This window comes from Entelurus aequoreus, linkage group LG08 (assembly GCF_033978785.1).
Source record: "Entelurus aequoreus isolate RoL-2023_Sb linkage group LG08, RoL_Eaeq_v1.1, whole genome shotgun sequence".
Classification (NCBI taxonomy): Eukaryota; Metazoa; Chordata; class Actinopteri; order Syngnathiformes; family Syngnathidae; genus Entelurus; species Entelurus aequoreus.
The window spans coordinates 27124596-27189394 of record NC_084738.1 but is presented as its reverse complement, the minus strand read 5'-3'; the positions used below and the strand labels follow the sequence as shown (position 1 = coordinate 27189394).

Sequence of the window (64799 nt, the reverse complement as noted above, 5' to 3'; positions counted from 1 at the left end):
TTTGGTAAGTTGTCAGATGTTTCCATATGATAAAAAAAAAACATCTTGCTTGAGGAATTAAAAAATGAAATCATTGCATAATTCATAGAACTTTCAATTGGAATTAGGGGTGCACGATATAGTTATTGGGCCGATACGAGGAATTATGACGTCACATCGATAAATCCATTTATTTAAAAAAAATAGCTTTCACATTCAAATTGATACGGTACCAATTCCAGATACATGGGAATCAACACCGGAACTACATTTTTGGTACTTTTGTGTCTGTGTTTAATTATATTTTCATTTAAAACTTAACCCTGAGCTGATTATAATAACTGCTGTTCAGTTGTTATATCTTATTTTTACACTTCAAGTCTCATTTGCAAGTATTATATAGTATACTTTGCATACAGTTGCAATTCCAACACGTTAGATGGCAGTAGTGTTTAGGGTATGGTGTGTTGCAGAGCAAGGAAGTAGTCTTTGCCATTAAACTGAATGTATCCATCTACTCTTAGTTGAGCCCTACAAAGTGTGTATACTGAAAGTATTGTATTTATTAGATCTTTGATTGTAACGTACATCCTAGTTGTAGGTTTCATTACCAAATTTGGAGGTGTTGAAATCGCCAAGTAAAATTGGTAATGCTAATCATTAGCATGTCTATGGCAAAGACAATTTAAGTTATAATCGAGCTAACGCATTTTGAAAAGTGACGCTTTACTGCAAGTTTTCTATAAGGCGTCCTTTTTTGTTGGCGTGGAAAATGTTATCATTACCCACAGGCGGTTTGGCTGAGTGCTGCTTGAGTGCTTGTTTCCACGCCAAATGTTTGAGCCTATGCCAAGTCTGTAACAAAAGTTTATGGTACCATTTGACTTTACGTGAAATGATACCCGGTAGTATTGACAGACTTCGGTCGTTAGCTATAAAAGTACTGAAGTTGGTACCCATCCCTATCGATAAAAAAACTAAACTTAAAGAGGCGAGATTACCTGTACTGTGCTGCAGGTGAACAAATCCTGCAATCCTTTTCCTCTACTCATAAACTTCCCCTGACCTCGTGGTATCCATGCTTCCACCGTGGGGGACTCCTTCACTGTTTAAGAGGAATACTTTTTGCTTGTATTTGCACCAAATGTTTGGCAAACATTCCGTAAGGAGGGAAACAACAATCACGCTTCAACACATCAATCCTTATCAGCGACCTTAAACACCAGCATCGCTACAACTGTTTTTTAAAGCCTGGGAAAATGAAGGTCAGCCGCAAAGAAAGGCCCAGGGGCTTGTTCCTATATAGCCGCAACGTTTGAAAAATGAAAAAGGTTTACCACTAGCTAAAATGGAACACTAAACTTAAGGTGCCGACCGAGATGCTGGTGCAGTTTTACTCAGCCATCATAGATTCCATCCTCCATCACAGTGTGGTTCCCCGGCGCCACAGTCCAGGATAACAATAGACTGCAGCGCATCGTACGTGCTGCTGAGAAGGTGATTGGCTGCAAGCTCCCATCCCTCCAGGACTTGTTCTCCTCCAGGACCAGGAGGCGTGTGGGTCGGATCACAGCTGACTCTTCTCACCTGGACACAAACTATTCTCCCCTCTCCCCTCAGGCAGGAGACTACGCTCCATCCAGACCCACACCTCCCGCCACCTGAACAGTTTTTTCCCCTCGGCCATCAGGCAAATGAACAATAACTCCTAACAGCAGCTCCTTGAATTCCTTCTAAACCTATCTGATAGCTCGGTTACAGCTCTTTTTATTACCAAATATGTGTTATATGTTTTTATGTCGCACGTTTGCACCAAGAAAAATTCCTAGTTTGTGAACTCGTTCTCAAACAATGGCAATAAAACGATTCTGATTCTGATTCTAAATAATCGGTTAAAAGAGACAAGTATACAGTATACTGTAAATAATAATTCCGCTCTATTTGACCCCATACTATACTATTGTATCAATAGTTTTCTCAATACAGTTGTTATGTGTACAGGAGGAGGAGACGGCACAGACAGGAGGGACGTCGTTTTAGCTCTATTTATTAGAAGGTGTATATGTACACACTATAGAGTGGAGTGTGTAAATAATCCGAAATGTGTGTGTGTGAGACTATGTGTAGGACTTAACTGCTGAGTGTTACCGGGAGTGTTGAGCGATAGGTGCAGAAGTCCAAGGGGGGGGGGGGGGGGGGGGGTCAAGACAAGCTCGGAGGTCCGTGAGACAGGCAGGTAGTTGGGGTATAGCGAGGCGTCAAAGTCCACGTCCAGGCGGTAGGTCGAGATCCAAGATGCAGACAGGGAACTTGGGGGGAACGCGAGGAGACGAGACACACTGCCTGTGACGTGGAAACGAAGGTAGGCTGCAGAGAGGCGACAAGGAGGATCACGAGACAATTGATCACGACGGGGAGAGCAAGAGTGCATAGAGCTAGATTTTCGGCCTACTGTAATGGAACAGATGACTATGTTCTGGCCACAGAGAGCAGGTTGTGCAGGCTTAAGAAGGCAGGTCTTATCATCAGCTTCAGGTGTGTTGATTGCCGGCGATTGGTTGCAGCTGCTTGCTGCAGCCGGACTGGCACGCGCCTGGCGCGCTCCTGGAGGTGTGCCCAGCGCAGTGCACACATGAATGGCAGTATCAACAAAAATCTCAGTTAGTGTATTTGCAGTGTTAAAAAATATATTCTAGGCCTGACACTGGAATGTTTGACAGTTTATAAATGCATTTTGGAAGTCCTTCTGTCTGTGCCTGTAGCCTTAATGCTAATGAACTGTGTTTCCCCCACCCCTTTTAGTTTCCTTTTTGCATTACAGCAGGCTACCATGCTAGCTTAGTCTATTCACTGAAGAAAACCAACAAAGATCAAACTTAAAGCCCACATGTCTTTGGCTAACTGACAAATAGTTGGCAGTGCTTCAATTTCTATTTTTAAGATGCATAGTGAAGCCTCTTTTTTAATTAAAATGTTTTCTTTGTGAAGTGGTAGGTGCAAGCATATCTCACCTAGCAAAATGTTGATCAAAGTCAAGATCATGTTAATGAGGAAGAAGGTATTTTTATTCATGCTGTCATAAAAACTCACAACTTCACAACTTCAAACGTAACCAATTTAAGCTCCTCTTGTCTGAAAAGTATGGGTAGGTATGGTTTACATTCTAGTACCAAAGAGGTTCTTTATTGTGGGAATGTCAGAGAATAAAAGAGTTATGGTTGAAAACAAAAAAAGAAGCAATCACATTCCTAAATATAAACATCCCAATGACACTGCAAACTTATATTCTTGGTGATCTGCATCGATTTAGTAATGTGTCATCAAAGAGTAAACATTTTTTTTTTTCAATAGGCATAACAAAAAGGGTAATATTAAAACAATGGATAGATGTTGATAGTCCAACTCATACTGACTGGTATACACATGCTATGGAAAGGATATCAGTAGAAAAAACTGCATTTAGTTCAGATAATAATGAGTCATATCTTGGAATGTGGGATACATTATTTAAATTTGTTTTAACTATTAAATTAATCTTAAATATGACTTTTTTTTATCTTTGTTGAACATATTGGACACAATGTGTTGTCAAGCGTATGAGATGTGATGCAAGTGTAAACCACTGTGACAATATTGTTCATTTTTTAAATGTTTTTATTTGATTTTTTATAAATGGCTGTGACGATAATGTAAATGAGGGATTTCTAATCACTGTTATGTTGGAATTTTTATTAATATTGATACTGTTGTTGATATTATTCATTTTTGTTTGACTGCTTTTTGGATTGTTTTGTGTCATGTTTGTGTGTCCTTTTAGTTGCTATTCTGAATGATGCTGGGCTGGGTTTGGTTTTGGAATTGGAATTGGATTATTATGGTATTATTGTGTATTTTGTTGGACTGCTTAATAAAAAAAAAAAATTTTAAATAAAAAAAAGGGGCAAGTGCTTAACTGCTGCCCAAACCGATACTTAAAAAAAATGGAAAACATGCAAATTTGTATAAAACAAATTAAACCAACAACAAAAAAAGATGCCTTTTTGTTTTCATGGAATTTTGTGTCATTCAAATTGAACAGATTAGTAATTTAAACACTTCAATTATATAATTTAAATGATCTCTAAGCACTACATTAAAATAAGGAATAAAATCCACAGCAAATTGTTATATTTATTGCAGCAATACAGAACATAGAGAATGTGCAAAGAGCAATTTACTTGAGTTGTAATGTTTGATGCTCATAATTCCAAGTCTTCCTAAATGTCATTTAGCATCGAAATAAGGCACACATAGCATCTCGCTTTTTCGATCTGTCATGGAGTGTTTCAAAGTTTTTCTCTACAAATATATTTATACGCTGGCACAAGCGCCATTACGGAAGCAGGTTTCGGTCTCAAAAGTGGCGCTAACATATAAAGGAGATAGATGACAGGGTTTTCCCTCATGTTTGGTGATATACCTCCCTGATTGACACTCAGCATCAAGGGTTGGAATTGGGGGTTACATCACCAAAATTATTCCCGGGCGCGGCGATCGCTGCTGCTCACTGCTCCTCTAACCTCCCAGGGGGTGATCAAGGGTGATGGGTCAAATGCAGAGAATAATTTTACCACACCTAGTGTGTGTGTGACTATCAGTGGTACTTTAACTTTAATCATTAACATGTTCCAGAGACATATGCAAATATTACAGACACAACATCATTAAAAAGGTTATTGTGCATTAAAAGGGAGCCTTAAAATCAGGGGTGTCAAACGTACGGCCCGCGGGCCGGATCAGGCCCACGAACAGGTTTTATCCGGCCCGCGGGATGAGTTTGCTGAATATAAAAATGAGCCAACATTTTTGAATGAAAGAAACAGCTGTTCTAAGTGTGTCCACTGGATGTCGCAATAGCAATTATTTGTATATTTGTAGATGATGCTACATATGTAAAAAAAAACAAAAAACCACATGATGTTAGTGCACCGGGTGAGGAAAATGATCAAACTACATAAATAACATCCTGTAATTTGATTTTGATATTGTTTTTTTGTCTCGATAGGTTGAAAATTAACACCAATGAGTTGACCGATGAACATTATCGCATATTTTATTCAGAAAGAATAAATAACGACAAATAAAGATAGAAATACTATTAACCGCAACATGTAGGTGTAAAAACAACAACAACAATGTTATGATTTGTACATTTTCAGAATGTGCTTGTTCTATTTTTAAACAAAGAAAACAATCTGAAGTTGTCTTTATTTTTAAGTTATCGTGCCGTGATTTTACCAGTCCGGCCCACTTGGGAGTAGATTTCTCTCCATGTGGCCCCCTATCTAAAATTAGTTTGACACCCCTGCTTTAAATCCACCCTCTCCAATCCCCCAAACAGCTCTTTAAGTCACAGTGCACGTATGATGTCATTACTTTGGCAGTCTGAAGCCCGTCTGGTTCTCTTTAGTCTACTTGGCTTTGAGTTGTACAGAAAAGTAGACCAAGCAGACAAATACATATTGTACAATCATGTCCAAGTGTGACACACGTGTCCAATAATGATGTTTTATTTCATTGTTATTAGTATAGTAACACTAATAGCTAAAGAATGGAAAACAACACCATCGTATAGTTGCAACAATTTGTTACATATTGTCAAAGTGTTATGAAATGTTATAAATATCAATGCAATTATCTTTGCATTCATTACAGCAAAGCTTCATACTTGCTGGTTTTTGGGCATCATTATTCTTGGTAATACCACCAAAAATAGAAGTTGTGTCGTTCCCATGCAGGGAAAACCCCCCCACAAGTGATTGTCTTCAAATGGACACTTGGTGTTGTCCATTGTCACTCACAGGATGCCGGATTTGGATCTCATTGCGACATCCTGTGATTTTACTCAAACGCTTTCATTATGTTTCTTATTGTCCACGGAAACTGTGCACTTATGCAACCACACAGGACATGCAGTGTGTGTGTGCGTGTGTATGAGCGGGGATGATGACATGACATCAGACATGCAGTGTTTTCCTCTCTAACAAAAGGTTTTGAGTGGCTTTTTTAAACTGCTGACATCACTTGTTTTTTATGTGAGGACATGTCTGCTGTTTTGTCCATTGTTTGTCCAATGAGCATCACTTTGGTAAAAAAACAAAAAAAAGTTCCTGTCTCATGCATTCACTGGAACAGGATTGTCAAACTCATTTTAGCACAGGGGCCGCATGGAGGAAAATCTATTCCAACGCGGGCCGGACTTGTAAAATCGAGGCATATAAATTTAAAAATAAGGACAACTTCAAAATTGTTTTCTTTGTCTTACTTTGGCTAAAAATATAACAAGCACATTTTGAAAATTTACATATCACAAACAAACCTGTTCAGTTGGCAAAACACTTAAAACACACCTAAAAATGCTGATGAGAAAATTGGGGCAGTTTAAAAAACACCATGAAGAACACAGTGAACTTAGACTTTGTCTCAGTATTTTTACAAAGCCATTAAATACTAAGCACTTCCTGTTTAGCATTCTCATGTTGGCAGTTAACCATTAAAGACGTGTTTGGAAAAACAATTGAGTGTTTCGTTATACCGCCGCATTGATGACAGACACAATTGCCACAACACATTCATTTATCATCATTAAAATATTACAATTATAATATAAACAAAACAATAGTCAAAATTACACCATATTAGCCGAATTAAAAGTAACATTACTCCAAACTTAACCAATATGAACACGGTGGATTCAAGCATAAAATAAAATAGAACAAACAAGAAATGTAGATACACACATTTTTACAATGGAGTTCAGAGTGCGCATCGTGCCGTCAACAAATTGCGAGCGCTGCATGGAACTCTAACTACAAAGATGATGTAGTTGTAGTTGACTTAAATCTTTTCGTTTTACCGTTTCGTTATTTTTCTCTGTTGAGTGGATCATTTACAGTAAAAAAGGTATTGTGTGTCGCCACAGCATTAATCTGCCACCAGCCACAACGGCAGCAGCTGATTGCTCGCTGGAGTAGCGGCAGCCAATTCAGGGGGCGCCTAAAGTCAGCCGACCCGTCATCTTTAAACAGTGTGATGTGGGTTACACTGGAATTGCTATTGTGACATCCAGTGGACACATTTAGAACATCAGTTTCTTTCATTAAAAATTGAAGCTCATTCTTATATTTAGCAACCTCATTAGGGTTGGCCGTATGTTTGACACCCATTCACTAGAGTCAACTTTCTCTGTCTCTTCTAAATATTTCAGATGAAACCAGTGAACTCGACCCAACACTTGTGTCTTCTTAAACCTAGCAAATCATCCATAATCCCTTTGTGAGACAAGAACAGTCTCCCTTTTATGTGTATTCTAAAGAGTAAAATACTTCTTGTATAAGGGGGCTAATGCAGGTAATTGGGATTTATCTAGTCTGCCTATAATGCGCTTAAAAAAAACTAAAAAAAACACGCCAACAACGCTCCATTTACATGCCGTGAGCGCCATATTAATCAAGCTATATAACGACATTCTTATTTTAAGCGCTAACTCGGAGGAACTACTTTTCTGGCGTAGTGATACATCGCCTTGCTCACACTGCTCCTCCGACCACTAGCGAGTAGCCAGCCACTACAAGTAGCTACTAACTAGCCTGAGCTGCTATTAACGTTAGTTTGTGACCCGGCATTGAATAAAGAAGAAGGATATATTATGTATTATAAAACATGCATCTCACCTATACAGAAGGGAATATGGTACATTTTGAAAATCATACGCTACCAACTTGATAGTATATGGCTCTCAACATGGCTCACAACAAATGGAACGCAGCATAAGATAATCGGCTAGGAAGCATTTTTTTTTTTTAAATCTGAGAGGTGGGAATTATTCTGAATTTAGCAGCTCAATAAAAGCACAAGTGGTGAAAGATACAACCATCCCAGTGAGAGCGACATTGTAAGTCACTATTTTATGTTCTTTTCTTAAACATTCAGGAATAGTGCTACATAATAACACTCCAAAGCTCCCACAAAGTCTACCATTAATGGTAGCAAACACAGAACGTGCTCTCTATGTTGTTGTATTGGTGGAAGTAGCGTTCGTTGCTACACTGTGCTCTTTGGAATCAATGCACCCAGGAAAAAGGTTGCGATAATTCTTAAAATGAGAAAAATACTGTAAATATAACATGTTATCATTAATTTCCTTGTTACTATTAGGGATGTATACCATGTACCGGTATTTTTTGGTACCGGTTCCTAATTGGGTCGGTGCAGGAAGACCGATAAGATTGTAGACTAATGATACTGCTATCAGTATTTTTTTCATCCAGCTAACTGTCCTAATTATGAAACCTGTCACATTTAGTTCAAGTGCCGCTACTACGCACAGATAGATGATAACCAGCTTGAAGTAATCACAAACAAGGAAGCAACACCACACAAAAGTTTGTAACACAACAATATTTCCTCCTAGTCAACAAAGTCACGCACGCTAATGGACGTGAGAACGTTCATGTTTTTAAGAGCAGGCTTAAGACCCACCTTTTTGATTTGGTTTTTACCTGATATTAATTATTTTATTGAAGTCATTTGTATTTTACTTTTCATCCTATTAGTTATGCAATATTTTATTTAGTTATATTTATTTACTGTATATTCATTTAAATTTTTCTATTAATCTTCACATGTCTTACTTGTATTTTATTCTTTATCTCTAGTCATGGTTCTTACTATTTTACAGGTTTTATTATTTTTTATTTTCCAACATTCCTCAGATGAGCCACCTGCCTCAGGGGTAATCGGCCGTGCTTGTGAGGGCGCTTTGTGTCAGCGTCCTGGTGGCCATGGTCTGATGACCTCCTGGTGCAGATGGCTCCTGTGATAGTGTTTACTCACATGGCTCCTCTGTACTCAGCCATGCAATCATTTCTCCATATAGTTGCATATGTGTGTATGTTGTGTGTGTGTTTGTGTTTGGTATCTGTGTCCGTGCGCACGTATGTGATAATGGGGGATATGGGTCACCGGGGTATTGTTTTTAACTCTTTTAAGTACTTTGCGTTGCATTTCTTTTATGTATGAAAAGCGCTTTATAAATAAAGTTTGATTGATTGATTGATTGAATAAGAGGTAATGTCAGTTTGAAGTGAACGCCACCTAAGTCACGACCGCCCTTCATCAACCCGAACCGTTCAGGAAAATGAACACAACTAAAAAGCAATGTCAAAAGAAAGCAACAGCAACAATAACATTACCTAGTTTTTGCTTAGTTTAGGAAGAGACAGACAGTGTCCTCCCATCTCGCTAAAGTACATCTATCACCATGTACCAACAAGGACATAGCAGAGGCTTTTACTTTTCGGAGAAATGGTGAAATTAATACCACATGGCCATGTGCAATTTAAAGTACACACAAGTACAACACTCAATGGATGGCTGCAACTTCTTCAGATACAAGTATGATATATTTTAAATGTTGTGTTACTGATATGCTAAATTTCCACATTGCAAATATGTCCTTTTTATATATTTCCTGACCACATTCGGGTGGATTCCAACCAGTGCCGTTTTTAACCCAATTGGAGTCAGCTATTTGAGATTTGCTGCACATGGGACTAATTTTCCTGTCAGGGGGTGCTATTTAAATCATAGCATAAGATGAAGAAAGTGCAGAGAGATGGTGTTGCAAAAAGTGTAAAATGCAATGTTTTGGTAATAGGAGTAATTGGAGTATCTTTATTGTTGCCCATTCGAGGCATCAGAGTATGTTTTTACAATGAGAGGCGATTAAAAAGCTCGATAGGAAAGTGAGTTTTTTGCAAAAAACATACACTGCTCTATTGCCTATTTTACACCATAGTACCATGCATTACAAAGACAATTGAGACCATAACTCCCTAAGCAAAATTACTGAGGGAATAAGTCAAATATTAAAGTTATAGTATCACTGATAGTCACACACACATAGGTGTGGTGAAATTAACCTCTGCATTTGACCCATCCCCTTGTTCCATCAATCAATCAATCAATGTTTACTTATATAGCCCTAAATCACAAGTGTCTCAAAGGGCTGCACAAGCCACAACGACATCCTCGGTTGTGGCCGAGGATGTCCCACCCCCTGGGAGTTGAGGGGAGCAGTGAGCAGCAGCGGTGGCCGCGCTCGGGAATCATTTTGGTGATTTAATCCCCAATTCCAACCCTTGATGCTGAGTGCCAAGCAGGGAGGTAATGGGTCCCATTTTTATACTCTTTGGTATGACTCGGCCGGGGTTTGAACGCACAAAATATGCCATTTACTCCTCTTATTGAATTTCCTCCCTGCTCTGTTAAAATTAAAAGGGCGTTGAATGCTACAGCAGGGTTATGCAACAAATCCGTTTCAGTTTAAAACTTGGGAGACAAACATTTTTGTAGCAAAGTCCTAAAAACTAGAGGGCTCCTGTTGTATAGAGGAACTTGGAGCACTGTTAACACATTGGCAGATCCTTGCATAGACATTTTACCTCTGCTAGTAAACATAGACTTCTCATTGACAAAACAGGTGTTCCTCAAGGCACTCCTTCAAGTCCTCTCCTTTTTGACTGATGTAATGTGATTTATGTACCTAAGATGTTGCTGTAGCTTGTTTACCGTATTTTTCAGACTATAAGGTGCACTTAAAATCTTTTTATTTTCTCAGAAATCGACGGTGCGCCTTATAACCCGGTTCGCCTAATGCACATAATAATTCTGGTTGTGCTTTCCGATCTCAAAACAATTTTATTTGGTGAATGGTGTAATGATAGTTGTGACGAGTAGATGGCAGTCACACATAAGAGATACGTGTAGACTGCAATATGAGGCCAGTAAACAACACCGACACTTTAAATGTTCCATTGAGAATATAGAACATTAAAAACAGCGCTCAAAAATCAGTCAAAATGTTTTCGTACAACTTTGGTAAACTATGAAGCCTCACCGCTTCATGGATTGTCGGGGCATACCGTAGTCAGACATACAAGTATTATTATGGTGTGTGTATAAGGACTGCAAAATGGCATCCATTAGCAGACATATTATCTGGTATTTTGTTTTGCAATATTCTGGTACCTGCTGATCTGTATTTGGGATCTGCATAATTCCTGAAAATATGCGTGCAGTCCTTTGTTGTCCATGCCGATGTCGTAGTCGATAAGGTTCTTCTTTTTCTCTATCTTCTTATTATGGGGCGTACAATTCTAACTTATATCTGTCAGTAGACTCGCTATGGAAGCTGTAAAAACTACCGGTGTAGTGAGTTTACATTATTCAACCACGGAACTTAAGTTATTAGAGAGTTACGGTTGGACGTTTTTTCACGGGACACATTTCCGGCGTTGTTGTTGCACTAGTGAGCCACAGATGAGTAGATGCTGCTCCGTTGTAAATTTAAGTAAAGTCTGAATGTCATTAAAACAGTTAGCTAACATCTTTTCACACTTTTTCCACCCCCGTCCTTGCACTCTACACCGCTACATTAAAAATGACGGGGAGAAGACTCTGTGGAAAGGTGAGCCACATAAATAAGTCCGCCCACAAAACGGCGCATCCTGAAGCGACTGTCAGAAAGAGTCTTGAAGATGATCTGTAAAACATAATCTATGCAACATTTTGACCAAAGAACCACCATTTCATGTTGTGTAGACCACAAGGAAGTGTTTTACATTGAGAAGAAAAATCATCATATGACCCCTTTAATGCGCCTTGTATTCCGGTGCTTCTTTTGTATGAAAATAAACCTGAATAGACCCGTTCATCGCTAGTGCGCCTTATAACCCGGTGCGCCCAATGGTCCGGAAATGCAGATGCAGCCATCAGTCATTTGTTCAACTTCTTTAGTTGTTGAAGAAGTGTTCCTCAGGGTTCCATTATAGTTCCTCTCTTTTTCATCGTTTGGTCTATTAAAATGTTGGCCTGCGAGTTCAAAACTTGAGAGACTCACATTTTTGCAGCAGATTCTTAAAACCACCAGAGTGCTGTCATAGAGAAGATCTCAAAAACAGCAGACTTCTCCTGTAACTCCTGCAATGCAGTGTATGCACAATTTTGAGGCACTTGCAAAATGAAGAAAAATTACTTTTACTGTGTCTTAAACCAGACATCATATGTGCCTTTTGTGTAAAGCATGCACAACTGGAACTGGAATTGGAACACAGTTGAATTTAAAGGTCAACGCAGGGCAGCAAAAAGGAAAACTGAGAAGCAGATCGAGAGGCCCGAAATGTCACCAATATGTTTCTTGTTAGAGGGTTTCCTTTAAGGGCATTGTGGTTTTGGAAGAAACTTCACATTGCACAGTTTTAAAGACATTTGGAATAAAAACAAGTTTCCACCCACTATTAAAAGACAGCTTTTATTCATTGTATCCTTAGTTGGAACAATACACATTCACCATAGCTCTAAAATAAACTCCATAAAACAATGTGATGAAATGAACTCATGTCAATTACAATTCCCTTCTTTGTCATTCTGTGGTTTTGATGAGTTGACAAAGTAAGAGGACAGACGTAACTCTTTTGAATTCAATGAACAACAGTCCGGTCTTCGATTAAAATAAAAATAATAAAATCACATTATAGTGGGTGCTACACATTTCTTAAATTCAATCATTTAGATACAACCTACTCATTAAGGACATGCAAAAACAACCGAAAACGCAGAAATCGTTCATGTAATTCAGGCAAAATAGAATGCACAACTATTTTACATTGTACAGACAAGTATAATGTCAGCTACGGTGAATTAAGCACGCTATCATTTTGCTTAACCCTCTGGGGCATACATAATGTAATATAATAGTCGTTAAGTGCCATCAGGATGGAAAAGTCATCAGGGAGTTAGGAGTGTATGAAAACATTTTGAAATAATATGTTTTTGTATTTTTTTTTTTTTTTGCTCAAATCGTTAAGTTTGCTTCAATCCTAAATAAAAATAGGGAATATGTCATGTGTTTTTATTTAAGCCCTCTGAATGCTCATTTAAACCAATTATGTCCGTTTGTTTTCGGAAGAAAATGTTGTTAAAAATTAGTTAGCATCCATACACTGTATATTAAATGTCAAAGGGCTGGTTTACTAAAATAAATATGAATCTAAAAATTATTTCCCAGTGTATCGTTGATATCTGACAGAATTTGAAATAAAAATAATAACATCAGACATTTAAAAAAAAAAAACCCTCTTAGAGGAAACAATTATCCCATTCGAATTAACACAACCAAAGTTACGGTGATAAAATAGAGCAAACATCTGTAAGGATGTATATACATTACAAATGTATTTATATTAATGGTTTTCATGAATGGGCAATTTTTCAACACTTTCCCTACATTTCTTAACTGATGCAAACAGTTACAAAGTCAAAACGCTTTTTGCTAATGTTAGTAAAATGCTACCATGCTAATGTAAGAATGTTTACATGCTGACATTAGCGTGGTAGCATTTCTAGCTAATTTCGTAAGACTTGACGCATGCGAACTGTTAGCATGCTGGCATTAGTTTTTTTTCACAAGTTTTGCAGGTAAAAACCCCAGAGTTACATATTTTGTTATTTGACCCATGTTGATATTCACATGCTAACATTAGCATGCCAGTTTTTGAGCAAATTTTGCCGGTAAACATCTCAAAGACGTATTTTGGTAAACCGATGCATGCTAACATTAGCATGCTAGCATTTTTAGCCAGTTTAGCAGATGCGCCAAAGAGTCATATTTTTTACAACTCGACGCTTATCTGGCTAGCATGTTGTGAGTGTTTCACTTTGGCTTTTCGGCATTTACACTAACAAAAAACAGGGTACCACTCTATTTCATTTTATTCTGCAAAATGTGTGCATTTTCCTCATATTGAGCAAGCAAATTCATTCAAAATTATTTCGCCCTTCATTTTTACAGCCCAAATGTTCCATGATTTTATGTAAAAACATCAATTTTGATATGGTTTTGGAAAAATACAAAATAAAAAATCAATTTTAGCAAAATAACGTTTTAATACAATTTTTTTAACATAATCTGTACAAACTATATGAAATGTGGAGATAACACTATTACAGCAGATAGTACAATGGGGGAGGAGGAGGAATTTGTTGAGTGTCAAGTTGACTGTTGCTGCTTTTCCATATCTCAATCCAAAGATTGAGGTATGGAAAAATGATGTATAAAGCAATCTATAACTTGCTACCAAAGAATGTACAACAATTCTTCTGAACAAAAGAGGAGAAATATAACCTTAGAGAAAAATCTTATTTAAAAAATGTCTATGCACGTACAACACTTAAAACCTTTAGCATATATGTATGTGGAATTCAATTATGGAATGGATTAAGCAAAGAAACGAAACAAAGCACCAACATGATTCAGTTTAAAGGCCTACTGAAAGCCACTACCACCGACCACGCAGTCTGATAGTTTATATATCAATGATGAAATCTTAACATTGCAACACATGCCAATACGGCCGGGTTAACTTATAAAGTGACATTTAAAATTTCCCGGGAAATATCCGGCTGAAACGTCGCGGTATGATGACGTATGTGCGTGACGAAGTCAGGGTAACGGAAGTTATGGTACCCCGTAGAATCCTATACAAAAAGCTCTGTTTTCATTTCATAATTCCATAGTATTCTGGACATATTTTGCTATTTGTTTAATGAACAATGAAGGCTGCAAAGAAGACAGTTGTAGGTGGGATCGGTGTATTAGCAGCGGACTACAGCAACACAACCAGGAGGACGTTGTTGAAACGCTAGCCGCGCTAGCCGCGCTAGCCGCGTACCTCACATTGACTTCCTACGTCTCCGGGCCGCCAAACGCATCGGGTGAAGTCCTTCGTCCTTCTGCCGATCGCTGGAACGCAGGTGAGCACGGGTGTTGATGAGCAAATGAGGGCTGGTTGGCGTAGGTGGAGAGCTAATGTTTTTAGCATAGCTCTGTGCGGTCCGGTTGCTAAGTTAGCTTCAACGGCGTCGTTAGCACAGCATTGTTAACCTTCGCCAGCCTGGAAAGCATTAACCGTGTATTTACATGTCCACGGTTTAATAGTATTGTTGATTTTCTATCTATCCTTCCAGTCAGGGGTTTATTTCTTTTGTTTCTATATGCAGTTAAAGCAAGATGCTATCACGTTAGCTCGTAGCTAAAGCATTTCGCCGATGTATTGTCGTGGAGATAAAAGGCACTGAATGTCCATTTCGCGTTCTCGACTCTCATTTTCAAGAGGATATAGTATCCGAGGTGGTTTAAAATACAAATCCGTGATCCAAAATAGAAAAAGGAGAGTGTGGAATCCAATGAGCCAGCTTGTACCTAAGTTACGGTCAGAGCGAAAAAAAATACGTCCATCACTGCCTCTCAATCCTTCACTGTAACGTTCCTCATCTACGAATCTTTCATCCTCGCTCAAATTAATGGGGTAATCATCACTTTCTCGGTCCGAATCTTTCTCGCTCCATTGTAAACAATGGGGAATTGTGAGGAATACTAGCTCCTGTGACGTCACACTACTTCCGGTACAGGCAAGGCTTTTTTTTGTCAGCGAGCAAAAGTTGCGAACTTTATCGTCGATTTTCTCTACTAAATCCTTTCAGCAAAAATATGGCAATATCGCGAAATGATCAAGTATGACACATAGAATGGATCTGTTATTCCCGTTTAAATTAAAAAAAAAATCATTTCAGTAGGCCTTTAAGAGACTGTTCAAACTACAAGTGTTCACAAAGTACACAGAACAAGAATTATGATAAACATTTTGAACCTTTTTTTCCCCTTTTTTTATTAAGACAAATATTATTTATGTATTTAATATTTGTTTGCCTACTAAGGTATATTATTAGTTTATTATTTATTTGTTCACTGTTCTGTTACAGAGAACAAGGGAATTGGATACAATTGCTATGGTATGAAAAAGGGTTAGGATTAAATAAGCTCTGCTTCTTCCTACTCTTTTTCGGACGTGCTGTAATGAAACAACTGGAATAGTGTGATGCATTACATTGTATCGTATGCATGCTCCAAATAAACTGAAAATGAAACTGAACTGGAAAAAAAAAAGAAATGGAAATACGAGACTTTTACTCTCGACGTTAGCACCAAGCTCCTATCACAAAGGGAAACTTTATGATTTGGGGTAATCTGTCAACTAATCAAACACATACTGCAGTTGCATAGTGTTACCACCACACACGCAGCTGCACGCTCGCACTGATGCATGTGTCACTGATAAATTAACTTTTAAATTGACGTTGGCGCTACATGAAACTGAACTCGGGGAATTGGGGGGTTTGTCGCCGCTCTAATATCAACTTTCTTGAGTTGTGGTGACTAAATTGCAGACTGCCATGCAAAGAACAGACGGAGCACAGATGTTGTGAGGCAAGATAAGGCTGGTAACACTCAGGAAGCTATAATATGCTGGTGGACTTAGGTCACATCCATGCAATATTTATTGCCTTTCTCAAACCGCTCGCTTGGCAGTAAACTCAGAAATGGTCATTACAGGCATGAGACACATTGTTAAGACAAATGTGTTTCAGAATTTAAATTCTGGTTTTCATGCTGGAGTGACTTTTTGTAATTTTTACTCAGAATCCTTGATTTCAGTTACTTTCCAAAGTGTTGTAAGTAGAGAGGTCCGATAATGGCTTTTTTCCATAAAGGCAATTAGACACTCCAACACGTCGACGTTACACATCCACGTTTGACAATGAATGGAATTTATTCTTACAACGAGGCATGCATTGTGCATGAATACACATATTTCTATTTTTATGTGTCTTTCATCATATCTCTGTGGTCTTACTTCATGATTGTGTCACATATGAACGGTGCTACCGCTGTAAACAACACAGTCACTGTCATATAAGTTTGCTGCAAGCAGCCAGCTGACACGCTTGCTTTGGATCGATTCTAAAGAATATGCCTTAATTGTGATCTAAATGGTAAAAACATGACCATAGAGAGTGTGAATAAAAGTCATCTTTCCTTCATCTTACTTTATTTTATCATGCCAATATGCGTCTTTTAATATGCTTATAACTCCATCTTCCTGCTCCTCGCAGGACGACAGCACCGCCGTCTGATAGGCGTGATTTAAAAAGAAGGTACAATGAAAGAAAGATTACTTTTATTCACACTCACTATGATCATGTTTTAGCCCACAATTAAGACATATTCTTTAGAACCGAAACAAAGCTATTCTATCAGCTGGCTGCTGCTTGCAGCAAACTTATAAGACAGTGTTGTTTACAGCAATGTAATGTTCATATGTGACACAGTCATGAACTAAGAGCGCAGCGAAATGATGAACGACACATACAAAATAGCAATAGGTGTATTTATCCACACTGCTGCTTGCTTCGGTGTAATTAAAAGCAATTCCATTCATTGTCAAACGCGCAAATGCAGCGTCGACGTCTTTGAGTACACTTGGCGAGAGCTTTAGCGCTCACATTTAGATTCAGATTCTAGATTTAAGTTTAGATTTAACATTTAGGTTGAGATTTAACATTCAGCGCTCTCATTTAGATTTAGCTTGAGATTTAACATTTACGTTTAGATTCAACAGTTAGGTTTAGATTTAAAGGCCTACTGAAATGACATTTTTTTATTTAAACGGGGATAGGAGATCCATTCTATGTGTCATACTTGATCATTTCGCGATATTGCCATATTTTTGCTGAAAGGATTTAGTAGAGAACAACGACGATAAAGATCGCAACTTTTGGTATCTGATAAAAAAAAGCCTTGCCCCTACCGGAAGTAGCGTGACGTAGTCAATTGAAAGGCTCCTTACATTTTCTATTGTATTCAATGCAGCTAGAGCGATTCGGACCGAGAAAGCGACGATTACCCCATTAATTTGAGCGAGGATGAAAGATTCGTGGATGAGGAACGTTAGAGTGAAGGACTAGAATGCAGTGCAAGACATATCTTTTTTCGCTCTGACCGTAACTTAGGTACAAGCTGGCTCATTGGATTCCACACTCTCTCCTTTTTCTATTGTGGATCACGGATTTGTATTTTAAACAACCTCGGATATTATATCCTCTTGAAAATGAGAGTCGAGAACGCGAAATGGACATTCACAGTGACTTTTATCTCCACGACAATACATCCACGAAACAATTTAGCTACGAGCTAACGTGATAGCATTGTGCTTAACTGCATATAGAAACAAAATAAATCAATCCCTGACTGGAAGGATAGACAGAAGATCAACAATACTTTTAAACCATGGCCATGTAAATACACGGTTAATGCTTTCCAGCCTGGCGAAGGTTAACAATGCTGTTGCTAACGACGCCATTGAAGCTAACTTAGCAACCGGACCTTACAGAGCTATGCTAAAAACATTAGCTATCCACCTACGCCAGCCAGCCCTCATCTGCTCATCAACACCCGTGCTCACCTGCGTTCCAGCGATCGACGGTGCGACGAAGGACTTCACCCGATCACAGATGCGGTCGGCGAGACGGAGGAAGTTAAGGTGAGTTCGGCGGCTAGCGCGTCTGCTATCTCTGTCCACCTGGCTGTGTTGCTGTAGTCCGCCGCTAATACACCGATCCCACATACAACTTTCTTCTTTGCAGTCTCCATTGTTCATTAAACAAATTGCAAAAGATTCAACAACACAGATGTGTTGGTGATGCTTTCTGTCTTGCCTCTTGGTGAGGGTGGTCGCATTTTTCCCTGCTCCTCCTTCCCTGCTTGCTCTCTTGTGTCCTTGTCTTGTCTGAACTTTTTTGAAGCCTCTTTTCTTGAGCTGTCCTCAAATCTAGACATCAAAATGAATTTGATCAACTGGACTCTCGAAGCAATTGACAGTCTTTTCGACAAGGAAAAGAGGTTCGGGGGAGCCTGGCTGCCCTGATGGAACCATTGCCGCGGGGTACGTGAGAGATTCCTGGAATACTTGGAGAATCATGTGCCTCTCAGTCCTTTCCATCGAGGACGTGGAAGACATCTACCTATTTGGAGCTGTGATCGCAGGGCATTTGCTGATTGGGCTGGGCATTGCTCTGGTGTATCGTCAAATTCGGAAGACGATGGCAGCCACTCAAGGGGCCAACAGGCTGTTCAACGCAATGGAAGGATGGGGTCGTGCTGTGGGATCACAGACGGGAGCGATTGCTGATTTGAATCGCAAAATGGATGCCATCTTGATGAAGTTCGCAGAGAAAGAATAAATTGGAATTGTCGAAGCCAGCACACAGAGCAGGAATGTCATTGTTTTGACTGCTCGAAGAAAAAACAATATCTTAATCTACGATTTGACTCCCTCGAATGGCCTTGAGGAACTGGCTGTTTGAAAACTCCCCTGAGGACTCCTCAAAGATGGACGCTTTTGACCTTCCTTTTTTTCAAAAAGCACCTGGGTCGAACTTTTGAACTCTTGAGATCGGCCTCAGTCCATAAAGACAATTTCAACATCTCACCCAAGTTAATTGGGCATACATGCACGCACACGCCCCTCCCCAAATCAACGCCTTCACCACTGCTTAATTCCTCCGAGGTTGTGGGGGCTGAGTAGCGCTTTAATAGCGGCAGCCGGCCTCCAGGGTCCTAAATCTCCCCTCCTCTGTTGCGAGTTGTTGTGATTACATGTACCATGTTTATGTGTGCCATGCTATGTGAGGTTTTTTCCTCGGACTCAGTCTGGACCACTCCTGAGGGTCCAGCCTCAGACTGATATTTTTTTTACTCTTCCCCCTTTCCCAATGTCACCTTTTTCCCACCTTTTTAAGGAGCGCCGTAAGTGGCTGATCCGTTGGCGGTCCCGTCTTGTCTCCCTGTGTCTGCTCTTAGCGGGATTGTGCCGAAAATGTAATTTCAGTTCTTATGTGTCTTGTACATGTTAAGAATGGACAAATAAAGCTGCTGTCTGTCTGTCTGTCAACACAGATGTCCAGAATACTGTGGAATTTTGAAATGAAAACAGAGCTTTTTTGTATTGTATTCAATGGGGTACCAATACTTCCGTATCAACTGATTCCGTCACGCGCATACGTCATCATATCTAGACGTTTTCAACCGGAAGTGTGGCGGGGAATTTAAAATTGCACTTTATAAGTTAACCCGGTCGTATTGGCATGTGTTGCAATGTTAAGATGTCATCATTGATATATAAACTAGTAGTGGGTTTCAGTAGGCCTTTAACATATAGGTTTAGATTTAACATTTAGATATAACATCAACATTTAATTTAAACTTAAATGTGATGAAACTTAGCTAAATCTGAGAAAAGTAAGTTAAATCTGAGAAATATATATGCTAGAAAGGTGTGACTAAACTTTCCCATTCGGCACTCCATAGTATACTAATAGGCTCAAACCAAAATTTAATTTGACTGTTTTGGGGTAGCCAGAGGCACATAACATTATACCACTAGGGATTTACAATAGACTCTGTGAATTCTGCTATTTTAGTCCGTGTCCCTCATTTGTTTTTCAGGGAGCTAACAACCCTACGCTAGCCCTACACATCTATGACACACACACATAAAAAGTGCACAAATAACATTTCTGAAATTCCAACCAGTTTGGTGGTCTTGCAGTAAATCTTGGACTTCACCATCATCGCTTGTGAAGGCAGTCAAAGTTTGTATAAAAACTATATGTACAATTTACATGTGTATTTATTAGAATACAACAACCACAGACTATAAATAAACAACCCTATTTACATATCTTAAAAGCACATTTAGGAATGGAGTTTGCATCTTCATAACTGCTGTTCTCCGAAAAGAATCTGCGCGTAGACCGTGCCATTGCGCGACGCCTTTGCGTCTGGGATGGGCTTCACCAGATCCAGTTCTGCGTAGGTCAGATTTTCCTCCACTATCTTCGGCTGGCAATGAGGGGACAGAGGAGCAAGAGGAACATTATGGAGAGAAGACAAGGGGTGAACAAGGGATGTGGTCAGTGGTCTGCAAATCAGCAAGGCGTTGGCCTAGAATTGTTAGGAAATTATCCAGAAGGTCATAGTAAATATAGTAGTTGTTTTAGGATGCCATAGATTATCTGAAATCTGTAAACATTTCAGAATCACTGCAGCAAAACTGATCTTTAATACTACTGTTGGAGGATGGATCACAAGAAAGAATAAAAACAAGTTATAGCATTAGGGTAGATTTATACTACTAATGACTAATTCGTTTTTTTCCTGTCTTTTGTGGCCATGTTTGAATTGCGTGGTTAGTTTGTATTCAGAAAAAAAAAACAGAGTTGGGTAAATTGAAATAAATGGTTAGTATGTGTTTTACATGTTAACTCCTTTGGGAATGTGTGTAGAATACAATATATGTTCTCAGAAAATTTGCTGAGCAAATTATTTGTCTAATTTCAATAAGTACTTCTCAGATTTGAGTCTCAAGTATATTACTTAAGACAGGCAAATTAGACTAACATAGAAAGTTGTTGTTTTGTGAGTGACAGGAATACTTGCTCGCTTGGAGAGAAGTAATTTGGTTTGCATAAATAAATCCCACAAATATAAAACAACAACCTGAGTTTTCCTTATGGAAAATTAAAAATTGTTATACTTGGGTTAAAACAGTATTTTTGAATGTGTTCTTAAAAAAAAAAAAAAGAGAAAACTTTCAAGAATTGGTGGCTGCTGACGAAAAACAAACCAGTGGTATGCAGAAGTCGTTTTGAAAGGACAACACACTTAACCATGCAAGGATTTGATATAGTATTGTATATAGAACAATGGACACTAACAACGATCCAAGGTGATGACTGGTTTGTGTTCCAATCCTTGGCATCCATAATATAATCACACCAAAGAGTGCACATAGTATTTTGGAATGTGTTATGTACTCACCAGAACTAGTTTCCTTGGTTGTGGTTTTAAAAGTTTTGGTTTCCTTTTGTCTCCAATGGGAACTGCAGAGTTGAAATTAGGGATGGTGTTTTTAAAAAAAATTCAAACCAGACTAGCAAATAAAAGTAAAAGAGCAACTATCAGCATTCTCAGCTAAGAAAAACAAACCTCAAATCATCAACTGTTGCAGAATCTTAAGCCATCACATTAAAAAAATCAAATCAAATCAATGTTTAGAATAGATAGAACTGATAGATTGCATTCCAACACTTAATTACCAAGATGTGGTTTGATTAGATTAAACATGTTAGCTTCAGTCGAGAATGTTATCACTCAGGTTTATAGAGGCTGCTAAAACCCAACCAAATTGAACACTGTGTTTGTACTTTTAGGTTTTATTTACAAAACAAAATATCATACTTGGACACTTTACTAGATGTGTGCTTTCACCTTTTGCAGGTATCTCTGGTGGGATATCCTCTTGGTAATGTTTGCTCTTTTTCTTCTTGTATCTTCTCTCCTTCTTTGGCAGAGCAGGAGATACACTGACCACACTGGTGACGGTTTCTCCTGAGCTGCGTTCAAATAACAGAGCAAAATATATAAAGCAGCTGCATTTCCATTTTGAAAGCCACGAGACTGAAGTCCTTCGACACGATCAATGGTTCCAATACCGAGAGCGATACTCCAAAATCGATACTATAACAAGTAAAGCTGAATTCGGTATCGCTGATATCAAGACAGATACTTTGGTAAATCAACAGAAGATAAAATAAATATGCCAAACCAAACATTTTAACTGCTTATTTTACACAAACCAATGCTGATACAGATACTTAAAATTGTCCACATCAATGAATGATTCAACTTTTTATCACAATTATAATCAGACAAAAACACGGGATGGAGGTGTAAAATTATTTACCGTATTTTCCTGACAAAAAGCTGCTACTTTTTTCCCACGTTTTGAACCCTGCGGCTTGCAAAACGTTGCGGCTAATTTATGGATTTTCTTCGCCAACAATCAGAATGCTTTGTATTCAACAAATGGTTGTCATAGAACAGACAAAGACAATGAAAACGTGTGTCCCTGTTTGCGCTATGGCGCCATCTTTTGGACGAGTTTGCTCACTGCAGATGCTGCAAGTTGAAAATATATTTCCTGTTTCTTTCGTTGAACCGGAAGTATTTTTCTATCGCGTTTCTGCTCGAAAGGATTCCTCATTCATCACTCTAAGCAACGTTTGTAAGTTTTACAATATAACTAAAACAATTCATAGTTAGAGTACACAAGCATTATTTCTTGTCGCTTTAAGAGTTGCGCTGCACAGTGAGCTTTTCTGTGAAGTTTGAGTCCCATGGCAGGTTCCATGTACAGCACACACAAGTTGTGACATTACTATAAACTGAAAAGCAGGCATATTTAGTCTGATTAAGCACCAAATGACATGAAATGATGACAATGACAGGCAAAAGGAAAAGTAGTTCCTGCCAACACCATGGTATTTAAATTGTATTGACAGTTATTGACAGAGAATTAGGGTGGGTACCTAATTCAGAATAGGTACGGACCAAATCTGTCGGTACTACTGGGTACTGATTCACATAAAATCAAACAGTGCCCTATTTCGATGCCTTTGTTGCATGTGATGTAACGTTTGGTTGCAGACTTAACATAACATAATACTAAACTAAGGACAATAATACTAAACACAAAAACAGAATATGACTTGGAATGACAGGTCATGACAACTTGGCCAGGAAACAAGCAGTCAAGGAATCAGAGCGGACTCTAGGTAATGTATACATTTTCCATGCCAACAAAGAAGTAAGCGCTCAAATGTACAGTAAGGCTCCCCTTTTCAAAATGTTTTAGCTTGATTCTAATCAACATTGAATTTGCCATAGACATGCGATTGATTAGCATTAGCGATTTTACGAGCCAATTTCAACACCTCCAAATTTGGTAATGAAATTACAACTAAGAGTCACGTTACAATCAAACAGCTGGTGCGTAGTAAGTACAATATTTACATTTTAAACACTTTGTAGGGTTTAACAATAGACAAGACTGGCACAGTCAACTTAATGGCAAAGACTACTTCCTTGCTAAGGCAACACACTGTGTCTATACACTACTGCCATCTACTTGGAATTGCAACTGTAAAGACAAAATAGTATATAATACAGTGCAGCACAGTACTTGCAAATGACACCCAGAAATGTAAGAAAACGAAATAACCAATTAATTTTTTTAAACAACGTTGCTCAACACATTTGAACACAAACAAAAGTACCAAAAATTGGCACCGTTGAGTACCGGTATTGATTCTCAAGTACTACGTATTGTTACCAAATGTGATGAACACCCATCCCTCCATGGCCTAGTTGTCAAATAACTCATTCCACCTGCTTACGAATGCACATCTCTCAGCCCAAGATGTCAACATACTTATATTGTTATATGAGAATCGACACAAGTATACGAAATGTTGTTATCAGAATATCAATATTTTGATATTATTCCAATCTTGTTATTCAATATTGTAGTCGCTACAGTTTATCGGAAAACGTTAAAAACGATTGATGTAGGTTGCTTCTCTTTCTTCCCCTCCATTTTTCTGCATTCTTTCGTACCTCAAGTTATCATTACGTATATGTATTGTTGCATTTGAACAACTGTATTGTTGATAATAAAGGTAAAGTATTGGTATTGTTCATTATCAATAGCGCAATTTCTATTGGTATTTGTATTGCTCCATTTGTAGTGTAATAATGCTCATTGTCATTTCTATATTATTTTTTATTTTCGCTAACTGCTTATTTGCTATTACTTTTACCATCATATTTGTACATGTCATATTTGCTGATGTTGCTCTATTGTTGTTGTTGTTGTTGTGTTTGCTGTTGTTGTTTTTGTCTCTCTGTCTAATCCCCCTCTTGTCCCCACAATTTCCCCCTCTGTCTTCCTTTTTTTCTCTTTCTATCCCCTCCTGCTCCGGCCCGGCTGCACCAAATGATAATATAAATACATTTAATAAAGTCAAATACAAATAAGACAATAAGAGAGGTATCCTACACTTCCCTTTTGTAAAGTAAATCTGAACAGCCGATATGGGCATCTACATCAACTATATGATTTGCCTTAGAAGCTGGACAGGACAAAAAAAACAAAAAAAAAAAAACAAAAACAAATAAACAATTGCTTTATTTTTTTGCTGGTTTCTGAGGGTGAACACACGGGTCCTTTGATTTTTTTTTTTTTAAAGACAAATGCATATTTGAGGACAATACATTTATGTAAAAGAAACTACCAACAGCTAGAGAAAAAGAAAAATATGTGCAAAATTAACCCTTTGACGTTCACTAAATTGAATCCTCACTGAATTATGTGCAATTTTACTTATTTTCCACGAGTAAGTGGGTCACTTTCTAGTGAGATGTGTGTGGATAAATAAACATGAGGTCTTACCTATTTTGTGAGCTTTTGACCAGGTGGTAATTATCTGCAAAGAAACAGAACATTAGCACAGTGAAGAGACACAAGTTGGTGGACAAGAAGTGAAGGAAGGAAAGAGACAAAACAGGTTATGGGTCAATAGCGAATGGTTTAATTTCTGTCTGCTGACCTTTTAACCGTCGCTTCCTCTGTATGTACTGGCAGGTTACCGTCACTGTGAACATACACATGCACAGCAGGCCCACTGAGCAAATCAGCCCGGCGCAAAGGTAAACATCTGAAAGAAAAATGGACATTTTAGTGTTTGGAATTTGAGAAAGTAGCATACTGGGCTGGGCTATTTGTGCCTATTATTGACAATGCGGTGGCTTTTTTTTTTTATCACTATCACACATACACGCTATAATTACGAGCACTTACCTTCAAACAAGCTCCACAAGCTTTCCTTGGCCTTGGTGGCCGGAAACAAATGTACTGCACAAGAAAAAAAAGAAAAAATGGACACACAGTGAGAGAGGAAACATGTAGAGGGAATAGTCATCACTGTGGCTTCCTTTGCTGCCACACTGAATTTACTGGTAAAACAAAGCTAAACTTAGCAGTGCGACTACTTGTCATTACATGTTCACGTTAAAACTGGTGAGACACAAAAAGGTGCATATTTTATCATAGACGAGGAAAATGCACTTGACTAAAATTGGGATACATCTTTTATGACTCTTAACCGCATTTGCAATTTTAAAGGGCCGTCGTAACGTGCTACTGTATAGCCACAAATACAGACACAAAGACACTCTAGTATGTACACTTGCCTACATCTAATGATACCGGGCAATACAGTAGCTGAAGAAAAAGAAACACATCAGGAAAAAAGGAAAAGGTGTGAGTTATGTTTTTACCCCTTTTGTAGTACCGTGAGCTGAATTGCATAGAAACACTGCTTTACGTAAAACTTTGCACATAGATGCCAAGGATACAAATTTTGGAGCAAATAGGAATACAAATGTGGAATTTGGAAGATGTTTTCTCTGTCTTTAAAGGAACCTGTCAAATAACAATTCAAAATAATCTTATCGTTTTTGTCCTCCTGAGTTCCCAACAGTTATTTTTAAATAACACCACCTTGAACAATATTAATAATCACACAAACGATCTCAGGAAAGTTGCGGTAAAGCTGGGTTATGAAATGTGTAAGAATGCAAAGTTCTTCTTTGTTCTTGTTTCAATGCAATTTCCATTTCTTTAAACTATATTTTAAACAACTTTAAAAATGATTTGTGTTTACTAAGATTGTACCAATTAATTGTTATATCGATTTATATTCCTTGGATTCAAATACCGGTACATCGATCCGTGCTCAGCAATTAATCCATTTTATCGATACTGGAAAAAGGAAAACATTGGATTTAAGAACAGCAGACTTTATATGAAGTTTATCACTTTTAATGATAAGGACTTTAAACGTTATTGAAGTCTGTCTGCCCGTCTGTGCGTCATCAAAACAAGAATGGCGGACATCTACGTTGGTCGAGATAGATAGGTCACAACAAATGCAAACGCCACAAGACAATATCATGAATTACAACACAAAAACGTTAAGCTACAGCATGATTGCAAAAGCCACAATAAATACAAATGACACAACAGAATAATATAAAGCAGCAACACAACTTGAAGCCACAAGACGCGACCGACACAACGGAAGAGACAGCGGAGCAAATTATGACGACGCACCAACTTCCGGAACACAACATTATGAAGCCACAACACAACAACTGTCAGCCAAGGAAAAGTAATTTTTTACAGAAACTAATAAATACAAGAGATGGATGAAGGAAGCGAAGGGCCAACACCATCAACAGGAATGACGGGGCATACATGCTTCTGCACACCTGAGACGCTGTCCTTCATCGGCGACGCCAGGGCGAACAACAGGTAAATCTACTGTTAAAATGTTGGTTACTGTTGTTTTATTAAATATAAGAAAAACACGCACTCTCCAAAAAACGTAATAAAACAAAAATAAAGAGGTGCACGGCAGAAAGTGTACTTAAAGAAAAAGCAAGGCCAGCAGCACTGGTGTTCTTCTATTAATTTTAACACAAACTGTGCATGTACCACCAAATACAATTGCTTTAAATATCTCTTACATGAATATTGGTGTATATCATATCATTGTGTAGACCACTGTGGAATCTACTTTCATAGAGACATGACTTTCACAGTGTACTTATATAATGATAAATGATAAATGGGTTATACTTGTATAGCGCTTTTCTACCTTCAAGGTACTCAAAGCGCGTTGACAGTATTTCCACATTCACCCATTCACACACACATTCACACACTGATGGAGGGAGCTGCCATGCAAGGCGCTACCAGCACCCATCAGGAGCAAGAGTGAAGTGTCTTGCCCAAGGACACAACGGACGTGACTAGGATGGTGGAAGGTGGGGATTGAACCCCAGTAACCAGCAACCCTCCGATTGCTGGCACAGCCACTCTACCAACTTCGCCACGCCGTCCCCTCTACTCATGTCTAAGTATATGATCATATGCAATGATCTTATGTAGTGATTTACAAACCAATGCCAATGCTGCATTCAGGGGCGCCGAAAAGGGGGGGTAAAGGAGACGGATTCTAGGGGCCCATGATGGAGGGGGGCCCAGAGAGGCCCCTAATGATGATGAAATTATAATACAGGGGGCCCTGTAAAGATTCTTTTCATGGGGCCCAAAATCCCTAGCGGCGCCCCTGGCTGCATTAATGCATACTGTTGTGGACCAGATTGACCACTACAATTACAACAGCATGACACTGTAATTGACAGCATTACTTTGACATCAATGACTTTGTTAAAACCATCAATCCATCCATTTTCTACCGCTTGTCCCTTTTTGGGGTCACGGGGGGTGCTGGAGCCTATCTCAGCTGCATTCGGGCGGAAGGCGCGGTACACCCTGGACAAGTCGCCATCTCATCACAGGGCTTATTAAAACCATTGCATTTATTTTTTTTTTCATTAAAATAAAAAGTAAATAAAAAAAATCTATGAATGGACAGTAGCAGAAACTAACATGACAAGCAATATGCAGCATGACAAGGGCCACAATGTCACAGAAGCTGCACAAGAAATATATATTTAATCACCAACTGCATTGTTATAATAGACCAGTTCCAGAAACCTAAAGCAGGCAATGGGTGAGGTCTTAAAAAGTGACAACACATATAATGATGTATTGAAATGTGATGTCACTCTTTTTTATGTCACTACATGGCTTTGGGGGTGAGGCCAATGCTTCAGTTTTTGACAATTAACTTTAGTGTTTGCCTTTTCTGTGGCTCGAGAGCTTTATACAGACCACTAAAGTGTAACAATTGTAGCTGATTGAGCTAAATAGATGGGGCTTCCCTTTCCGTTACCTACGGTAACAAAGTTGTGGAGGAAGATTTCACGCCCTAAATGGCAGTTTGTTTGTTTGCAGACCCAATGAAAGAAAAGTAAATGGCAATCACCGGAAGCAACTAAATTTCTTTTAGGAAGAATGGAAGTGCAAGGTGACGGACAGCACAATGGTCCAATTCGTAAGTATCCACAGCTATTGCGGATAAAACTGTTCAATCATATACGTAATGGTCTTGATCTAATCAGATCCAAATAACAAGTGCCAAATATACTATAAAAATTGACTATAAAATTGAGTGTACTTTTAGTGGGTGTTGCAGGTGAACTACTAACTTTGCGTGTACAATTGATAACAATTGCAAAAGTCGTGCAGCCCGCCCTATTTAAAGGAGGGTTTTGCTTATTTCCCACCACGTTCATGTTTTCATGCTCCTACCTGTGGCATTTTGGTAGGATTTTAAACATGGAGCACACAAGTGGAACTTTGATTTACGAAACCCTCTATTAGAACTTTTTCCACGGTGGGAGAGGGGTTAGTGCGTCTGCCTCACAATACGAAGGTCCTGGGTTCGATCCCGCGCTCGGGATCTTTCAGTGTGGAGTTTGCATGTTCTCCCCGTGACTGCGTGGGTTCCCTCCGGGTACTCCGGCTTCCTCCCACCTCCAAAGACATGCACCTGGGGATAGGTTGATTGGCAACACTAAATGGGCCCTAGTGTGTGAATGTGAGTGTGAATGTTGTCTGTCTATCTGTGTTGGCCCTGTGATGAGGTGGCGACTTGTCCAGGGTGTACCCCGCCTTCCGCCCGAATGCAGCTGAGATAGGCTCCAGCACCCCCCGTGACCCCCGAAATTAGATAAAACCAAATATGCCTCTGTGTGCGAACCATGTCTGTGTGGACGAACGTTTCACTCAGGCACCTGAAGGCAAGAAAGCAGGGCGAAACATTATTGGGAAGGCGAAGACTTCTACTTTACTTTCTGCAGAGAAGAGTCATGTCTCAACACTCCAGCATGTATGCCTTTTCTTTGTTTTTTTGCCTTTTGACAAGTTTTGTCCATCTTGCTCACTCAATAAGAGTGCAAAAAACTCAAAAGACTAGTGTGAAAAGAAGGAGCGAAACGCTGAAGAGTAAAAAAAAAAAAAGCATACTATTTACAGTACATTAATGGTGCTCACAAGCATGACCACATCACAGCACAATAAGTGACCACACCTTTGCTTGGAAAATGCCAGAGCAGGATTATATCACAGTAACGGAGAAGACACTTTTTCTCCTCTTGTTATAGCGTGGCCCCTCGCTCTTGCAAACAAAAACATGCAGACGAAGCTCCCCCTCCTGTTCCATCTCCCGCTGTCTGCTCCTTTCTCTTCTGCTCCTCTGCCAATATCAATTTGGGTGCATTTTACATTTTTAAATGTTTATTATTGTAGCAATATTGTTGTTAAAGTTAGGGATTTTTGTGATTTTGTTTGTAAGAAGGCACCATAACCTACTCAGTGGCCTAGTGGTTGGACTGTCCGCCCTGAGATCGGTAGGTTGTGAGTAGAGATGTCCGATAATATCGGCCGATATATGCGTTAAAATGTAATATCAGAAATTATCGGTATCGTTTTTTTATTATCGGTATCTTTTTAAAAAAAAAATTTTAACATTTTTTTTTTTTTATTAAATCAACATAAAAAACACAAGATACACTTACAATTAGTGCACCAACCCAAAAAAACTCCCTCCCCCTATTACACTCATTCACACAAAAGGGTTGTTTCTTTCTGTTATTAATATTCTGGTTAAATGATAAATGGGTTATACTTGTATAGCGCTTTTCTACCTTCAAGGTACTTAAAGCGCTTTGACAGTATTTCCACATTTACCCATTCACACACACATTCACACACTGATGGCGGGAGCTGCCATGCAAGGCGCTAACCAGCAGCCATCAGAGGCAAAGGGTGAAGTGTCTTGCCCAAGGACACAACGGATGTGACTAGGAAGGTAGAAGGTGGGAATTGAACCCCAGTAACCAGCAACACTCCGATTGCTGGCACAGCCACTCTACCAACTTCGCCATGCCGTCCCCTGGTTCCTACATTATATATCAATATATATCAATACAGTCTGCAAGGGATACAGTCCGTAAGCACACATGATTGTGCGTGCTGCTGGTCCACTAATAGTACTAACATTTAACAGTTAATTTTACTAATTTTCATTCATTACTAGTTTCTATGTAACTGTTTTTATATTGTTGTACTTTCTTTTTTATTCAAGAAAATGTTTTTAATTTATTTATCTTATTTTACTTATTTTACCTGGTTGTCCAAATTAGGCATAATAATGTGTTAATTCCACGACTGCATATATCGGTTGATATCGGTATCGGTTGATATCGGTATCGGTAATTAAAGAGTTGGACAATATCGGAATATCGGATATCGGCAAAAAGACATTATCGGACATCCCTAGTTGTGAGTTCAAACCCCGGCCGAGTCATACCAAAGACTATAAAAATGGGACCCATTACCTCCCTGCTTGGCACTCAGCATCAAGGGTTGGAATTGGGGGTTAAATCACCAAAAATGATTCCCGGGCGCAGCTACCGCTGCTGCCCACTGCTCACCTCACCTCCCAGGGGGTGAACAAGGAGATGGGTCAAATGCAGAGGACAAATTTCACCACACCTAGTGTGTGTGTGACAATCATTGGTACTTTAACTTTAACTTTACTTTAGTGACTTCTGTCTGTGTGCAAGCGTGTCTGCAGAGCAGCACACATAGCAGCTTGTTGTTGTTTTGACTTTGTTATTACATAGAAAGTTGATCATCACCCCCTTGTTATGTCTGTTTGATATAAAGTACCTTAAAGTATTTTATATTGTGTTCCAAGTGTAGAAACCATAACTAAAATAGGGGCTTTTAAAGTTAAAGTCCCACTGATAGTCACACACACACTAGGTGTGGTGAAGTTACTCTCTACATTTGACCCTTCCCCTTGTTCCACCCCCTTGAGGTGACGGGAGCAGTGAGCAGCAGCGGTTGCCGCGCTCGGGAATCATATTGTTGATTTAGCCCCCAATTCCAACCCTTGATGCTGAGTGCCAAGCAGGGGGGTAAAGGGTCCCATTTTTATAGTCTTTGGTGTGACTCAGCTAGGGCGGACACTATAACCACAAAACCACTAAGCAGGCTTGTCCATGCTGGAACCTATTATTCATGTTTACATAGTTTTTTATGGAATTCTGCTTCACTATACAAACTTTTCAATATACAAACCAGTTTAAAAAACAATGTGTAAATAGAGGTTCCACTTTTCTGAGCATTTTAGAAGCTGTCCTGAAATGCAATCTATAACAGAACCCAATTTTTGTGCGCCAAAGGTGGACTCTGGTATGAGCTCAAAATATCCAGACACAAGACAATGCATACTGCTTTTATTCCGATGCGTGACTTCTTCCAGTAAGTGAAAACCAGTGGTGGTCAACCAAGCTAAGATGGCTGTTGTACAGCAAGCAGCGCGCGCAACATCTGAGTACAAAAGAGGCTTAAATCTTCCTGCAATGGATAAATATGCATCGTTTTTGGCTTGGGTAAGGTTGCATTTCATGATTTAACTTTGCTTCTACTGATATTTGTTGCTGTTGCATACGCTGTTTACGAGTAGCGTGTTTTCCCCGTCTTACTCAAAATATAACTATATATGTCAACATTGTGTATGTGCTGAAAGCTTCAATTAGGATCGTTGGCTTTGGTAGAAGCTTAACTCTTATAGGTTTTGCTGACATTTGCTTTCTTTCTCGCCGAGTCGGTGCTTTTCGAGACACTTGTAGCAAACACGTCTTTAAGAAATACAAATTATATCAAGACAATACTTAAAGGCCTACTGAAATGAAATTTTCTTTTTCAAACGGGGATAGCAGGTCCATTCTATGTGTCATACTTGATCATTTCGCGATATTGCCATATTTTTGCTGAAAGGATTTAGTAGAGAACATCGACGATAAAGTTTGCAACTTTTGGTCGCTGATAAAAAAGCCTTGCATGTACCGGAAGTAGCGTGACGTCACAGGTTGTGGAGCTCCTCACATCTGCACATTGTTTACAATCATGACCACCAGCAGCGAGAGCAATTCGGACAGAGAAAGCGACAATTACCCCATTAATTTGAGCGAGGATGAAAGATTCGTGGATGAGGAAAGTGAGAGTGAAGAATTAGACGGCAGTGGAAGCGATTCAGATAGGGAAGATGCTGTGAGAGGCGGCTGGGACCTGATATTCAGCTGGGAATGACTAAAACAGTAAATAAACACAAAACATATATATACTCTATTAGCCACAACACAACCAGGCTTATATTTAATATGTCACAAATTAATCCGCATAACAAACACCTCCCCCCTCCCGTCCATATAACCTACCAATACAACTCAAACACCCGCACAACACACTCAATCCCACAGCCCAAAGTACCGTTCACCTCCGTAAAGTTCATACAGCACATATATTTCCCCAAAGTTACGTACGTGACATGCACATAGCGGCACGCACGTACGGGCAAGCGATCAAATGTTTGGAAGCCGCAGCTGATACTCACGGTAGCGCGTCTGCTATCCAACTCAAAGTCCTCCTAGTAAGAGTCCAGCCGGCCGCTAATACACCGCTTCCCACCTACAGCTTTCTTCTTTGCTGTCTTCATTGTTCATTAAACAAATTGCAAAAGATTCACCAACATAGATGTCCAGAATACTGTGGAATTTTGCGATGAAAACAGACGACTTAATATCTGGCCACAATGGTGTCCCAATATGTCCGCACAATCCGTGACGTCACGCGCAAACGTCATCATACCGAGACGTTTTCAGCAGAATATTTCGCGGGAAATTTAAAATTGCACTTTACTAATCTAACCCGGCCGTATTGGCATGTGTTGCAATGTTAAGATGTCATCATTGATATATAAACTATCAGACTGCGTGGTCGGTAGTAGTGGGTTTCAGTAGGCCTTTAAATGGGAAATAATAAACGTTAAAAGTACAAAAAACAAACCTTTAATGGAGTGATCATTGCAAACTCATGCATTGTTTGACTCTGCTCCCTTGGACTGGAGCGTGAGCTGCATGCTTTTCTCGTTTTTTCGTAAAATCTTGCACCCTTCCTCCCTTTTTAACTACCTCTCAAGGAACTCTGAAGAAACGTTAATACATTTCGCGATTTGAACGATTCATACAGCCGAAAACAACACAAGCATAGGCCATTTTTTTCTTTGAGAAATTATGCCGAGTACCCATTGAGAGCAGAGCTAGTTTGACCACCACACAGATTGATTGGGCGGGACGTGAGTCGGACGTGACGTCAGTAAGATCCCAGCAATTACATGAAGTTTTTTGTCATACAAGAGATAGGTTGACATTATATCTCCCACATGAAAAAACAAACGCCATTAAAAAAAAAATTCAAAGAGCGAATTGCTGAACAGAAGATATGTCTAATATTGACACAGGCACGGAAGATCCTCCTTTCTCTTCCGTCGTTTTGCATTAATTGTGTCTTTCTGTGCCGCGGCATAGCCAGTTGTGTGCTAAAATATTTCAGACATGCTTAATATAGATTTCATGCTTGATAATTCCCATTGCAAGAGCTAAAGGATTATATTTGTATTTCCTACTGTTGTGGGAGTTCTAAACATCAACATATTTTCTGCATGTACTTTAAGACATGCTAAATTGATTGCGCTCTCTATTTTGTTAATTTAAGAGACATAGTCCGCTGCGCACAAACTTAACAGGTCAACTTTGCGTGCGCTATCATGTTTGCACGTCTCTTAATACACGCCCTATCAGGCTCTATATTTTTAACTCGGCAACATGTTTCAACTGTGTTTCAGGTCGCCGATTCCAACGAAGGCTAGGACGAGGAGCCCCAAATGTGGGCGCCCTTCGAGTCAATGTTTGTGTCTCCAACCAGGAGATCACCATTTCCTTTCAGGTGATCCCAAGGCAACCTGAAAACAATAGCAATGAAAACATTGACAACAACAATGTCGCCAATATGGAAGGCATTAATAGGAACCGTGGTGACAATGATAACAATCCTAGTAGTGATGACAATGATGGTGATATTGAAGACTTTGACGTCAGTAATGAAGACAGTGAAAACAACGATGCCAATAATGAAGGCAATGATAGCAGTAATGAAGAGAATATTGACGACAATGACAATTCTGATGACGATGATGCTAATGTTGAAGAGAATGATGACAATATGGACGACGATGATGCCAATGTTGAGGACAATGATGACAATATTGAGGACGATGATGAAGACAATGACGACAATATTGAGGACGATGATGAAGACAATGACGACAATATTGAGGACGATGACGCTGAAGACAATGACGACAATATTGAGGACGATGATGCTGAAGACAATGACGACAATATTGAGGACGATGATGCTGAAGACAATGACGACAATATTGAGGACGATGATGCTGAAGACAATGACGACAATATTGAGGACGATGACGCTGAAGACAATGACGACAATATTGAGGACGATGATGCTGAAGACAATGACGACAATATTGAGGACGATGATGCTGAAGACAATGACGACAATATTGAGGACGATGATGCTGAAGACAATGACGACGCCCATGTCGAAGACATTGACGACGATATTGAAGACAATTATGCCAATGTTGAAGACAATGACGACAATATTGACGACGATGATGACAATGTCGAAGACAACAATGACAATGTCGAAGACGATGACGACAATATCGAAGACGATGAGGAACATGTTGACAATGACGACAATGCCGAAGATAGCGACAATGATCCCAATCATGAAGGAAGCGAGGCAACAACAGAAGGAAGCGACAGCGACACAACTAGTATTCAAAGTGAGGACAATGATCACGTTGTCATTGAAAACCCAGAATTCAACATTTCAATGGGCATAATGCCATTTTTACACGGCAACATTATGCAGAACATTTTCGTCGAGTTCCATGGAACGAATACGGATGGTTTTGAATTTGACAATGCAGAGTAACAGGGAGGCAAGGGAACAAAACATGGAAGACTATGACATCAAAACAATGACAACATTGAAATGTCAAGTAAAAGTGTCAGGAAGGATTACTGTATGTACTCTATCATAGAACAGATGCAGGACCTTGTCTGGATCATTAAGGAAGAGGTTGACCCTGATATAAGTCTGAAGAAGACATTTGTCTTACATTCAGGGTTCACATATTTATACATGCACACTAACAGGTGACGCCAAATGTGTTCGCTTCAGGTGAGTCTGAGCTTTTCTTCCTGTCACTCACACACCAGACCTGGAGAGATGCAGCCATGACACAGCGTGTCTTAAAGGCTGGGCAAGTTAGTTAACAACAGAAGAAGAGTCGCGATTCCAATTTTAGAGTAGCTAAGAAATTCATAATTTTCGACTGCAATCTACAGTACCAGTTATGTCACTGATATTGGAAACATGATTTAAAGTATTGATTAATTCTTTTTTTGTGTTATTTTCCCACAAAAAATGGATCTTGGAAAAGGGGGATGTTCTCAGGGTCAGTTTATATTGTTGTTAATACAGTAATAGCTATGGGTGTCCTGAGCCAATATTAAAAATTAGATATCGGTCCAATATCAACCAAAAAACGTGTATCGGAATTTATCCGCATGGGTCAAAAGTGTTCAACATTAGCCTCCAATATGAAAAGTCCATTCCTGCCTTCGTTTCAGCAATTCTATCCAGCAGCAACCAGAGCCAGCCTGCATAGCCCACGTAAGATCGATTCATATAAGTCAGTTTCAAAGACGTTTCAAATGATTGTTCAGCTAAGGATGACGATCATCACAAAAGCTTGGAACTATTAATGATGCACAACTTGGAACTAGTAATGCTGCACATCAAGTAATAAAGAACTTTACATTATTAAACAAAACAATCATTTATACACTTAAACGTTTCTTGTTGCACTTGCATTTTCCTTAAAAGAAACACTAAACCAGGGGTGTCCAAAGTGCGGCCAATGGGCCAATTTTGGACTGGGGCTTGCCTTATTTAAAAAAAATAAAGGTTAACAATGGGATATATTAAAGGTTAATAATGGGATGTATTAAAGGGATCATATTAATTATATTTGTCCATAATTTAAAACACTTGTGGTCTACATAACATGTAATGGTGGTTCTTTGGTCAACATTTTGCATGGATTATGTTTTACAGATCATTTTCATGCTGCTTTCTGACCGTCTCTTAAGGATGCGCTGGTTTTATACACGTGCCTCCACTTCAACTACGTTTCTCCTCGTCATCCATGTTGTAGTTTTTAGCGCTTTAATAGCAAGTCTACAGACAGCTATAAGTTAGAACTATACGCTACTTCGTATTAGAAATGGCAACAGTGGAGGATGCATGTGCATGTACGAGCCAATCTGTCCCACAACAAGAGGATAGCAAAAAATAAGCTTATTGACAACAGTGTAGATTACAATGGTGCACTTGTCCAAGGCACTTTGGGTAAATCTCTACCATATATGGATAATCCGCTGACGTCACACCTGGGAACAATGTCACACTTGGGGAAAATTCTAAGGTCATTTGGAGGATGTATGAGGGAAAGGCAATATTGTTTTATAAATATTTCCGCCATGCCTCCATAGTTTGATTTCAAATTGTTGGGACGTTGCAGATCCCAAATACACAAAAATAGATACCAATAGGTGAGCAAAGTTGGTTTTGCATAATAGGGCCCCTTTAAATTATTACAGTAATTTGTTTCATCACCTAAATGACAAAGTTTATGGAGCTTAAAATACAGTAAACTGGAGAGAAATACACTGGATTGGTCATAACAGCCTTTATGCACTGAATGTATCAAATTGGCACCCCATGTTCTTTGTGCTTCCCATTATACACTACCGTTCAAAAGTTTGGGGTCACATTGAAATGTCCTTATTTTTGAAAGAAAAGCACTGTACTTTTCAATGAAGATAACTTTAAACTAGTCTTAACTTTAAAGAAATACACTCTATACATTGCTAATGTGGTAAATGACTATTCTAGCTGCAAACGTCTGGTTTTTGGTGCAATATCTACATAGGTGTATAGAGGCCCATTTCCAGCAACTATCACTCCAGTGTTCTAATGGTACAATGTGTTTGCTCATTGGCTCAGAAGGCTAATTGATGATTAGAAAACCCTTGTGCAATCATGTTCACACATCTGAAAACAGTTTAGCTCGTTACAGAAGCTACAAAACTGACCTTCCTTTGAGCAGATTGAGTTTCTGGAGCATCACATTTGTGGGGTCAATTAAACGCTCAAAATGGCCAGAAAAAGATAACTTTCATCTGAAACTCGACAGTCTAATCTTGTTCTTAGAAATTAAGGCTATTCCACAAAATTGTTTGGGTGACCCCAAACTTTTGAACGGTAGTGTAGATGTAAAATGGGTGTTAGCTTCCTTGCCGATAAAACATGGTAGCAATATGTGTCTGCTAGTTCACGATCATCCCACTTCTCACAGTGTGGCAAGTCAGAGTACTATGGTATGGAGGTTAATTTGTGTCTTTATTACGAAAGCTTTTTTTTGACACTGAATTTATGTAACCACATTTTTGGCGTTTGAATTTTGTGAACTGAATATTTTTTTAAATAAAATTATGCTGACAATTTCATTGAAAAAATTCAGTGTTTTAAAATTCAGTCAATAAAAATTCAGTGTAAAAAAAAAAATGTATACAAATTCAGTGTAAAAAGAATTCAGTGTTATAAAAATTTGCTGCTTCAGAATGCAAGACTCACTTCCGCTATATTAAGACAGAAGCAATCGATCCTGTCACAGAACCAGCCAATGATGTGTAAAGTTTGAAGTCACGTGACACGGGTATTGCAAAACAGCATAAAAAAGCAGTTAACTGGGCTACCTTGGCAAAATGGAAATGAACAGAATAGGGCAGAGTGGGCGGGGCTTGTTTACAGCGCAAAAAAGCCTGAAAGCGAGTGTCAGACAGAGGCAGAGTTCGAAAGAACATTGATATTGTATAGAAAATGTGGATGTTTGCATTTATGTTTCGCAGTGTTTGTTGCATCTTGGTTGTTCTTGCCCGATTATATCATGTTGATCAATAGGTGGTTTGTAGGAGTGCAACGTATATTATCAATATGCTTCATTTTATTGTTATTAAATTATATTGTAAATTCCACATTCTATATTTTATGTACATTCTGACTGTCATATAATTCAGTAAAATAACTAAAGTTAATTCCGTTGTTGAGATGTTCTGTTTAGTTTTTTACTGAAAGACACTTGAATGTACATGAAAATACCGAATTTGGGATTTACAATATTAGCTATGCACAATAAAACACTGAATATTTAAAATATGTGAACGTTGCTCCTCTACTACAGATCACGTACCTCCTTGATCGACATCTTTTATAATTGCGCAAGAGCAACGAAAATGCAACAAACACGACGCAAAATAAAGGCAAAAGGATAAAATAAACGTTCACTTATTTAAAATAATATCACGGTTCCTTTGGTCACCGTAGTGTTGTTCATCTATTAATGACCAAACTTTGTCTTGTTAACAACGAGCTTCGGCTCAAACATGTATTCTTTCAAGAATGCATCGTAACCTGTCTTCTTACGTTTACCTGAACATCATTATCCAGCACCATCTACTGGTCACATTGTGTATCACCGTCAGTTTAGCGGCATATTGTATCACTCACTATTAACCATTGGAATCATTTCTGTAGTTTTAAAATATCCAGGGAGCCGCACTGAAATGTTAATTATGTTGTATTATGCCAAGTTAGGCCAGTTAACTGACTTTTATGCTGTTTTGCTAGATCTGCATCATGTGACATCAAACTTGACACCTCATTGGCTGGTTTTGAGACACGCTCGATTGCTTTAGTCCTAGTTTGAGAAGTGAGTCTTGCTTTTTGAAGCAGCACATTTTTCGAAACTACATTTTTCAGAACTTAATTTTTTTACACTGAATTTTAAAACACTGAATTTTAAAACACTTATATTTTTCAATGAAATTGTCAGCATAATTTGGTGTGAAAATAATTCAGTTCACAAAATTGAAATGCAAAAAATTCAGTTACATAAGTTCAGCGTCAAAAAAACATGCCGTAATAAAGACACATTAACCTCAATACTACAGCGCCTACAACATCTCTTTTCTCTTTAGTCCGATTATCAAGAACAATGATGTCACACTTACCTAAAAAAACATTAAACAAACTGTAGATTTTACAGTTCATAAACCAGAATTTTATGCCGTAAAATGTCTACAACCAATATTTTGAAAAAATTGTTACAAGCAGACTAGACAGTAAGCAACCCCCTCATTTTCCGCTTTCCACACAGACATGAATAAGAAGCAGCAAAATGTCTTATGTCAGTGTGCAAATTTTGGGATTTTTACTCAAGTAAATACATAACACTGTTTAATGGACAATTATTAATATTAAAGTTGTATTTTTCTCATTCTGAACACAAATCCCTGGTCTTAAAGGCCTACTGAAACCCACTACTACCGACCACGCAGTCTGATAGTTTATATTTCAATGATGAAATCTTAACATTGCAACACATGCCAATACGGCCGCGTTAACTTATAAAGTGACATTTAAAATTTCCCGGGAAATATCCGGTTGAAACGTCGCGGTATGATGACGTATGTGCGTGACGAAGTCAGTATAACGGAAGTTATGGTACTCCGTAGAATCCCATACAAAAAGCTCTGTTTTCATTTCATAATTCCACAGTATTCTGGACATCTTTTGCAATTTGTTTAATGAACAATGAAGGCTGCAAAGAAGACAGTTGTAGGTGGGATCGGTGTATTAGCAGCGGACTACAGTAACACAACCAGGAGGACTTTGTTGGAGCGCTAGCCGCGCTAGCCGCGCTAGCCGCGCTAGCCGCCGACCTCACCTTGACTTCCTACGTCTCCGGGCCGCCAAACGCATCGGGTGAAGTCCTTTGTCCTTCTGCCGATCGCTGGAACGCAAGTGAGCACGGGTGTTGATGAGCAAATGAGGGCTGGCTGGCGTAGGTGGAGAGCAAATGTTTTTAGCATAGCTCTGTGCGGTCCGGTTGCTAAGTTAGCTTCAATGGCGTTGTTAGCACAGCATTGTTAACCTTCGCCAGCCTGGAAAGCATTAACCGTGTATTTACATGTCCACGGTTTAATAGTATTGTTGATTTTCTATCTATCCTTCCAGTCAGGGGTTTATTTTTTTTGTTTCTATATGCAGTTAAAGCACGATGCTATCACGTTAGCTCGTAGCTAAAGCATTTCGCCGATGTATTGTCGTGGAGATAAAAGGCACTGAATGTCCATTTCGCGTTCTCGACTCTCATTTTCAAGAGGATATAGTATCCGAGGTTGTTTAAAATACAAATCCGTGATCCAAAATAGAAAAAGGAGAGTGGAATCCAATGAGCCAGCTTGTACCTAAGTTACGGTCAGAGCGAAAAAAGATACGTCCATCACTGCCTCTCAAGTCCTTCACTGTAACGTTCCTCATCTACGAATCTTTCATCCTCGCTCAAATTAATGGGGTAATCATCACTTTCTCGGTCCGAATCTCTCTCGCTCCATTGTAAACAATGGGGAATTGTGAGGAATACTAGCTCCTGTGACGTCACGCTACTTCCGGTACAGGCAAGGCTTTTTTTTTATCAGCGAGCAAAAGTTGCAAACTTTATCGTCGATTTTCTCTACTAAATCCTTTCAGCAAAAATATGGCAATATCGCGAAATGATCAAGTATGACACATAGAATGGATCTGCTATTCCCGTTTAAATAAAAAAAAAATCATTTCAGTAGGCCTTTAAATTGTATTCATTGTGGTCTTATAAAGTCTTGATTTGTGCTGATATCATATCGGATTGATATCGGCATCGGCCAATAATCATGGCTGCAATATCATATTAGAGGCGGAAAAAGTTGTAGTAGTAATAAAGACATTTCTGTAGAATTTTTTTACATGAAATATGATGACTGCCAAGAATGGCTTTAATCAATCAGTTTGGTTGAGGTACCACTTAATGTGGCCTACACTATGTAAAGTCCTTGTGGTAGTCTTTAGCTACAACTCTACTAATGCCATCTTGGTTTTCTTTGTGAGATTTTCGTGTGAATCTACAGACCAAAATCTCTATAATTACTGTAGGATTTATTTTCAGCGTGAGGCTGCACATGCTGAAGCAATTAAATAATGGGATGAAGCTGCAATACAACTGCTGCTATGCTCATCTGTAACATGGCCTTCATTCACAGCAGCTTTTAACACAGTTAGTCAAAGCAGAGCGTTTATGACAGTCCAATCCAACACTGGTAGCATCTGTATGCTAATGTGGGATGGAGTGAATAGGGATTCTGTGTATTCATCATCTACTGAGGCCGTCAGTGTTTTGTTGCCATCCAAATGACTTTAGTGTGTGATAACAAAGCTCTCAATCATGCAACCTACAGCTTCCTGTTGTTTCCTCTATTTGTTTTCAGCAACACAAACTTGCAATTGTACATATTTTGTGTTCCTCTTTATGCCACTTCTGCAATATGCACATTCCTCTTTTTTTGGTTTTATTCTCCAGCAGCAGATGTTTACTGGACTGACAACAGACTACCCAAAGCATTCCAGAACACGCCTGTGCTAAGTTGCAGTTTCCCATAAATATTATTGTACCTCAGGGATATTCAACCAAAATTTGTTTCACGGACCACATTTCCAGAAAGCACTGTAGTGTTTTTCAATAATCTGTTGCAAAAATGACATTCTTTCACAAGTGTTTTGAACTGAACTCGTGGGCCACTAGTTGAATAGCCCACATTATGAAAAAAAAGAGAACCTAAAATGGAACCTTGAGGAACACCCCTAGTATAACAAAATGACGAGTGACTGCATCTGAAGTAAACGAGCGACAGCAACAACTTTACTCTCCTTTAGTAAAGGAGATGACTTAATAGGATGCCTTAAGGGGCACCTCAGTGATGTAAACCACATGATTGGATCCCAGTGTTCTATGTTTGCTAGCAAAGGTAAAATGTCTTGGCAAGGATCGCCCATTTTCACGGCAAGGATGAGATGTATCAAGAGTGAACTTAATGTGGAAATGTGCGGTGCCTCACGCCAACTTCATGCTTCACGTAAGCACATTTTTACAGGCTATGAATACTTTGGCGACACTGAGGTGGTCATTTGCCAACATTTGATTTCAACAATGTAAAAAAGTTTGAGGCAAAGATACACAATTAACTTTTTTGCCAATGCATTTAATGCAACATATTCATATCAATATTTGTGAGCATGTGAATTGATGTACTCATTCATCCTGTTCATTGTATTCTTGGGGCATTCAATGGTTCGCAACTGGATTGTTGGGTTTGTCTTAGAATATGTTTCACCTCTCATCCATGTAGGCCTCATCAGTTCATGCTCATAGACATAGATTGATCGGATTTAGTCTCAGACTTCTGACTAATCTAATTTATATAGGTAATCTTTTGCCACCTATTGCTTTCAAAATGTCTTCCTGTGAATCCACCACCAGTTTTGCCAGTCGGGCAGACAGCAGCTGCCGGTGAGTGTGGCACATTATGGCAGCTAAGACCATGCAGTAATGGCCCAACTTTGTGTCACATATGGCTGCTACTGCATTGTAATAATACATTGAGTAATCAAACAAGAGTCTAAAAGTCTTTTGTATCCATTATGATATGCTGGCATTTTTAACGTAAAAGATTTCAAACATACTTTTACATCATTCACACATACAACTCTAATCTGGCTGTGAACAGGCTACAGTATGAATGCATTTTATTGTAAATTACACATATCTTTATTAGGGATAACTTACCTCTTCTAAAGTTTTACGCATCATTGGAGCGATTATCTTATCAAACAAGGAGCAGCACTACTTTATCTCCAGTCCCCTTGTCTGTTTTGGTCTTGCACATCCTGTTACGTCTTCGGGGGTGAATAGATGCATTGGTAGCGTTCCTTCCAAGGCAGAAGACAAGCAGGAGTAGCGTGCAGGTATGATTAAGGTTTTTAATAAATTAAACGCAGGACAAAAATACAAAACTGAGGATGCTGGCAAGCGTGGAGCTAAAAAACCCAAAATGTCACCAAGGGTGAAAAACGAGGAATGCTAGAGTACAAAAATCACTAGAGCGAGGAGAAAAACCCGGAGAACGTAAATGTTGCCTATAGCAAACATTGACCTAGCAACTACTGCTGGGTGACAGGAAACTATAAAGGAGTGATTAACCAAAACACCTGGTGGGAACACTAATTGCAAAACTAAGACAGGTGAGAATCAGTGCCCATGGAAACCAACAGAAAACAGGGAAAAAGGGTGCACCCACGAAACAGACTAAAACAGAAAAACTACCAAACATAAATCATGCCATGACCCGGGTAACGGATCATGACACATCCATCTTCTTCACCTTCCTGACCCGACCATTCCTTTCTTATTGCAGCCTGTGTGCGGCTCTAGGAGCACACGCTGACAATCTCCCTCTTTCGTTTGCTCGAATGTATAAGGGAGCGTGGCCTGGGCATGCTCAGGCACACAGACAACTGCGATCAATTCCAGGTTGATTGGAATGTAACAACGAAATGGGCTTGGAATAGTGCGTTTAATATATCTGAATGTTTTCTTGCGTACACTGTTTTCTGCATTTGAACGTACACCTATTTTTAGTAGAAAATCCATGCGACTCTTAATACGTAAGGTCACTGGTCACCTGATGTCAAGGATTCCATTACTTCTGAGTCCCACACATAAATGTATACAGCCTCATTCATCAAACTTTGAGGTGTGGACCCTATTAAGTTGTGTATAAGTATAGTTAACTGCTGGTATTGACACTGAGCCGAAAGTTTCCATCCATTATTGACAATTACTATTACTAAAACGTTTGAACATTCATTTAGACAAATTTACTCAATGCAAAAGTAAAAATTTGGAATTATTGGTCATGCGGAACTCTGCCGCCTTCACCAAATTTAAAGTGTCCTCACCTTTTAATACAATACCCATTTGTTTCATTTCTGCTGAGTCTCTGAATTCTACATCGGGAGGAAACTCTTTGGCCTGGCCAGCGTCAACAACTCGTGTTCAGGTCTGCATGTCGGCCTGACCCAGAATTGGCCTGTCTCACAAAGTCACCCGACAAAGCCTTAGCCAAAGAGGATCAAGCCCACGGAAAATTGTGGTGACTGAGTAATATTTAGTGTTATTATAGGCAGGAAGTGTGGAAGGGAAGAGAAGGTTTTGCCTGCTCTGTTAATGAAAGGTACGGGGAAGACGTGCATTTACTTTTATGGCTAGATGACGTGTCATTTGTCATCAAGGACAAACCCTGTCACCCCCAGTAAAAAGATGAATTTGCATATTTACTGATCAAATATAGGGCAAAAACATGAAATGAGGCTGATGCAAGTCTTTCCTCTCTACTAAGTGTACCAGCAAGCGTTCCGTTCCTTCTTAGCGCACTGCGCTCAGCAATGAGGGCACTTGGCCGAATACAGGGCAGAAACCAATGTGATGGCCGTCTTTATTCGCATGACATCTTCAATATACTGTACAGTGCATCCGAATAGTATTCACAGCACTTTTCCCAAATTTTTTTGTCTTAGAGCCTTACTCCAAAATAGAATACATTCATTTTTGTCCCGATAATGACAATGTGAATTTTAAATTTTTATTTTTATTTTTTTTTGCCAATTTAATTTAAAAAAAATAAATAAATAAATAAAATCACACGTACATAGGTATTCACAGCCTTTGCTCAATAATTTGTTGAACAATTACAGCCATTTCACAGTCTTTTTGAATACGATGCCACAAGCTTGGCCCCTTCCTCTCTGCAGCACCTCTCAGGTTGGATGGGAAGAGTCGGTGCGCAGCCATTTTCAGATCTCTCCAGATCCAGAGATGTTCAATGGGATTCAAGTCTGGACTCTGTCTGGGCCACTTAAGGACATTTACAGAGTTGTCTTGAAGCCATTCCTTTGATATCTTGGCTGTGTGTTTAGAGTCGTCCTGCTGAAAGATGAACTGAGTCTGAGTTCAAGAGGCGCTCCGGAGCAAGTTTTCATCCAAGTTGTCTCTGTACATTGCTGCATTCATCTTTCCTTCTATCGAGACTGGTCTCCCAGTTCCTGTCACTGAAAAACATTTACACAGCACGATGCTGCCACCACCATGCTTCACTGTAGGGATGGTCTTGGCCTGGTGAAGACGTGCTCCAAACATGATGCCAGGCATTCATGCTGAATAATGTAATCTTTGTCTCATCAGACCGGATAATTTAGTTTCTAATGGTCTGGGGGTCTTTCACATACATTTTGGAAAACCTTTACAAAGGAATGGCAGCAGAGATGGTTGTCCTTCTGTCAGGTTCTCCTCTCTCCACAGAGGAATACTGTAGCTCTGACAGAGTGACCATCGGGTTCTTGGTCACCTCCCTGACTCAGGCCCTTCTCCCAAGATCACTCAGCTTAGACAGCCGGCCAGCATTTGGAAAAGTCTTAGTGGTTACAAACTTCTTCCATTTACCAACGATGGAGGCCACTGTGCTCATTGGGACCTTAGGAAGCAAATGTTTGTTATGTACACTTCCCCAGTTTTGTGCCTCGAGACTATCTTGTCTCAGAGTTCTATTGACAATTTTTTGGCTTCATTCTCGGTTTGTGTTCTTCTATGCACGGTCAAGTGTGGGACCTTTTATTTATAGACAGTTGTGTGCCTTTCCAAATCATGTCCAAACAACTGAATTTACCACAGGTGGACTCCAATTAGGCTGTAGGAATATATCAGGGATGATTAGTTGAAACAGGATATACCTGAGCTCACTTTTGAGCTTCATGGCAAGGGCTGTCAATATGTTGTTGTTTTTTTAAATACATTTGCAAAAACGTTTCACATTGAAATTATCTTGAATTGTCTGTAGAATTTTTAGGATAAAAATGAATGTATGCCATTTTGGAGGCTGTAACATAACAAAATGTGGAAAAAGTGAAGCGCTGTGAATACTTTCCAAATGCACTGTAATGTTTAGTTTGCAGAAACATTTACACCATGGCTTTTTTTTTTATAGCCCCTGTGTAAGTGTGACATCATATTATTGCTAATTGCACAATAAAATACAGATAAATCATACAGAGAGGTGAGGGGGCCTCGATGAGCTGGTAGGTGCTTGTCGCTGCCATCTTTCTACAATGAAGTGCAGCGACAGGAAGTGCAAAACTCACAAAGCGACTGACACTTTTAAAACTAAAGGAAAATTAGGAAGTTTACAAAAAATGGAACAGCTGCTTCCTGGAGAAGGCATACACCCATGCATTCCTTTCCAAAACACAGTGGTACCTCAACTCAAGAGTGCCCCAACTTGAGAGTGTTTTGAGATAAAAGCTGTCTCTCAGCTAATTGTTATGCTTTGGTTGCAGAAACACATTTGAGTTAAAAGCATCTTTGTCGTCATTTGCATAGTCAACTCATGCCACAGTGAACATCCGGTCTTATTCACGAGCATTAGCTTATAGATAGAGATGGACATATCTTTGTTTTTCAACCATGGGAAGGAAGAAAGTGAGTGTGAAGGACAGCACTGAGAAGAAGTGGATGATATCCATTGAATTAAAGAAAGACATAATCAAAAACATGATCGATTGCATCGCCATCTTGGGGAAACAATTCCAGTGTATCACTACTAGACTGCACCACACTAATGCAGAATGAGTCTAACGGAAGTCAACAATGTTAAAATCTTATCTAAATTGTGGATATTTAGCCATGAAAATATGGAGAAGCTGCTGATGGTGTGTTTGATGGAAAAGCAGCTGCAAGGAGATACCGTAGAAGTCGAATCTCCAATGCTAATGCTAATGCTGTACCTTATTATTACATTACTGTAGATGTTTGTAGTACATTCTACTGTATTGTTTTGTAAAATATGTATTATCTTAAAGTTGTTAAATTGTGCTGTTACATACAATAAATCACTTACCTGGAGTTAATTATTGTATTTATCCTGTTGTCCTGCATTGACGTTGATAAGATCATTGATCTCAGTTGACGTTGTGTGAAAGTTAAACTACACAGTCAACAGTCAATCACTGTATTGACTAAAATACACACTTAGAAGATAGTTTTTGTCCAGAATTTTTTAAATTTTTTTAATTTGGGGTCTACAGCCTTATTTGTTGGGCCAAATGACATCCCCTCAAAAGGCAAATAGCAGACTGTGAGTTATGATGCTAATGTTGTCTTACGGCTTATCTCGTATTTAAGAGTTGTATATACACTCCTGGCTAAATTGGAGCCCTAAACAGAATTTTCTTTGGTGGCCCCTTAACCCATTACAAAAAATGTCCACACTTTATTTATAAGAAATTGTTATACTTTTTTAAATCAAACTTGAATTTTTGGATGCATGTGTTGTGCTAAAACCAATTCATGAAATATAAAGTGTTCAATAACTTTTAAGTAAAAAAAAAAACCTGGTATAAATGCCTTACAAGACCAGCACTCACTCGATAAAGTGAAAATTGTAGGGGAAAGATGTCATTAGACTATTTTCAGTGACAGAGCAGGAAAGGGCTAAGAATAGGGTTGCGGTAAAATGTAATATGAATTGCCCTGTCATTTATTAATTGACATTTTACATGCACTTAATTACACAAAACGGGGCCCACCACGGATTACGAGGCACTGCTCACAGCCTGTGATGTGTATAGGGTGGGGCTGCCCTGTGGATACAAAATGTAAATTTTAAACAAAAAAACAAAGTTTGCCACATACTTTGTTTTTAAGTAAAGAGATTTGTGTACCACATGTGTCATCTATTCCACACAGTGAGTCAGTAGAAGCAGCACTACAACCCCACACTGCCTCTGCTCATACACCAAATTCATTTACTCTGTCAAAGCCGTAATTTATTGCCACGGATGATGCTTTTATATCCAGGCTGGATCACCACCAATGTAATTTCTCCCTCCAAATCAAAAGCAGGAAAATGCATTAAGCCTGCAAGAGACAGCACAGTAGAACGTCTGCATTTTTTTTTCATGCAACTTGAGCTCTGTTACCTACATCTGTCGGCATGATGTAGAGTTATTTTACAGAAATGGTTATAAAAATGGCACACGGTCATATTTATGGCTCTTTGCTGACGGGGCAAATTTAATGCTGCGCAGAAATGTTCAGTCTTAACCTCAAACAGCTTGATCACATATGGGAGCTGTTTAAAATCTATCATCTGCAGCGCCGTATAACATCTCTGTAGACCAGCCTGTGTAAAAATGTGGTTTCACTTTTATCAAAACAAGATTTGACAGTGCTTCTGTTGTGGTAACAGAAATAGCTGTCAAGTCTCCGCCCCGCAAAATTAACGCAGTGAGGTCATCCTGTAAGAGACTACCACGGCTACTGGTTTGAAAGAACGAATGGTAGTAGGGCCATCACCCGCCATTTGAATGAAAAATACTAAAATAAAGATTTGAATAAACTCAAATAATCAATTTCATCCAGTGCAATTTACATCATTCAGTACATAGTTCATATCTAATACAGAGCAGTGACTAAATGTGAAATAAATGTGTATGACTGAACTTCATCAGTCACTACAATTTTTAGTTTTAGACATAACTATGGTACTTGTGCTCTGCAAATCCTACCTAGGAACAGGCGGCAAGGCATTGTAACCAGAAGCAGGAAATCGAGCAATTCTGTTCTTGTACATTCTTGTTAGATAGTCACAATTAGGGATGTATACCTTTCACATTTGAATCAATACGGTACCGGCTCCCACAACCTGGGAATTGATAATGGGTTCCAGCTTTGACAAAAGTCCTATTATAGTTAAGTTTCGATCCTAATCACGGCCGTTGTGTCTTGGGCAAGACACTTTGCCCACCTTGGTCCCAGTGGCACCTACACTGGTGTATGAATGTGCAGGACTCCATTAAAAAAGAGATTATTATTTTCAAAGGCACTTTCTTGGTTAAATAAAGGTTAAAAAAATAAATAAAAGGACTCCAATTCTGTAGATGACTTCACGCCAAGAGGGGGCTGCATATCAAGTCTGGCGATGGAAATGGGGTCTCCCAAGTACAGTTAGTTATCTACCCATTACCTAAAAACTAATTGATATTATGGGAAAAGACTGTCAAATTCATTTTCAGGAGAAAAAATACAGAAAAACAACTTGTTGGTGAAATTTGAACGCTATGGGTCCCCTATGTATTCGTCCCACTTTTGCATGCACTCTGGACTATTATTAAAGTAAGGGTCTGTTCACTGTAAGCAGAGGTGGGTAGTAACGCGCTACATTTACTCTGTTACATCTACTTGAGTAACTTTTGGGATACATTGTACTTCTAAGAGTAGTTTTAATGCAACATACTTTTACTTTTACTTGAGTATATTTATAGAGAAGAAACGCTACTTTTACTCCGCTCCATTTATCTACATTCAGCTCGCTACTCGCTACTGATTTTTATCGATCTGTTAATGCACGCTTTGTTTGTTTTGGTTTGTCTGAAAGACCTTCAAAGTAGGATCTATGCATGCCTGCGTTTCACCAATCAGATGCAGTCACTGGTGACGTTGGACCAATCAAACAGAGCAAGGCGGTCGCATGACTGTCACACGTGGACCCCGACTTAAACAAGTTGAAAAACTTATTCGGGTGTTACCATTTAGTGGTCAATTGTAATAGTCTGGTGGCTTAGTGACATTACCGTTACGGAGCGGATAAAAGCGCCAAATTTTTTATGGGCCTTCTTTATGACCTACTGAAGGATTTTAGAAGGGTACTCAAACTTAAATATTGAAAATACCTTTATAGTGCACATAAGTTATTTTGATCAATAACTGCAAAAAACGCCTATACTAAAAAAGGACTAATTCTTGTCATGTGTCCTCCTGCTGCTAGTTTTTACATCATACTTGCACAGGGTGTCTACAGGTAGTGTCTTCACATCCCAGAACAGCCAGAATGCCAATATTTGATTCCATTATGAACCATTTGGCTTTCAAATAAGGCCTCATTATGGACGGAAATAGCAAAAAGTATCATTTTCAGATGATGATTCAAGACCCAGCACATGAAGTATTATCCATAAAACCTTTAATGCAATTATAATGTTAGAACTCTGATTGAGGCCAAAAATAAATTAAAGGGGCAAGTCAGCTGGTGCACATGATCAGCATGGGGGCTGAGGACCAATGGCCTGGATGACTCTTCTTACTACACTATGAAGTAATCTGCACGTGAAACAGGCAAGAAAACAATTGTTGTCACAATTTAAACAAATTGACATGCATCATAATGTGGAAACTTGGTGTATTGGTGTGCATAACTGTACCTGGTGTCTATTTGCAGCAGTTGCATTTGCAAAGTGGAGAACAGTCAATATTAGCATTGCTGCATTTACAGCTGGAACAGTCACCTTTACATGAGCATTTTATCAGCTCTCTGCAGGCAATGGAGACCTCGGGAATGGTTATCCAAACTGGAACCCATGACCCTGTTTCGTCCTTGGTCCATCCAAAGTCCTTTGGAGAAGGAATCACTTGCTGTGTGTCTGTGCTGGTTGCCCAGATTCCTGCCTGAAACACAGCCCGTTTTACATGCTGGAGTAGGGCATCCTGCGTGGGAGGTAATCTCTCCATCGGCCGACTGTCTTGACAGAAGAGTTCCTTCCTTGTTTGACTGATGGAGTTCAAAGGACTGGATCTGTTGTACAGGATCACAGTCAGCCTCTCAAGTGTCTGGAAATGCTCAGAGTCAACTTTTAGTTCCTGGAATGGATGCTTTGCCAGATACATAAATGTTTCTGTAGCAGCATCATAGGCTTGCCAGGCCCTCCAAGCTGACTTCTTGCCTTTTCCGTTAAATGCAGATGTTGTGTCACAACCTGAATATGCGTGGAACATAAGCAGACCTTGTGATTTGGGTTCCCCCAGGCTTTTGCAGATGTGGTTTATGTGGTAATATCTGAACCTTTTTCCCATGCCAAAAGCCACCCAGATGTCAGTCAATGGTTGAAGCACCACCAAATCATAAAATAAACCAGCAAGGATCACAATGACATCAGTGTCCACAGTTCGCACAAGAACTGTCTTTGCTCCCTCCTTCAATGCGCATTGTAGATGGACCACTATCCTTGTGTCTGCCTCCTCATGGTTGCAACAGTCCATCATGCTAGTGGAACCAAAAGCTTGTCCTGACACCGCTTGCCCCGATGTGACATACACAGCTTTGGTTGGTGGCCAGCTGAACTCTTGGATCTTGGATGTCAAGAAATCAAACAACTCCTTCTTGTTGATTGGGTCGCGAAGAAAGTCCATCCAGTTGCCTGGCAACTTTGTCGGGCCTGACACTTTCCTGCGAACACCACGTCCTCTTTTTTCTCGGGTGGACTCCTTCAAGCTGTCAGGGATGTACGTGTCCCATACAACATCCAATCGTTTTGCATCCTGCAGCTGCTTCTGCAGGTAGGGGATGAAAACCTCATTTGCATAAGCATCAAACGTGCTCACTCTAATAGTGGGCAGGCAGTGGACAATTACTGCCCCATCTAGGACTTTGAAGTCATAGGTTGAGGGTGGCTCTGATTGTGCTGGCTGCTCAAGACATTGTAGCAGGTCTGATTTGGTGCCTGTCAGATGAAGTTTTCCAAAGTCTGAGAGAGATGGAGGGAAGGACTGCACCTCATGTGTAAAGAATTCATCCAAATTACTCTCACGGCTCTGCATAGCTACATATAGCTGGCCAAAGAGTGCCACGTTGTTCTGAAGCACTTTAATCTTTTTCCCATCTTTAGACATTGTCTTGCGTCTAGGTTGCCTGAAGACTGCCAAGGAATTCCTTTTAATCGGATCATGGATAGATTGTGTGCGTTCATCAAGCACCTTCTTGACAAACTCCTGATATTGTCTCTTCCCTGTGTCCTCCAGGATGAGCATGGTATTTGCGACTGGTGTTGTGAATGTATATTGAAACAGTAGTTGCGATTATGAACAACTTCATGATTAATTCTAATTACAAAATGAATAGAGAATGTCTTTACCCACACTACATGCAGAACATGACATTTTTTCAGCTTTTTTCTTAATTCCGCCTATACTGTACAGGACTTTATGGAGGATGTACCTGTACCAGGTGCCTTGGTAATGCATTTTAGACATCATTTTGAATGTTTATCCATCACTGGACCCAATTAAAAGCAAATTTACCTTCCTAAGTGGAAAAAAACAACAATTTATCAGCAATATACCTTTTATGACTCCGGAATAACATTTTTTAAACAATTTTGTGCACTATATGGGTATTTTCAATATTTAAGTTTGAGTACCCTTCTAAAATCCTTCAGTAGGTCATAAAGAAGGCCTGTAAAAAAATTGGCGCTTTTATCCGCTCCGTAACGGTACGCCTAAAAATGTGCGCTAACCCACCGCACTATAAGGAATATGTACTGTACTGTGCAATCTACTAATAAAAGTTTCAATCAATCAATCAAAAGTGTGAAGGAAAAAAGACACTTTTTTATTTCAATCGTACCTCTCTCAAAAGCCTAAAGACTGACCGCACAGTTCCTGTCTTCACAATAAAAGTGCCGCTCCATCGCGCCTGCGCTAACAAAATAAGAGTCTCCGAAAGCCAGCGCAAAGAAGCTAGCAAGCTACGGAGTTTGCCGCCAATGTATTTCTTGTAAAGTGTATAAAAACGAATATGGAAGCTGGACAAATAAGATGCCAAAAACCAAACACTTTCATGGAGTATTAGACAGAAAGGAGGAACTTTTTTTCTCCTCCATTTGAAAACGTGGACGTTATCAGCACTACTGTCTGATTCCAATCAATGCAAGTCATCAGAATCAGGTAATACACCAACTTATATTCTTGTCTTCATGAAAGAAAGGAATCTATATGTTAAACATGCATGTATATTCATTAAAACACCTTTAACATGTGAACAAAAACGGCTAAATAAATAAATATAAATTATATACTGTATATAATAAATATATATATATATATATATATATATATATATATATATATATATATATATATATATATATATATATATATATATATATATATATATATATATATATATATATATATATATATATATGTATGTGTGGGAAAAAATCACAAGACTATTTCATCTCTACAGGCCTGTTTCATGAGGGTTTCCTCAATCATCAGGAGATTTTAATGGAAGCATTCACATACCATGGTTTATATAGGGCACAGAGCGGGTGGGTACAGGCAGGCGTAGGGGCGTGGTGATTGGCTCATGTGTTACCTAGGAGGTGTTTCCTTCTGTGACGGCATGCTGATACAATTTCGCTGCGCTTGTTGAGGGATGACAAGTCTGGACTGTATATAATGAACAGTTTCTCTTTTAAGCATAGGTTGCATCTTTTATTACCACTGTTGTAAGGTGTGCTGGATGCAAGAATTTGCCATGTTATCGAATATTCAACATTATTGTCTTTGAGATTCCAAATGTGTTTACTGAGTTCTGTAGTGTTCCGCAAGCTTTTGCTTCTGAACGAGGCTTTGTGATTGTTCCATCTGGTTTTGAATACTCCCTCAGTTAATCCTACATATGTGTCGGATGTGTTAATGTCCTTGCGTGTCACCTTTGCTTGGTAAACGACTGATGGTTGTAAGCACCCCCCGTTGAGAGGGCAATCAGGTTTCTTGCGGCAGTTACAGCCTTTGTCGGTTTTGGAGTCGTTCTGCCTGGTGGTGGACGGCTCCTTTTCAATTGCTTTATTGTGGTTTGAAATGATTTGTCGTATGTTGTTCATGCAGCTGTAGCTCAATTTAATGTTGTTCTTGTTGAATACTTTTCTTAGGGTGTTGCCTTTGGGGAAGTGTTTGTCGATCAGGGTGAGGAATTTGTGGCCAATATTAGTTGAGACGTTTTTGCTGTATGGGGGGTTGTACCAGATAATGTTGTTTCGTTTTCTGCTCCTTTTTGGTTGGTTTCCTGGCGTGGGTTCGTAGGTGAGGGTGAAGTTGTATCCGCTTTCATCAAGTGCTTTTTGGTACGGGGGGGTTGCTTTGTCGAATTCAGCTTTGCTAGATAGTCTTTTATTAATACCGGTAGGTATTCTTTTCGTGGTGGTGGGTGGGTGGTTGCTGTCATTGTGCACGTATTGGAGTATTGTGTTGGGTTTCGTGAATGGTTGGTAGCTGTTATTCCTCAGGTTGAAAGTGACGTCGAGGAAGTTGACGGTTTGCTTGTTGGCTTCAATCGTGATCCGTAGGCCGTTCTCTTTGAAGATTTGGCATATACGCTTCTTGGTATTCTCGCTGCTCCTTGGCGAGGCGCGACACACTGCCAGTCCGTCATCACGGTAAATACCAAGGTTCAGGTTGAGGCTAGCGAGCTGGGAGAGGAAGAAACTCCCAACAAGTTCGCACGTTTCTGCTCCGTCAAAACTCCCCATAGTGACGTCGAATGTTGAATTGTTCTTTTTTTGCCATGGTGTACCGTTGCAGAAGAGTATGGAGTTCTTTGCATGGATGATGATGTTTCTTTCGTTGCCTGTGATTGAGTCGTAGTCCGAGGCACATATGTGGCACATATCATATTTTTATATATATATATATATATATATATATATATATATATATATATATATATATATATATATATATATATATATATATATATATATATATATATATATAAATATGATATGTGTGTGTATGTATATGTATATATGAGGTAGATCACCTCGACTTGGTCATTTATTAAGTAATTGATTAATGTTGAAAAACGTATTGGGGTGTTACCATTATACGGAATATGTACTGTACTGTGCAATCTACTAATACAAGTTTCACTCAATCAATCAATGAATGCCTACTGAGCCTATGGTGCTGTTAAGTTATTGTGGCTCAATTTGCCTGATTTTTTTTTATTTCAATGTACTATTATTTAATGTATATTATTTTTTTAGTTGCTTAAGAGATATTCCTGGCTCTAAATTTGCTCATTGCTATTTTTATGTTTTTGTGCATTATTTGTTGCCGTCATCATTAAACGAACAGGTTACTCATCAGTTACTCAGTACTTGAGTAGTTTTTTCACAACATACTTTTTACTTTTACTCAAGTAAATATTTGGGTGACTACTCTTTACTTTTACTTGAGTAATGCATCTCTAAAGTAACAGTACTTTTACTGGAGTACATTTTCTGGCTACTCTACCCACCTCTGACTGTAAGCAACTAAATTACTTTACTATTTGGGAAATAACAATGATCACCTGCTTCCAATTAACGCCCAGGCTTCTTTGTGGTTTAAGTACTTAAACACTGTGACTGTAATTAGATCATTTATATTGTGTATGCTTTAGGGCAAGCTACAAGGGTACAAAAGTAGCATCTGTCAACGTACCACCTCAATGACAAAGCCTTTGTTCCTCTTCAATAGTGTACTAAAAGGCAGAAATCAAACAATTCTAGAGCTCACCTTTGAGTTCAGTTGTAGCTGTGCAGTTGGACGAGGCCTTCCAGCGATCCTGGTGCTTTTTAAACTCCTGAACCCGACATATGTAGAGACCTCGGTCATCCTCCGACACGTTTAAAATCAACAAGTCAAAGATCTTCCCCTGCTTCACCACCGTCAGCTTCATCTTTGGCCTCGAGAAGCTCTTGGTGTAGTTCCCATAGAAACGGGCCTTTCTCATGTTGACGCGAGCGATGAGGAGTTCATCATCCAGCCTATCTGACCCCGCTGGCAGGAAGGTCCACTTCACTACGGGTAAAGCGGCGTTGCGGCGTCGTTGGGACACGACGCATTTGAGTGTGATGTTTTGGCCCTCCTGGGCCACCATGAAGGGGGAAGGGCTGATGGTGACGTTTATGGCAGAACACAAATCTAAGGAAACAATAGCAAGAAATATAAGCTAATCACATTTTAGTGGCAAATTTCCACAGAGTTAGCAGCGTTTGTCACTTGCAGTTCACATTACAGTTGTACCTCAACTTAAGAGTGTTTTGAGATAAAAGCTGTGTCTCAGGCTAATTGTTATGCTTTAAGCTACGAGAACATTTGAGTCACAAGACTGTTAGAAAACCATTTCAGGTGACTACCTCATGAAGCTCATCGAGAGAATGCCAGGAGTGTGCAGAGCAGTAATCAGAGCAAAGGGTGGCTATTTTGAAGAAAGTAGAATATAAAACATGTTTTCAGTTATTTCACCTTTTGTTGTTAAGTACATAACTCCACATGTGTTCATTCATAGTTTTGATGCCGCCAGTGACAATCTACAAAAGTCATGAAAATAAAGAAAACACATTGAATGAGAGGGTGTGTCCAAACTTTTGACCTGTACTGTATATATATATATATATATATATATATATATATATATATATATATATATATATATATATATATATATATATATACACTGTATATATATATATATATATATATATATATATATATATATATATATATATATATATATATACATATATATATACATATATATATATATATATATACACACTGTATATATATATGTATATATATATATATATATATATATATATATATATATATATATATATATATATATATATATATATATACAGTGTATATATATATATATATATATATATATATATATATATATATATATATATATATATACAGTGTGTATATATATATATACAGTGTGTGTATATATATATATATATACATATATATATATATATATATATATATATATATATATATGTATGTATGTACAGTATATATACCCCCAGACAATTTTTTTTTTCTCAAATAAAGTGGCTCCTGAGTCAAAATAACTGCCCAGGCTTGTTATAGCTAGAGATGAACATGACTTCCTGGAGAAGGCATACACCCATGAATTTAGGGCTATATAAATAAACATTGATTGATTGATTATACACAGTGGTACTTCAATTTAAGAGTGCCTCAACTTAAGAGTGTTTTGAGATAAGCGCATCTTCTCCTCTTTCTTCTTCTTGTTTTATGGCGAAACACTCAAACTTTTTTGTAATGCTTTAGTTGCAAGCGAAACATTTGAGTTGCAAGCATCCTCGTCATCAGTTGGAGTAGTCTACTAATGTCACAGTAAACCCTGTAAGGGCCGACCAAAACATCTGTTTCTATTTGCTAGCATTAGCTTATAGCTATAGATCAACATAACTTTGTTTTCCAACCATGGGAAGGAGGAAAGTGAGTGTGAAGGATAGTGCTTAGAAGAAGAAATGTATGATATTCATCAAATCAAAGTAATAAATAATCAAAAACTCGACAGAGCATTTGGTCGACTTGGCAAAGCAGTATGAGCGTATCACTGCCAGTCTGCATCATACTGAAGCAGAATGAGTCTCATGCAAGCCAAGAACATTTATCCACAAAAATGTGACAATGTGATGCAAATCTACCTTGACCGGCCAGACTGTACCAGGTTAACACTGTCATGAAGGTATTAATTAAAAAAACAAAGTCCATTATTGTAGTTTGCAATAGTGTACAACTGTACCGTATCATGCTGAAAAGTGTCATTTTTTTTGTGATGAATACCCAATAATAGACATTTTGCATGACATTCAAATGAAATGCATTACCAGTTTTGTCATAAAGAATCTAAAGGAAAAATACAATTTGCTGTCACAGATGCAACTTGCAAGAGTACAGAATTAACCTTATAGGTCATATGATTATATATTGTAAACAGATTCTCTTTGTCACATCCTTTCTGATAGCATGCACTATAGTGAAGGACATAGTTTTCCTACCTCCAAAAAGCGCTTGAATCAGGAGAGCAAAGACCACAGAGGAGATCATTTTCCACGACTGCCGCCTCCATAAAGTTCAATGGTTGTGAGGAAAAGTGGCTTAAAGTTTCCTCCGCCTTCTTTTCCTCTTCTTCTCCCACTTTTCCTCCTCCAACAGAGCAGTGTAATATGAAACACTGCACACTATTTCTCCTCAGAACCTCCCCTGTGGCCCTCCCCCCTGCGGACTCACACACACAGGCACACCAAGAAAACACACACCAAAGGAAGGTGGGCACACACGCACACACACACACACACATTCTTTGCATCTGGAAACTGAGTGGGGAAACGTGAGTTCCTGTGTTTAGGATGGAGGGCGGTGGTGCAGGGTGACGCCGAGAAAATCACACTTGCAGCTGTGGAGAGACCTCAAGTCAAGGCTTTTATTTAGGCACTTATTTTGACAAGGGAGGGGGTGAAACAGTCTGTGCCTGTGTGTGGCCATTTGGATCTTCATACAGATGAATTATACTGTAAATGTTGCTTACCCACGGGAGGTGTGTTGGTGTGGTTGATGATCTGAATGCAAAAATGAATATCATGCAAGCATGAAAGCCTCATGTAATAGAGTCGTGGACAATTTTAAATGGAACCTATGATGATTTTCATCTTTTGTGACTTATAAATGTTGCAATGTTGGATACTCGTGTTAAACAATGCCAAAGCGTCACATCCCTAGGTTCATACATATGGCTGTGAGCTTGCACACAGATTGACGGACGTACCTATGTGGGCATTATTTAACGTATTTTGTTGGAAAGCCTCCTACTTCTCTGCTGAGTCCACACAGCTGCAGACTGCCACCACTTGAACTTTTGAGTATTCCCTGTCGTTTCGTCGTCTCTATGTCTATAAAAGAAATACTTCTGTGTTTATTTTTCCACGACATTTGGGCCAGTACAAATTTGGATTAGCCACTGAAAAAGGCAACCTCATCACAACATTGAGGAAACTCAAGAGAAGGTAGGATAAAGTGTTATTTTCATCTAATCCTAACGTGCTCAGTAACACCAAGGAGCGACATGCATTAACACCAAGGCTGCTAAAAGCAGCTTCTTTGACAGTGTGCAGGTTTATATAATGCTTTAACCGTTGAATTTATATGCTTATGAAGTTTTTTATTTCCAACATGTTAGGAAAAAAAATAGCGGTGACATCTTCCATATACAGTACATCCGGAAAGTATTCACAGCTCTTCACTTTTTCCACATTTCAGTGTGTTACAGCCTTATTTCAAAATGGAATTAATACAATTTTGTCCTCAAAATTCTACAGACAATACCCTATAATGACAATGTGAAATGTTTTTTTAAATACACATTTATTCAAAATAAACTAAAAAATAACATGTACATAGCTTTCCGAATTTACAGCCTCAAGTATTTTTAAATATGATGTCACAAGCTTGGCACGCCTATCTTTGGAAAGTTTTGCCCATTCCTCTTTGCAGCATCTCACAAACTCCATGAGGTTGGATGGGAAGTTTTGGTTTTCATCCAGGATGTGTCTGCACATCTGCATTCGTCTTTCCCTCTATCCTGACCAATATCCCAGTTCCTGCCACTTAAAAGCATCCCCACAGCATGATGCTGCCACCACCATGCTTCACTGTAGGGATGGTATTGGCCTTGTGATTAGCGGTGCCTGGTTTCCTCCAAACATAAGGCCTGGCATTTATAACATGGGGTTCAATCTTTGTCTCATCAGAGCAGATATTTTTGTTTTCTATGGTCTGTGAGTACAAACTTCAGGTGCAAATTTTTGCAAACTTCTATGAAGAATTGGCTTCTGTCTGGCCACTCTACCATACAGGCCTGATTGGTGAATTGTTGCAGAAATGGTTGTCCTTCTGGAAGGTTCTCCTCCCTCCACAAAGGATTGCTGTAGCTCTGACAGAGTGGTCATCGGGTTCTTAGTCACCTCCCTGACTAGACTGAGATGAATGCAGCAATGTACAGACACATCCTGGATGAAAACCAACGCTTCTCATCCAATCTGATGGAGCTTGAGAGGTGCTGCAAAGAGGATTGGGTGAAATTGCTCAGAGATGTTGACAGGAAGATTTAAAAAAAAAAAAATCTGCCCTTCCTAAGAGACAACCTGAACTCACCTGCAAGACCCACAGAAATTACTTTGCAAATTGTACACATCTGCTGCTATTACCTGTCTTTTGCACTAAAAAAACAAACTTATTTTTTAAATATATTTATTGCTTTTATATTTGCTACAAATTGTTAAATATTATTTTAAAAATGTGTACAATCTTATTAAACAGGCGGCTAAGTATCACAGTACACTACTTTTTCAAAGTACACTGCTGAAACACAATTGTTTACATCCATATCATATAGACCAGTGGTCCCCAACCTTTTTGTAACTGCGGACCGGTCAACGCTTGAACATTTTTCCCACGGACCGGTGGGGTATGGTATTTTTTTAAATTTTGATTTATTTATTTATTTTTGTCATAAAAAAATACAATCATGTGTGCTTACGGACTGTATCCCTGCTGACTGTATTGATCTATATTGATATATAATGTAGGAACCATAAATATTAATAACAGAAAGAAACAACCCTTTTGTGCGAATGACTGTGAATGGGGGAGGGAGTTTTTTTGGGTTGGTGCACTAATTGTAAGTGTATTTTGTGTTTTTTATGTTGATTTAATTAAAAAAAAAAAGTTTTTTTTTTTAATTTCTTGTCCGGCCCGGTATCAATCGATCCACGGACCGGTACCGGGCCACGGCCCGGTGGTTGGGGACCACTCATATAGAACTTTTCTTTAATACTTGTAAAAATACTATGCCGCTTCTACCTGCACTTGTATTATTATTATTGTCTTTTTTTTTATTGCTACCATAGTAGTCACATATATTATGTTGTGCTCGTGCACTGTACTATTTGTGTCTCGTCTCGTCTTGTCTTGTCTATGCATGGGACAGTGAGAAACGCAATTTCGAAGTTGACTTTGACTTTGATAGGTGTGCCAAGCTTGTAGCATCATATTAGGGCTGGGCGATATATCGATATACTCGATATATTGCGGGTTTGTCTCTGTGCGATATAGAAAATGACTATATCGTGATATTCGAGTATACGTTCTCACGCAGTTGCTTTTAGCTGCGGGCATTACACTACATGCTCTCTGCCCTCTTTCTTGTCTCTCCTTCTCAGAGACTTAAACAAGCGCACCTTCTTACATACGTCACGTGTGCAACGTCACACGCTCCCGTGGAGCAGATAAGTAGCGACATGGTAACGTTAGCTGTGATGCTAACGGTGCGGTGCGGGTGGTAATACGAGAGAGAGAAGGTGCGAATCTGGTAACAAATGAAGGAAGAATTAATTCTCAAGAAAAACATCGTCTGGCGGTGGTTTGGCTTCAAGCGGGAAGATGTTGAACAATTATGCGGCAAAAGCGTTGCTGCAAAAAGTAGCACCACTGCTAATGTAGCATCATTTGAAAAGTCACCCGCTAGAGAATAAGGAGTGCTTGAAACTCCGCATGTCAACATCTCCGTTCGGTGCCACACCAACAAAATGCCGAAGCAACTATTTCCAGATCAACACCGTATGAAAAAAATAGTCAACAACAGAAGGAGATAACGTCCGCAGGAACCTACCACATAGCGAAGGACATTCCCTATTATGCAGCTCATTTTTATTTGACACTTATTGAAATATCTTGTGTAACATCATGCACAAAAGTGCACTTTATTTGTTTTAAACTATTGTAGTGGCGTTCTGTACAAAAAGTGCACTTTAATTTAGTGTTGTTTTGATCTGTCATCTTAGTGACATCATGCACACAAGTGCAGTAATAGCTTGTTTTAAAATGTCTCTGACAATCTTGCACTTTCTGTTTTGGAAATTACATGAATGTTTGTGCCACTGCTTAATAACTGTTTAATAAATACAGTTTTGGTAAATTGACTTAGTTGTGATTTCCCTCTCTGCATGAAAGTTTAAAATGAGCATATATTAATGAAGTATGAACAAGAATATTTCAATGTAGACACAGAATCATCATACTGCTGTGATTATATGCATCAAGTGTTCATTCAAGGCTAAAGCAAAATATCGAGATATATATCGTGTATCGTGACATGGCCTAAAAATATCGAGATATTAATAAAAGGCCATATCGCCCACCCCTACATCATATTCAAAACGATTTCAGGCTGAAATTGCTGCCAAAGGTGTATCAACAAAATATTGAGCAAAGGCTGTGAATACTTATGTTCATATGATATTTTTAGTTTTTTACTTTGAATACATTTGCTAAAATTAAATAAAAAAACTTTTTACATTGTCATTATGGGGTATTGCGTGTAGAATTTTGAGGACAAAAAGGAATTATTACATTTTTGAATAATGCTGCAACATATAACATGTGAAAAAGTGAAGCACTGTTAATACTTTCCAGATGCACTGTATATATTAGAGCAGTGTACATTTTTAAAAGATACACCTGGATACCTTTGCAGAGGGTGGAGCGTGGTTTCATTTGCAATCTGGGAACACCTCTACAGACCAATACGTTGCAGGCATAAGCAAAAAGTATGTGAGTTGGGAGAAAACTCTAGGACAATTTTCACCAAAGCATTTCCAATACATCATCTGGACCACAAGGAAGTGTTTTAAATGTAGATTCAAGTCACTATAGGTGCACTTTATTTAGAAATAATGTTTTGGAAAGATTATTTGTACATTTACACTTTAATTATCTCCCCATTTTTCTGTTGCTTTTTCATACTGTACGTATGCATAATGCCACAAACACATGTTCAGGACCTAAACCGTGTTAGTTTGTTGAATATAAGATTAGATACTGATAGAGTTCATATTGTTTTCGGCAATCACTCTTTTTTTCTTATTTTACATGTCCTGTTCTGCAGTTTAGTAGCGCACTATGAGCAATCTGTACGCATGCCTTGCTAGGCTGGTACATATTTACTGGAACACTCAATAAAATATTGTTGTGCTTGTATTCTTTATTCTAATTATCTAGGATTAAAGGGTTTGAGAGGGCACAGACAGATAGAGTGAAGAAGAAATAGATCAAAAAAGATAACTGACATTGTTGACTGTTTCTTGTACCTGTTTGAGAAAGTCAGAGCCCACCGAAGTACAGTGCAATAATCAAAAAAACAGAAATGACACAGTACTCATTTGGTGAACCCGAGAAAGAAAAAAAGAAAAGACAGGAACCAACAACACCGTTTTCTGCCTGGGCTTATTTTGGCCTGACTTGAGAGAGGGTGTTGATATAACAGAGAACAATAAGCAATACCAGAAACAGCAGCAACAATAAAAACGGCATAGCCTATTGGTGCTTAGTTTAAGAGGGGACTTATAGAAGAGAGTGAGCAATGACAAACTGAACGGCAAATATAATCTTCGAAACACTGCAAATTAAATTGGACAAAAAAATAGATCGGAATAACAGCACTTACATTAAGTAATAATAACTAGTATTAGTAGAAGTTATGTGGATCTGAATTGTTCAATGGGGAGCATGCGCCCTATACATGACACTATAACTGTTACGAATGGGTCGCATGTCTGCGAAGGTCGTGTGCCCAGGACGCACAACAGGAAGCAGCTTGAAGGTGAGAATGATATCTTAATTCTAAAACCACGGCAAAACAACAGAGAGTGTGTCGCTAGAAGTGCAGGTGAAGTGTAGTAACACACGTTAAATTAGCATAGCCAAATAGAACAGGAACAAACATAAAGCTGTAGCATAGCATGGGAATAAACATAAGTAAGTAAGTAAGTCAATTTTATTTATAAAGCGCTTTTCACAGATAAAATCACAAAACGCTGTACAGAACATAGGTAAAGTAAAACAACAATTCAATGAACCTGCTCAGTGGCCTTGTGGTTAGAGTGTCCGCCCTGAGATCGGTAGGTCGTGAGTTCAAACCCGGGCCGATTCATACCATAAAAATGGGACCCATTATCTCCCTGCTGGTTGGAATTGGGGGTTAAGTCACCAAAATGATTCCCGGGCGTGGCCACTGCTGCTGCCCACTGCTCCCCTCACCTTCCAGGAGGTGAACAAGGGGATGGGTCAAATTCAGAGGACAAATTTCACCACAAATGTGGTACTTTAACTTTAACGACAGGGGCAACATCATAAAAAGGATACACAGTGGATTAAAAATGATAGTTAAAAGGTGCATTAACTAAAAGCTTTACTAAAAA

The 64799-nt window shown here is 38.9% G+C and overlaps 1 protein-coding gene across 1 annotated transcript; it reads right to left on the bottom strand.

The window, feature by feature from the left end:
- Positions 1-20485: 20485 nt before the first annotated feature.
- LOC133655716 (V-set and transmembrane domain-containing protein 4-like) lies at positions 20486-58682 on the bottom strand. Its single transcript, XM_062056123.1, has 8 exons — positions 58545-58682; positions 56236-56643; positions 25677-25730; positions 25426-25533; positions 25269-25302; positions 22247-22371; positions 21797-21858; positions 20486-20818 (listed from the first exon to the last, which is right to left on the bottom strand). Exons 1-8 carry the CDS (start codon positions 58591-58593, stop codon positions 20693-20695), a joined length of 966 nt encoding a protein of 321 aa, XP_061912107.1. The 5' UTR covers positions 58594-58682; the 3' UTR covers positions 20486-20692.
- Between the last annotated feature and the right edge of the window lie 6117 nt (positions 58683-64799).

What these genes read in the sequence shown, in the direction of transcription:
- LOC133655716 (XM_062056123.1), bottom strand. Translation starts at nt 58,593, where the DNA reads ATGATCTCCTCTGTGGTCTTTGCTCTCCTGATTCAAGCGCTTTTTGGA. An exon ending in CTTGTGGAGCTTGTTTGAAG is followed by an intron (nt 25,534 to 25,676) that starts GTAAGTGCTCGT and finishes TTTTTCTTTCAG; the next exon opens with ATGTTTACCTTTGCGCCGGG. An exon ending in AACCAAGGAAACTAGTTCTG is followed by an intron (nt 20,819 to 21,796) that starts GTGAGTACATAA and finishes CCTCATTGCCAG; the next exon opens with CCGAAGATAGTGGAGGAAAA.